This window comes from Rosa chinensis, chromosome 5 (genome assembly GCF_002994745.2).
Source record: "Rosa chinensis cultivar Old Blush chromosome 5, RchiOBHm-V2, whole genome shotgun sequence".
Taxonomy (NCBI): Eukaryota; Viridiplantae; Streptophyta; class Magnoliopsida; order Rosales; family Rosaceae; genus Rosa; species Rosa chinensis.
Window position 1 is genome coordinate 47,587,873 of NC_037092.1, and position 71,929 is coordinate 47,659,801.

Here is a 71,929-nt window from a genome sequence, read left to right on the forward strand (position 1 = left end):
GTTTGTGTACGCATCTGTGTATAGTTAGCTATATACACTCACTCGCACTCAATGAAACTCTGTAAGGTAAGGGTGATGCCCATTACTTATAAAGATTAGATACAGAAAGCCAGAACTGTTACTATCTCTAAACTGTTGGTACTCTTTTGAATCTTTCTAGAACTACATTTCTCATTGTAGTCACTGAAGTGTTATACTCTTGCATGCTTATTGAATGTAATGCTTGTTGCAAGAGTTGCTTCAATTTTAAATCAATGTTTGACGCCAAATTCCAAATTTCAAACCCCTTGAATCATTTTTTCAGCTTTTGTTTTTGATTTGGGTTTTTTCTCTGCTAACTTTGACTGTCAACAGTGGGATTTTGTTTGTTTTGGGTTTATGGGTTTTGTTGGGTTGCTTTTGTTATGAGCAATGGGGGACTCAGGTGGAAAAGTGAGGTTGGTTCAGTGCCCAAAGTGTGAGAATCTTCTTCCTCAGCTAGCTGATTACTCTATGTATCAGTGTGGTGCTGTTCTTAGAGGTATGCTTTCTTCTTCTTCTTTTTGATTCAAATTTTTTTTTTTTTGGGCTTTCTGTTTTTGTTTGTGAGAAACTTCAGGGAAAGATGGGATTTTAGTGTTGAAACTTTTACAATTACCAAATTAGGGAGTCTCTTTATGATGGTGATACTTGTGATTCTTGTAGAAATTTGTGTTTGATTTATGAGAAGGTTAGGAACCCAAATGAGATCAGGGTTTTTGGTCTTGAAATTTGGTATGGTATAAACCTCAAAAACACACACCAACGCAAAAAGGACTAATGAATTGGATTTGTGGGGCTGAGTTTTTATAGCTGAAAAAGATGCAACTTGCAAAGTTCATAACTCAATAACATTCTATTTCCTGTAGTGTTTTCTGCAGCCAAAATAAAGCAAATTTTTTGTTTATTTTTGAAAGAATTTGCTCTTTTCGGGATCAGACAACTAACCTTGCCTATAAGGGCGTTGTTTCGGTTTACCCTCCCATTGTTTTGTATTTTGGAATCAAATTTTAAAATTTGGGCCAAGAACAACAAGGTCAGTAAGAAGGCTTCATGCTTGTCTTTCTATGATGGAAAAACATGTGGTGAAGTGGGAAGGGGGATCATTTGTAAGATTAAGCTTGTCATGTTGTTATTATAAGCATGGTGGAAACTATTTTTTCTTTTCTCGGTAACAAATACACACACACACACACACACACACACACTATATATATATATATATATATATATGTTATATTTCTATTATAATTTTTGTCTACTAGTGTTTATGCCATAAGAAAGCACGCAGTTCACATATCTCAAGTTAATTTGTGTGCCTTCTTGTGTGTTCCTGTGGTGTGGGGATGTGGGTGCATGCATCTTTATTTTTTAGTTTATGTCTCCCTTGTCCTACATGTACATTTTTGTCGCACTAATATTGCATTTCTTGAACAGTACAAGGATTACAGATTGTGACTGGGATTACAGATGGATGGAGTACCCAGCTCATGCAAGAACTTCGAGACATCCCTTGGATCAGTCGTTGGCTACATATGGAGACCATTCAGTCCTACGCGAAAAATGCTTATCTAAAGGTGAAGTTGTTTGTCTCTAATAAGTGCTTGTTGACTTAGTCTCATTACATTGAGATGACTGCCATTGAAAAATATGAGACATGGGTACTAAAAACCCTTTTTTTATTTTCTTTTGCCTGGTTCCGTCCCTACGAACATTCTCTGTTTTAAACAGTGGATCGAAGGGCTTGTTTCAAGATGGTGTGACTTTCAACTTCTTCTTTTTTGGTTCTGCATTTCATTTGCATCATGACACATTGCACCCAAGAAATTTATTTGTCATTCTTTTAGACCATCTGTTTATCTTGGAGTTGGCTGCTACTCAGTTGTATTTAATCTTGACAAACTTGTTTGCTTTGCAGGCTCCAAACAAGGACAGCAACTGCAGTGTCAGAAAATGCCATAGTTTTGAGTTTTAAATTGAGGGTGAGTTCCCTATTTATTTCTTTTAGTTTCTTTGCACTGGTTGTGCTTTTCTTTTCTTTTTTCTTTTTTTGAATTGGTACTCTGTCGACTCCCCCGGAAACATTTAGTTCACAAAATGCTTTTGATTTGTTTGTGAACGTAACCATACAAAGTACCAAAAACTGGGGCTAACTGAACTCTTTTGTGTAGGTTTAAAGCAGAACAGCATCGATAGTGTCAAAGCTCCAGAGTTTAAACTCAAGAGTTAGGCCTTAGCATTTGTACAGAGTTTTTTCCTTTGCTTCTAGATCTGCTTCTTTTCAAAAAAAAAATTATCTTCTTTTACTTTCGAATGTTTTAAGGTCCATTACTGGATACTTACTAGCAGGATCTGCCATTGGACCCAGAGGCTTGAATTTTGTCAGTGAAATAGTCCAAGAGGCTTGTCTTTATTCCTATTTTACTTGATTGATTCTTTCTTTGCACTTCCCCTATTGACTTTTTCTTCAGGATTATGTTTTCAGTTGTTCCATTTGCAGATTCAAAATCATGAATACTCATGTTATACTAGATTCAAAATCACGAATACTCATGTTATACTAGTTCGGTCTTTTGCCATTCAGTATAGGTGGATCTATAATTTTCTTGTCATTAATTTATGTGTGTTTACATTTGGTATATTAGTATTGGATGTGACTTGTAGTTGTGCAGATCCATCTTTAGTTCAAGTGCTGCAGTTTATTTGATTTTTTGGTTTTGTTTTTGGGTTAATTAAATATTAACTTGTTTACCCAATGATTGTGACTTAAATGTTGGTCTATACAGTTCTAGTACGTGGGCGGTCAAGACACGCGAATTATATAGCAAAGCGGAAATTGACGAGATGCGCATTGAAGTGGTTGATTATATGCAGAGTTTGGTGTAAGACTTTAGGCTACTAACATGATTTTGAGTAAGGCTAGTTTTTGCTTTGAAGGAATGTTTGGTGTATGTAGAACTGATGTAGTTGGTTGCTAATATGTTTTTGGGGTTTTATTTTGTGAATTATGTAGAATCATGAATGAAGATGAGAAAATTAATAGAAAGCTCCAATTTTTGGATGCTGAGAAATGTATTTTTGCACATCATTGGACTAGCCTTTTCCCACCACCAGTAGCTACATAATTATTTACACATCATTCTTATATGTATGAACTGATGTATATAAATGGGAAACGAAACACTAATGTCAAAGAAAACGATGTCAATTCAGAGATTACAAATCAGTACCTAAAACTAGACTGATGTCTCATGATTATGAACATAACGAAATGTCACCCAAATATGATGTCTACAAAACTACTAGACATCGTTTCAACTAACGAAAAGCGATGTTCCTAGTAACATAAAACATCATTCTTAATAGATTAACTGATGTTGCCTAAAGGTACATACATCGTTCTTAGGAGAATAAAGCGGCAAGATGCACTTAAAAATGGACACGAACAAACAAAATTTTTTGGAGACTGATGTCTACTAGTGTATTAGACATCATTTCTAAAATTGTAATCGATTTAAATGTTCACTTAGGTATTGTTCGAGATATACTTTATTAAGCATAAAATGTGAAAATATGAAGAATTAAATATAGTTAACATATAAGATTATGATGATTATAATGATTATACATCAATTTGTTTTTAAGAATCGATGTTGATTGTTGTCTAGGACATCGGTTAAAAACGCGCTTATACTGATGTCTATATTTTTTACATCAGCCACAAAGACATCGGTCAGAATTTAGTTTTATATCGGTTCTGGACTGATGTAAATGAACAGAATTCTAGTAGTGAGAGGCATTAGTTTTTACTTGTCTATTTATAGCATTTTCTGGGGTTTTTTTTGTCAGTATACACTCATAAGATTTTTTGTGTGTTTCCCTCAATTGTCATTAGGCATCAATCCTAACTCGTCATATATTTCATGATTACAAGTATTAGTATATGCCTTATGTTGTCATCTGCACATGTATATATGAATTGATTAATATGAGAAGCAATCTTGACGTGATGAGAGTGATGACCACTATCTATGTTGATTCAATTTATGGCAGGATCAGTAATTCCCAAAGGCGGATCAATATTTTTTTGATATCCAGGTTATACAATCCTACGATTATGTGCATAAGTATGCTCAAAAGGTAAGGACGTATGATATGATTTTATTGCTCATAGACGGATTTCAATGACCATTGTAAATTCAATGCGATCAAAATATTTTCTTTATATGATTACACGAGGGCCTGAAGTTCCTCAAAGATTGTGTAGTGGAAAAATTACGATATGAAGTCTCATAAATTTATACAATTACGAGGGCCAGAAGATCCTTAGAGTTATATAATTGGGTATATGAACTCAAATATTTTTAATTCCCAATAATTAGAAGAGGGCCGGAAGTTCCTCAAATTATTTTAGTATTGGGGTTCCCTCCTCCGTACGACAATGTGAATTTGAAGAACAATTTTGAACACTTGGTTAAAGCTAGAAACACTACTAGAATTATGCTCATAGACATCATGATAATTAAATCGGTGAGAAATACACGCGATGTAAAACAATGTCATTAACATCGATTCCTCAAAAACCGATTTGTATGCATATAACTGACATCGCTTTTTACTGTTGACCGATGTCTATATTTTCATTCTAAAATTTTCAAAAACGCGCTGAAAGACTAAGTTAAAAAATTTGAGGAACGCAGGGAACAAAATTTTCATTCCCCACACTTATTATTTTTCCAACTCACTTTTTCTCTAACTTCACAATTGAAACCTGCCGACCCATTATCTCTCTTGCTATTCCCCGAACCCTAGCCCTTTCCTCCTTCGTCTCCCACTCTCTTTCCACGGCCACTACCACTTCCCTCTCCTCCGCTCACTCCCGCTACTATATGTCTCTCTCATTGACCGCCTCAGCACCCTTGCCGGCGCCATCACCTCCATGAGCAAGCTCTCTCTCTCTCTCTCTCTCTCTCTCTCTCTCTCTCACAGATCTCGGAAGACTGCAAGAAGGGGAAGAATCCTTCTCTTAATCTCTTTGTCGAATAAGGAAAATCGATGGCTGTTGCGAGCACGGAGATCTGTGGAAGACCAACGCTCTCTCCGTACAGCGGCTCAAAGAGCGGTTTAGAGAGTCGAGGTGGACCGCCGGCTTAGGCACCACCAGATTTTCGCTGACGGCTACTTCTCCTTGTACCCCGACAAGCTCGAAGAGGTCGACATCCAGTCCACTGAGGTCTTATCCCATTTTTGTATGTACCATCCAAACCCCAATATGATTTTTAATTTGTGGTGTTTGTTGGTGATTTAGCGATTGCATGTTAAATGTTGGATTGTTCGAATTTGATATTGAAGGTTGTAGATCGAAATATGTTTGGTTGAAGATAGAAATTCTGTATCCCTTGGGGGCTAAGTGGGGAGAAAAAAAATGGCAAACAAACAAAAGAGTGCAAGGAACAAAATTACAGTATTTCCTGCACTTGTTTGGTTGCTTCAGGAAAATAACTAATTATAGCTCATAGATTTAGGCATGTCAGTTGTTAGATAGGGTATACCAGTAAGTTTTTGCTGAAAACACAAGATGGCTAGTTCAAGGGACTATTGTCTGCAGTTTTGTGTAAATTGTGTTAAAAAAAAATCCAAATATCATGCTTGATTTTTTGTTGAATTTTGGTATCCCTCTGGCTTTTCGTTCTTATGGTTGCCCTGTTTGGCTTCAGAGAATTTTTGGCTAGCATACTTGCCTGCATAGTTTTGTAAACTTACTATTGTAGTGAGAGACCGTTTATATCACATGATCTTCTATAAAGAAAAAGTAGTTGCTCAGATTTCTTTCTTCTTTTTGTTTTAAGGTCACAAAATTATTTTTTAATTCATTCATTTTGATTATCTATTTTTGCAGTTTTCATTTGTTTTATGAAATTTACTTCTTCTTCATGATTCTTTTAGACATTCTTGCAATCTATTTGAATCTGCAGATTAGTAGCCGCAATTTGGATAGGGTTCGTAAATTAAAAAGTGCAATGACAAGGTTGACTGCACAGGTCCAAAAGGTATACAATCTTCCTCTGGTCTGTGAATGATTGTTTGGTAGTTCATCTCTAATCTGTGTGTGACTGAATTTAAATGCTAGTTGTTAGCTTCAAATATTAGCTTTTCCAAAATCCCATTTTTCAGCTTTTGTGGGGACATTAAAGATATTTCAAGAGTATAGCTAATGGGCCTTTTGAAATATGCTGATAAACACTTTTGCTTCAAAAAGCCCTCTAGGGGCACCCCAGGATTTGTGCTTCATGACCACAGAAGCTTGCAGTCTAAGTTAGTTGCCTTAGAAATGCAGGCTCCTGTTCCACTTATATATGTATGCCACACTCTTTTTGGTGGTGTATCTTATATTAGATTTGCGTGCAATGATATCAAAATGAATCTTTGGTGTGGAGTAGAGACCAGCTTTCTTGATTAGATTACAAATAAAGACAACCTACCAGTGCCCTCTTTACTTCTGTAAATCAAGGCAAGAGGTAATCCTGTAGTATTTATTTGCAGGTGAGGGATGAGCTTGAGCAGCTGCTGGATGATGATGATGATATGGCCGATCTTTACTTGTCAAGAAAGTTGGCAGGTGCATGTTCACCAGTTAGTGCCTCTGGTCCTCCCAATTGGTATCCTGTCTCCCCCACCATAGGCTAAAAAATATCACGGGCAAGTAGAGCAAGTATGGTAACTGTTCGTGGAGATGAGAATGACGTTGAGGAACTTGAAATGCACTGTATTATGTTGTTTTGGTATATTCTTGCTAGATTAGTGTGATTTCTCTTTCCTCAAATTATCAATGGATATATTTGGTTATTATGTTGGATGTATTATATTTGGTCATGATTGTTGGTTCATGGAAGGAACTGGGAGCTTGTAGCTTTCAAGTTACCTTGTGAGTTTGTTGCTGTGTTTAAGTATAAATAATTCAGATTGTTGGTGTATGATGTGTGATCTAGAAATTTTGATAAGGAAATAGCTGTCTATATAGTGTATAGCCTCCTTCAATGCGATGAAGCCGTTTAAGGATGAACTAGCTACATCTGAGGTAATGTGTTTCATATTCTCTCTTAGATTTCTCTCTCTCTCTCTCTCTCTCTCTCTCTCTCTCTCTCACACACACACACACACACACACACATTTCGGAGTTTTTTCTAAAAAGTAAGTTTACATATGTTAAAGTCTTTGATTGAATCTTCCTGCAGATTGAGCATTTGGTTGTTTTTGCAATGTACTTGAGAAATGATTTTGAGGCTGAGCTCAAAGAGGCTGTTAATGGACTAAAATCAACAATTGAACAACCTAGGGAGGATGGTTGTGGCAAGGATCTGATAATGAAGTTCGCAATGCAGCTTCAGTTACAAGCTGCAGTTCAGGTAATGTGTTTTTTATTCTCATTTACATTACTCTTTGTCTCTCTCTTTCTCCTTTTTTTTTTTGGAGTTTACATTGCTAATAAGCCTTCGATTGAGGTCATCATGCAGCTTGAGTTTTTGAAATGTTATTGTGACACAATTGTGTACTGCTTTTTTGATACTTGTGAAGTTGGTACATGGGTTAATAGTGGTGTTCAATGAAATTTCAGAGAAATCAGGATGAGCTTAAAGAGGTTGTTAAAAAAGTAGGAATAAGGAAGGAATGGGTGGAGAATACGTTGAAGCAGATTGAGGAACTGGAAACAAGGGCTGAATGGGTGGAGAATGCGTGCATATGAGGTAATGTATTTTGCATTCTCCCCCCTTTGCTCAACATTTAGTTTACATTGCCAAGTCCTTGATTGAGTCTTGATGTAGCTTGAGCTGTTTGTGGTTTGTGAATGTAATAGAGACACCATTGTGGTTGACTTTTGTGATATGATAGGAGCAAAAAGTGTGACGATATTATTGAATATGTGCCCCATTTTAGCCTTGTTTCTCCCTTAAGTTTAGTGTTTTTAGTCATTGAGTCGTTTTTAGAGTCTTGTTGAGTGTTTGGAGTGAAATAGGCGGAAAAAGTAAAATTCATGAAAAATCCTAGCTGGATCAGGATTCCTAACTGTCAACTGTTTTTGCGGTCTTTACATTTTATTTTCTCTAGAAAATTCTGATATTCTCCTGCTTGTTGTAGGAAACATTGCCTGGTTGAACTCTTGGAAACAGCAATGATGGAGTCATAAAATAAAGCATTAAGATATTTGACCAAGCAATGAAGAAGGGGAATAAAGGAGAAAGATGTTTTCAGTTGGGGAATAAAGGAGAAAGATGTTTTCAGTTGAAGAATAAAAGAGAAAGATGTTTCAACTGAAAAATAAATAAGAAAAAGATGTTTCAGCTTGGAAATTAAAGGAATTGCCCCATTATGAGAGGAGTTAAGGCCTTAAAGGAGAAAGATGTTTCAGCTGGAAAATTAAAGGAAATACGGTGCAATCTCATCCGTCCAATGATGAAGGGTATGATCGACAAAAGCCAACCAATGCTCCCCTATAAATAGACAACGTCCAGAACTGAATTTGCATCACTTCCTGGCCAAAAACCATTCCAAGACTGCCCAATTCACTCCTTAAACTTCCATCACCTACAAGACCGTGACACCATCCATCCATCAATCTACAAAGCTCTAAGGCGCTGAGAAAATCCTAGCTGGATCAGGATTCCTAACTGTCAACTGTTTTTGCGGTCTTTACATTTTATTTTCTCTAGAAAATTCTGATATTCTCCTGCTTGTTGTAGGAAACATTGCCTGGTTGAACTCTTGGAAACAGCAATGATGGAGTCATAAAATAAAGCATTAAGATATTTGACCAAGCAATGAAGAAGGGGAATAAAGGAGAAAGATGTTTTCAGTTGGGGAATAAAGGAGAAAGATGTTTTCAGTTGAAGAATAAAAGAGAAAGATGTTTCAACTGAAAAATAAATAAGAAAAAGATGTTTCAGCTTGGAAATTAAAGGAATTGCCCCATTATGAGAGGAGTTAAGGCCTTAAAGGAGAAAGATGTTTCAGCTGGAAAATTAAAGGAAATACGGTGCAATCTCATCCGTCCAATGATGAAGGGTATGATCGACAAAAGCCAACCAATGCTCCCCTATAAATAGACAACGTCCAGAACTGAATTTGCATCACTTCCTGGCCAAAAACCATTCCAAGACTGCCCAATTCACTCCTTAAACTTCCATCACCTACAAGACCGTGACACCATCCATCCATCAATCTACAAAGCTCTAAGGCGCTGAGTCAAGGACGCTCCACCACCATCGCAGAGACGAGTTCATCACCGTGTTGCTAAGCCGCTGAGGAAAGCTTCAAAGTGTAACTATGACTCTACTTATAACTTTTGTTTCGGTTTTGTGTGTTTCAATTTGTGAGTTGTGTAATTGGAGACATGAAATTTTCAGAATATTTTTATTAATATTTTTGAGATTTTCAGTTTATTATTGAGTTAATTTTGAGAATTCTTTTATGATGCATGTTACAATCTTGTGCCCTTTTATGTGTTTTGGTAATTTTCAGAGTTAGGTTCATAAGTTTGCATGCTAGAATAACGGTGAGAGTTTTTGTGTGTTTGCTTAATTTGCCAAGAGTAATTGTTATTTGTTAAGACGCTGAGTTAAACAAGTAGCAATTAGTTCTAAAAAGTGGTAAAAATCATGCTTTAATGATTAAATGATTCTGGAAATTACGTGTTAAATTCTATGTGTAATGGTTAATTTGCACGTGTGAGTTGATTCGAGGGTTAGATAATACTACTAGTTAAGAGAATTACGCTGAGTGTTTTCGAAATTTAGTAGTATTAGGCTTGGTAAGGACTTTTCCGATCCAAACCTACATTAGAACGAATCAGATAAATGGATTGATCCGCTGAGGCTTTTCATTTTGGCTCTTATCTAGGCATTTAAGGTGGGCACATTTTTGTAGCATGTTGAAATGAATTTTCTGTTTTTACACTTAGTAATTTCCGAGTGGTATTGGTCTAGGTTAGGGAAGTCGATCATTGTATATAGTTTTATTTGTTTTGTTTTTATTTTAAGTAGATTAGGAACCAAAATTCAAAACCCCCCATTTTATTCTTTTATTTGTTAATTGACCTTTTTGTGTAGGTGTACCCTACAATCCCCGGACTGAACGATCCCTGCTTATCCTATACTGACAACTACATTTTGCAGGGTTAAATTGTGAGGCTATTTTAGCCGCATCAATTTTTGGCGCCGTTGCCGGGGATTGTTAAAATCCCTTGCACTTAAAGTGTCATCGATTTTGTTGTATATAGAATGCATGCTAAATTTTTGTACTACACTTGTGGAATGGTGACAAATTTCGATTTCGGTTAGGCCAAGCTTTAATTGTGATTTAGTTTAAGTTTTATGAGTGTTACAAAATTAAGCATGTCTTTTATCATTGTTGTACAATTTGTAGAAGTTGTTTTTTTAAGCATATTGTAAATTGTATGTGTTTCATTTAGATTAATTTACTTAATTGTTGTAAATTGTATGTGGATATGAATTTAGCTAAATACTTAATTGTTGTAAGTGTGTAAAATCGTATGAGTAGACAAGGGCCCTTTTGTTAATATTGGCCTAAACCCTTCATTAGTACCTTGCTAAGGTCTCTTGGGGTTGAGGGCGGCCTTTATTAACACTTGGAGAACGGTCTAACACATAAGTTAATTTCCCAGCTGAGTAAGGGGCATACGGATGGTGTCTAAGGTTGAGACCCTGGGTGATGGGTTCAATTGGATCTCAGAAATACTATAGAATGAGCGTAAACCACTATGTGGGAGTAGCCGATAGGGGCCTAAACCTCAATGAGGGAGTAGCCTCCGTAGTATCACCAAAATGAGTCCTCCCTCTCACTTACCTCTTAATCTGGCCACTCGGCCTTCTGAAACAAAGGAAAGAGACTTATGTCTAGGCGACTATCCCTATATCGTATCTCACCAATAGTAGTGGTTTCTATTGGGCTCGACTTACAACTTGGAATCAATTGAGATATTAACTATGTTTATAAAAAAAAAAAAAAAAAAAAAAAAAAAAAAAAAAAAAAAAAATTGATGTGTGACCTGCTTAAGGTATATTGGATTAAACATGACTTTGTCGAGGGTAGCTGTTCTATAGTCCCATTGCACAAACGAGGTCCTCTGTTCCAGTACCTAAGTATGTAAATGTAAAAGTAACTTAGAAAGTTAAGGAAAGACATAATGTTTGTATTTCGAACCTTGTACATGTTACTAACACTTGATTTGGTCTTAAAGGTCCATGAATGTCCACTGTCTCTGATAAGACTAAGGAGCTCTTTGAAAAATTGGAACGTGCTAAGCAAAGGGCAGAACTCACTTTTTCAGACCGCCTTCCTCTAGAAAGAAGGGATTCTCAGGACTCTAGCTATTCAGGTTATAACTCCTCAACTAGATCAACCGAGGAGATCAACAAACCTGACCATTCTGAAGAAGGAGAAGAACAAGTCTTGGAAGAGGAAGAAGAGGAGGTCATTGAAGAGGAAGAAGAGGAAGAGCACGCCCGTGTTGAGCAAGTACAGGCACCAATGGCTGAGACTATTAGGCAACTGTCTAATCCTACAGGTGGGGGTGTTGCACCCTTATGCATTGCCTATCCAGAACCAGGAGAGGGGCTTAATGATGATTTTGAGTTAAAGAGTGGGTTTCTGCATCACCTACCCAAGTTTCATGGGATGAGTAGTGAAGACACCAACAAGCATCTCAAGGAGTTCGAGTTTGTCTGTGGGAGTATGTGCCCTAAAGGAGCTGATATCAATATCTTGAAGATGAAGGCATTTCCCTTTACTTTGGAGGACAAGGCCAAGACTTGGCTATTTGAGCTGCCTGCTGGGACTATCAACACTTGGGATAGGATGAAGGGCGAGTTCCTTACGAAGTACTTTCCTGCCTTAAAGGTCACTGTTTTGAGGAAGCAGATTAGTGGAATTACGCAAGGACATGAAGAGAATTTCTGCAATTATTGGGACAGGTTTAAGAGCCTTGTAGCATCATGCCCTAACCATGGGATGAGTGAGGGGTCCCTCCTTACCTATTTTTATGAAGGACTCACCGCTAATGAGCGTGGTCTGTTAGATGCTGCTGCTGGAGGATCTTTTATGGATAAGACACCTGCTGATGCCAAGGTGCTACTTACTAATCGTGCACTAAACTATCAACAATATGAGGGGGTGCTTTCCTCTCAACGGAGGGTACATGAGGTGTCCACTAACTCTGCTCTTGAAGACAAGGTCAACAAGATGTCTACTCTGCTGTCTCAAGTCTTAAACGTTAATGGAGGAGGAGCAATGACTCAAGTGTGTGGGATGTGCTCGACTCAAGGGCACCCCACAGATAAATGTCCCCAGCTTGCCTCTCCAGAAGGATGGGAATCTGTTAATGCCATAGGGTATCAAGGAGGTCAAGGAGGCCCGAGGTACAACCCTTACTCCAATACTTACAATCCTGGGCTCAGAGACCACCCCAACTTTCGTTGGGCCAACAATGATAACACCACCTTGAGACCACCTCAAGGCCCAGGTCAGAATTCTCAGCGCCCACCAGGTTTGTTTTTGAGGCCTCAGATACCTCAAACTTTTGGTATTCCCAATTCTGTCCCTCCACCTCCTGTTTCTAATACTTTGAGTGCCCCTAATTATGATGAACTGTTGAAGTCCCTTGCTGCGGGGCAACAACAACTTAACACGGCTACTCAAGCTTTGGTTGTAGGACAGGCGACCCATTCAAAGGATATTGCAGAGCTCAAGAATCAAATGGGCCAAGTGGTGGATTTCATAGGACGGATTGCTGAAACAGGGAAACTTCCAAGCAACACAGTGCCTAACCCAAGGAATGAGCACGCCCAAGCCATCATCACTAGGAGTGGGCACGTACTAGTTGACCCTCCCAGAGCCCACAAGAAGGCCCAAGCGGCCCATAATGAAGAAGAAGACGTTGTGGAGGTGTCTAAGAAGGATGTTGAGAAGGACCCAGCTACATCAAGGGTGGAAGTTGACTTGCCCCAAGCTGAGACACCCAAAGGTACAATTCCTAACTCTACTGGTTTAGTTAAGACTAACCCAGTTGTTTCTATACCTTTCCCAAGCAGGTTTGCCAAGACAAAGAAAGATAAATCTGATCAAGAGATCTTGGAAATCTTCAAGAAGGTTCAAGTGAACATGCCCTTGATCGAGTGCATCAAACAGGTGCCTAAATACGCCAAGTTCTTGAAGGAGCTATGCACCACAAGGAGGCAGACAAGAGAGAAGGAGGTGGTGAAAATGAGCGAAACGGTATCAGCCGTTATCCAGAGGAAGCTACCCCCAAAGTTGAAGGACCCAGGGAGTTTTTCTGTTCCCTGTATCATTGGTGACACCAGGTTTGAAAATGTGATGTTAGACTTAGGGGCATCCATAAATGTTATGCCTTATAATTTGTATGTGTCCCTAGGTCTAGGCCCTCTTAAGAGGGATAATGTTGTCATTCAACTTGCTGATAGGTCTAACAAATACCCTCAAGGGTATGTTGAGGATGTTCTTGTGCAGGTAAACCATCTGATATTCCCTGCGGATTTCTACGTATTGGACATGGAGGAATCGGCCCTAAATACCACACCATTACTTTTAGGGCGTCCCTTTATGAGGACTGCAAGAACTAAAATCGACGTGTACAAAGGGACTCTCACCATGGAGTTTGATGGTGATGTTATACGCTTCAACATTCTTGAAGCCATGAGGTACCCTATTTCTGATTTGAAACCTTGCTTTGCTATTGATGTAGTTGATTCACTCGCGCAGGTTTTCTCTGAAGCAATGGTTGAGGATGAATTGGCTCTGACCCTAGAGGAGGGGGTCGGAAATGATGCAAATGGGGAACCTATTCCCAAGGTTGAGTGGGACGTTGAGGAGCCTAGAGTGATCAAGACTGTGGCCTCACTGGAGGCTCAGCCTATAAAGAGGTCAATTTCCTGTTTGTCAATTCCGGTTTCTACTAATAAAATGCTACCCTCTATTGTTCAGGCACCCAAGTTGGAATTGAAGGTACTCCCTGAGCATTTGAAGTACGCGTACCTCGGAGAAAAGGAGACCCTCCCAGTGATCATATCATCAACGCTGGAGGTAGAGCAAGAAACAAAGTTGGTGGACGTGTTGAAGAAGCACAAGACTGCCATTGGTTGGACTCTGGCAGATATCAAGGGGATCAGCCCAACCACGTGTGTCCACCGGATCCTGTTAGAAGATGGCGCCAAGCCCACAAGAGAAGCCCAAAGACGTCTACATCCGCCCATGATGAAGGTGGTCCAAGACGAGGTGATCAAGTTGCTAGATTGTGGGGTGATCTACCCCATTTCTGATAGTAAGTGGGTCTCTCCAGTGCAAGTGGTGCCCAAGAAGTCTGGGGTGACAGTGGTGAAGAACGAGGATAATGAGCTAGTGCCCCAGAGATTAGTCACTGGTCATAGGATGTTGGAGCGCTTAGCGGGCCATTCCTACTATTGCTTCTTAGACGGATATAGTGGGTACAACCAGATCTGCATAGCCCACGAGGATCAAGAGAAGACGACCTTCACACGCCCCTTTGGGACCTTTGCTTATAGGCGCATGCCCTTCGGCTTATGCAACGCACCAGGTACTTTCCAAAGATGTATGCTTTCCATTTTCTCAGAATACATTGAAAATATTATTGAAGTCTTTATGGACGACTTTAGTGTCTTCGGTAAAGATTTTGATACTTGTTTAGAGAATCTAGGATTGATACTTGAGAGGTGTGTAGAAACTAACCTTGTGCTGAATTGGGAGAAGTGTCACTTCATGGTGACACAAGGAATAGTGTTAGGACACATAATATCTGATAGGGGCATTGAGGTAGATAAGGCTAAGGTTGATCTTGTACGTCACTTACCCTCCCCCACAACTGTGAGGGAGGTACGCTCTTTTCTTGGCCATGCAGGATTTTACAGGCGGTTCATCAAAGACTTCTCCAAGGTGGCGAGACCTATGTATGGCCTATTGCAAAAGGACGTGCCCTTTGTGTTCAATGAGGATTGCAAGAAGGCGTTTGAAAAGCTCAAGGAGTTGTTGACCACGGCCCCCATCATATGCCCTCCGGATTGGAGTCTACCCTTCGAGCTTATGTGTGATGCATCGGACTATGCTGTTGGAGCTGTGTTAGGCCAGAGGAAGGATAAGAAACCCTATGCTATTTACTATGCTTCTCGGACCCTCAACGACGCGCAGCTCAACTACTCCACCACTGAAAAAGAACTCTTGGCTGTAGTCTTTGCTTTAGATAAGTTTCGTTCTTATTTATTGCACTCTAAAGTAATTGTTTACTCTGACCATGCAGCCTTGAGATATCTGATGATTAAGAAGGAGGCCAAGCCCAGATTGATTCGATGGATCCTGTTGCTTCAAGAATTTGACCTAGAGATCAAGGACAAGAAGGGCTGCGAGAATGTGGTGGCGGACCATTTGAGCAGGATAGTACACGAGGAGGACGTCCAGCCCCTACAGGAAACTTTCCCAGATGAGCAGCTCTTTGGGATAGAGGTTAGTGTGCCCTGGTATGCGGATATAGTTAACTATTTAGTCACTAGGACATTTCCTGACACACTTTCCAAAGCTAGTAAGGATAAATTGAAGAAAATGGCTAGGCACTTTATTTGGGATGAGCCCTATTTATGGAAACATTGTAGTGACCAAGTCATTAGGAGATGTGTCCCAGAGTCTGAGCATAGGTCAATTATGTCATTTTGCCATAGTGAGGCTTGTGGAGGCCACTTTGGGCCTCGTAGAACAGCCTTGAAGGTCTTAGATTGTGGATTTTATTGGCCCACTATCTTCAAGGATGCAAACTTGTTTTGTATTTCTTGTGATAGGTGCCAACGGACTGGTAATCTTGGCCCAAAAGATCAAATGCCCATGAGCCCAATAATAAATGTAGAAATTTTTGATGTTTGGGGCATTGACTTTATGGGCCCATTTCCCTCGTCTAATGGTTGTTTATATATACTATTGGCTGTGGACTATGTATCAAAGTGGGTGGAAGCAAAAGCCACCCGGACTAACGATTTAAAAGTGGTTGCAGGTTTCTTGAAAACTAACATATTTTCCAGGTTTGGAGTGCCACGTGTGCTAATCAGTGATGGAGGTTCTCACTTTTGCAACCGTACAATCGAGGCTTTGCTGAAGAAGTATGGGGTAACCCATAAGGTGTCCACGCCCTACCACCCTCAGACCAGTGGCCAAGCAGAGGTATCCAACAGGGAGATCAAGAGGATACTCGAGAAGACAGTGGGCCCGACAAGGAAGGATTGGAGCCAGAGATTGGATGATGCGTTGTGGGCCTACAGAACGGCCTACAAGACGCCTATTGGGATGTCTCCCTTTAGGTTGGCCTACGGAAAGGCATGCCACCTTCCAGTGGAGCTAGAGCACAAGGCTTGGTGGGCTGTCCAGAAGTTCAACATGGATTATGATGAAGCGGGCCTACATAGGAAGCTACAGCTAAATGAGCTTGAGGAGATAAGGAATGAGGCCTACGATGCTTCATGGATCTACAAGGAGAAGACAAAGGCCTACCATGACAAAATGATTCGCGGAAAAAGCTTCCAAGTGGGCCAGAAAGTTCTGTTATTCCATTCCAGACTTAAGCTATTCCCAGGTAAACTTCGTTCTCGTTGGGTTGGCCCATTTATAGTTACAAATGTGTTTGCTCATGGTGCTGTAGAGATCAAGAGTGAGAAGACGGGGAAGGAGTTCAAGGTAAATGGGCATCGTCTCAAGCCCTACTATGAGTCCTTGGTGGGGCACACATTGGAAGAGATACCCCTCCAGGAGGCACCCCATGACGTGTGAACAAGGAGAAGAGTCCAGGCTGAAGGACTATAAATATTAAGCGCTGCATGGGAGGCAACCCATTTCAACCGAAGCTGTGAAGGAGCCATCAACGAGAGTTTGACATTTCTATCCCTTCACTTGCTTAGGTTGAATTGTACTTGTGTCTTTGTTTGTTTGTTTGTTTGTTTTACCCTTCTCTTATTTTCGTAGCCCCCCCATATTTAGGGTCTATATACCATATTTTTTTTGCCTACATTGAGGACAATGTAGATTCTAAGTGTGGGGTGGGTTTACACCTTTATTTTCAGAATTTTTTCAGTTTAAAAAAAAAAAAAATTTAAAAAAATGTTGGTTTTAGAGTCTTTTTGTTTGTTTGAGTCTTAGGATGCTCCTAACGTCTAGGATGAACATGTCTCTGAATTCATGGCTGAAGGTTTTCACAATCGAAATAGGACTTAATTGAATTCTGTGGTTAATCGACGTTGTGATGCTTGTATGAAGATTTGAGATAGGATTGTAACTTGGTTCATTAAGCATGCTAGGATTAAGTCTGATTCATTTGACCCTAAGTGAGCTGTTGAGCTAAAATACTTTCTTTTCGAGTGCTTATTGATAAATTCATAATTTCATGGCTGTATTTGCAAAACCTCATCATTCTTTGAAAATCCAATGATCATGTGCCATAGATTTTAATGGACTAGAGAGTACTAGAACTCGACTGTTGTGACTGTCAAAACTTGTATGCCATAATATGCACTGATCCTGGATAGGATAGAAGGCATTAGGGTAACCACCATAGCCAAACAAGCATGTGTCCCCAATTGTGCCCGTCGTGGGACTCCTTAGAATGAACCCCTTTGAGCCTACGTTGAAAACCTTTGTTTCATCACCCTCACTACCCTACCATGAGCTTAGTATAGGATATCTCTACCGTTGTCTTAGGGACTTAGTAGAGCATGACATAATGTGTAGGGGTGACGATGAAAGACAAGTGTGGGGTGGGGAAAATCCAAGAAAAAAAAGAAGAAGAAAAAAATTGCCGTAAAAAAAAAAAAAAAAAATGAAAATGAAAAAGAAAGAAAGAAAAACGGCAAAAGAGAAGAAAAATTGAAAAGAAAACTCTTGGGAAATTGTTGAAGTATGGTTTTGGACTTTCAAATTTGTAGAAGGCTCAAAGTTGAAAATTATGCCTTTGTCCATTCCCATGTTGGTTAGAGTGAAGGTTTGGTCTAAAACAATGATATTTGGCCCACAAAAATGGTGACATAAGGTGGTCCATATATGCTCTGCTAGGTCCTTAGGATTTTTGTATCCTTAATCTTCATTTCGAAAACCCTAACTTAGCCCCATTACAACCTGTTTTAAGTGCTTACTTGATCCTTGAGATGGGCAGTCTTTGGTTAGTGGAGTCAGTTACGCAGTCGAGCTTATGGTTTAGGTCCATTTGTGCACTTAGTCATTTCATGAGGTCTTTAATAAATCTTCACAAAATGCTTTTATTGATGAAATATGCAAGCTGTTTGTTGCCTTACAATTTGTTCTCTTGCATATACTTGAGTGTGAAGCTTTTAAGCATAGCCATTTCTGAGAGAAAAATCGAGAGTATGCCTGGTGAGTTTGGATTGGACTTGTTCGAAACATGCTATCATTCACTATATAACTTAAGTTCTCCATATCTTGCTTAGTCATATGAGTGTCACATGTTTATTAACCATGGAATTATCTATGCGATTTTGATTAAGTGTTTAACGTGAAAGCCATGAGTTTGGAGTCTCTGAGACAACAGTTAGGAGCAATAGAGTCATTTACTTGTTTTTTTGTTGAGTCGTTGTTTTGTTTTGTATTTTTGTTTTGCTAAGGGACTAGCAAAAGCTAAGTGTGGGGTAGTTGATAGGAGCAAAAAGTGTGACGATATTATTGAATATGTGCCCCATTTTAGCCTTGTTTCTCCCTTAAGTTTAGTGTTTTTAGTCATTGAGTCGTTTTTAGAGTCTTGTTGAGTGTTTGGAGTGAAATAGGCGGAAAAAGTAAAATTCATGAAAAATCCTAGCTGGATCAGGATTCCTAACTGTCAACTGTTTTTGCGGTCTTTACATTTTATTTTCTCTAGAAAATTCTGATATTCTCCTGCTTGTTGTAGGAAACATTGCCTGGTTGAACTCTTGGAAACAGCAATGATGGAGTCATAAAATAAAGCATTAAGATATTTGACCAAGCAATGAAGAAGGGGAATAAAGGAGAAAGATGTTTTCAGTTGGGGAATAAAGGAGAAAGATGTTTTCAGTTGAAGAATAAAAGAGAAAGATGTTTCAACTGAAAAATAAATAAGAAAAAGATGTTTCAGCTTGGAAATTAAAGGAATTGCCCCATTATGAGAGGAGTTAAGGCCTTAAAGGAGAAAGATGTTTCAGCTGGAAAATTAAAGGAAATACGGTGCAATCTCATCCGTCCAATGATGAAGGGTATGATCGACAAAAGCCAACCAATGCTCCCCTATAAATAGACAACGTCCAGAACTGAATTTGCATCACTTCCTGGCCAAAAACCATTCCAAGACTGCCCAATTCACTCCTTAAACTTCCATCACCTACAAGACCGTGACACCATCCATCCATCAATCTACAAAGCTCTAAGGCGCTGAGTCAATGACGCTCCACCACCATCGCAGAGACGAGTTCATCACCGTGTTGCTAAGCCGCTGAGGAAAGCTTCAAAGTGTAACTATGACTCTACTTATAACTTTTGTTTCGGTTTTGTGTGTTTCAATTTGTGAGTTGTGTAATTGGAGACATGAAATTTTCAGAATATTTTTATTAATATTTTTGAGATTTTCAGTTTATTATTGAGTTAATTTTGAGAATTCTTTTATGATGCATGTTACAATCTTGTGCCCTTTTATGTGTTTTGGTAATTTTCAGAGTTAGGTTCATAAGTTTGCATGCTAGAATTACGGTGAGAGTTTTTGTGTGTTTGCTTAATTTGCCAAGAGTAATTGTTATTTGTTAAGACGCTGAGTTAAACAAGTAGCAATTAGTTCTAAAAAGTGGTAAAAATCATGCTTTAATGATTAAATGATTCTGGAAATTACGTGTTAAATTCTATGTGTAATGGTTAATTTGCACGTGTGAGTTGATTCGAGGGTTAGATAATACTACTAGTTAAGAGAATTACGCTGAGTGTTTTCGAAATTTAGTAGTATTAGGCTTGGTAAGGACTTTTCCGATCCAAACCTACATTAGAACGAATCAGATAAATGGATTGATCCGCTGAGGCTTTTCATTTTGGCTCTTATCTAGGCATTTAAGGTGGGCACATTTTTGTAGCATGTTGAAATGAATTTTCTGTTTTTACACTTAGTAATTTCCGAGTGGTATTGGTCTAGGTTAGGGAAGTCGATCATTGTATATAGTTTTATTTGTTTGTTTTTATTTTAAGTAGATTAGGAACCAAAATTCAAAACCCCCCATTTTATTCTTTTATTTGTTAATTGACCTTTTTGTGTAGGTGTACCCTACAATCCCCGGACTGAACGATCCCTGCTTATCCTATACTGACAACTACATTTTGCAGGGTTAAATTGTGAGGCTATTTTAGCCGCATCATGATACTTGTGAGCTGTGACACTGATGCATGGGTTTAAAACTAAGGTTGATGTTCAATGAAATGTCTGAGAGAGGGAAAAATAGTTGAGATTCATATTCAAATAGAACATTGTATTTCAGGCAAGATAAGTGCATGGGTTTTAAATTATGGTTGATGTTTAATGAAATTTCTAAGAAATGGAAGAATAATTGGGATTCAGATTCAAATAGAACATTGTATTTTGGGGCAAGATAAGTTGTGCATTGCATTTGTCATTGCCAAAATTTAAGATGCTGTCTCCTTGGCAAACTTCTATATATGTCTTATGCAATAGTTAGTGAATTATTATCAGTTCGATCATGTTTTCATTCATTTACAACTTTTAATCTATTCGATCAACTTACTCGCCTCTGTAGATTGCCAGAGATATAACAGAGATATCTAAATCTACCTACTCATATTGTCAAGATCTTGACAATATGAGTAGGTATCTTGACAATATGAGTGGGTAGATCTTGTTTTATATATGTAGGATTTTTTTATTGTAAATCAGGAGACATGTTTTTTATTTTGTACTATGCAGCCAGCTTAGAGACAATTGCTTGTCTATAATTATGAATCATTTTACCTGATGATTATGACTTATGTTATTCTATATGTTTCTAGTGGGCAGCAAAGACTCAGAAAGAATACACCCAAGAACAACTTGACAAGGTGCACATTGAAGTGGCTGACTATTTGCAAACTTTGCTATAGATGGAGACTAGCGAAGTGATTTTGAGTAAGGCTAGCTAGATGTTTTTTGAACCATTTTGGAGTAGTTGTATTGTTGCAGCAGTTGTGAACAAATTAAACTACATGTAGTTATTGCAATGATATGTTTTAGGCTAGCCTTGAAGTAGGTTGGGGTATTTTTGCCTATTTTTTGAACTATTAACATCTTTGATGTTGGATACAAATTAATGCAATGCCTCATATTCAAATTATTTGGGATTTCATGTTGTCAAATGTGGATTAGATAGATGCATTGTAGCAGCAACATCACGCTCATGTAAAGGACAAGATGTATATACGTTTATTTCAAATCAGTATTAAACTACAAAAACGGTGTCATTAAAGAGATGATACATCAGATTGGAAACAAATATCGATGTCTCTTTATTCAGTGCACATCGAGTTATTAAGTAAGAAACGATGTAACACAACCCAATGGATATCGATTTATTAAGTAAGAAACGATGTAAAACAACGCAATGGACATCGATTTATTAAATGAAAAACAATGTCTAGTATAAGTATGAACATCGGTGTCAACCTCAAAAACTGATGTTTAATATAATCTTGGACATCACTTCGTAAAAGCAAACAATGTTTAACATAATAATAAACATCGGTCCAGTAATGCAAAAGAATGTAGATTCAATCTTAAATAGTTTGATATATGGCAAGTATCCATAAAGCTTATAAACAACAAGCAAATTTTAAAAATACCGATGTGTAAGAAGATATTACACATCATTTCTAAAATGAGTTACGATGTTAAAATGACTACTAGTGCTATTGAGCATATATTTCGTTAAGCATTAAATGCATAAATATGAAGGTTTAACAATATCTAAAAACATCAATTAGTGATCATAATAGCAGTTTAACATCGAGTCTAGAATCTAATCCAATGTTTATTATTGTATGGGACATCGGTTTTTAACCGATGTATATGTTTTGGCGATCTTTTACATCACCCACTAACACATGTGTACAATTTTTTTTTTACATCGGTTTCTGGCTGATGTATATGAGAAAAATTCTAGTAGTGAAGCTACATTCTCCAGAATATCAAATTATGTTCTTGTGTGATTAGAGGAGAGAAAAAAGATGATCATTTTGTGAAGTTAAGCAGACTAGAAGTTCTGTGTAATTTCTTCATTAATGGAACCAGAAGTTTCCACAGTTAATTTTATTGCATGGTTTATCTATTTATTTTTCTTCCCTACAATTTTCCTATTTTTTTATATACTTTCGTTACAGTACTTATCTTTTAAATTTTTTTTGTTACTCATACGGACCAGCAATCCTATACCTCGAACATTTGAATTTCGAATGTAATATTTTTGAACCAGAAGTTCAAAATTTCATAGCAGAACTTGAAGTTCTAACAGTAAAACTTAAACCCGAAGCTTTGAGTATAAAATATAAATTAGTTAAAAGTGAACTTGAAGATTCACTTTAGTTACCTCAAGCCTGAAGTTTCGAGCACTAAATTTATTTGAACCTGAAGTTCAAATTACGAAGTCTTAGAACTTGCAGTTCAAAGAAAAAATATTCGAACCTGAAGTTTCGATTACACATATAATTCATTCATAGTTTATTTGACTTTATGTCAACTTGAATTAGAAGTTTCGAGTAATTTTCATATGTCGATTGATATATTCTTCTTTATGTCTTCTTAAAGCATTCCACCTTAGAACCTGAAGTTCTAATTGTGCAGACTCGAGCCTTAAGTTTCGAGTGGATATATAGACAATTTATCGAAAAGTTTTAATCTGGGTCAACCTCAAACCTGAAGCTTTGAGGGGATTATTTTAACACCAATTTAAAAGTAAGCAGATATTTAACCGTTGGTCTATGATAAATGAGTATGAGTATACTCCAAATTTGTGATCGTGGATTTTGTAATTAAAAGAGATCAGAACATGTAGTTCCTTGATCCTTAATTACATGAGGACTTGAAGTTCCTCAATGATCATCCTAACTAGATGACCATCTAAAGTCCTTCACTCATTATGGTCATGAAGTTTAAACTCGACATTTCGAGTATATTATTTTGGCCAGAAGTTCAAAATACATTTGATGTTAATCTACATCAAACAATAATACAATAATTGAACATCATGTTTTAACTGTATAACAAGGACCAGAAGCTTCGTGTATATCCTATGAGATCCACCGTTCAATTCTTACAAATTTGATTTGTGTCATCTTCAAACTTATGTTTTGAGTGACTTTCAGACAATGCAATTTTTTGCATGGTGTCTAGAAAATATTATTAAAGCAAGCTTATGAGGCTAATATAACAATCATCTCAGATCTTACATATCTGATTGATGACTCTAAAAGAGCACACATTATTGTCCCTTTGCATTTTGTGCCTCCAATATTACTAGAGATGTATAATCTCCCCATCTCATAGATCTCATTGTATAGTAAGAAAGTCGATTGACATGACTATACCATGAAATGCCACCAGAAGTGGATCATGGCAAGAGAAAAATCAGGAGTTAATGGAAATATTGTCCTAACATCTACATATGTGAGGAAATTGTAAATTGGGTGTGTGTCGCCTATGGTACACTATATGGTGGATGATTATCAAGCCACTTTCGAAAGGGCACTGGTCAAATTAAATTGCATTGACTAGTAAGAACAGTGAGATTCATCTCATATGCTTGATGTCTTTTGCTTACAATAAGCAACTTGAAAGCACTATTGTGTTATTCTTCATATTTATTGTAACCTCTTGAGTTTTTATTGAAACTAAATGTTTCTGAATCCGATTATCTAGGAACCTGATGTTCCTTAAGAGGTTGTTATAAAATGAAAAATTGAAACCTCAAGTTTCTTGGATCTCCAATTATATGAGGACCTGAAGTCCCTCCTCTTTATGACTACAGATTTATATGTGATGCAAAACTTGAGGTTCTCCACGTGATAAAGTCACTTTTTATTATGGATTGTAGTCTTTAACTCAAAATTTTCTAGTCTATCATTTTGGCCAGCAGTTCAAAATGAAGTTGGTCCATTCCAATTATCAGTATTTCACAATTAATGTTTACTGAAGCTAACGTAACAACCATATCAAGAGTTGTAGATCTTGATCTTATGGCTCCAAATGAGGTACTATCATGTTACCGAATTTGAAATATTGTTGCATTAATTGCTTACTATATGGTTGGAGAAGACTTTATGCCATCAGATATATACTGTATCGAATTTTCTGCGGTAAATTAAGGCATATGATGTCATGAACCTGAAATTCCTTGAACCAAATACACTATTTTGGCATGACCGGTTATGTCATCTTTTGTCTACCATGTTGCATGGAATCACTTATAAGTTTGATGATTGCTAATCTTACTCATAAGCAAATTGTTTATTTACATATTTGCGAGTTGTCACTTTAATGAGACAATCCTCCTGCAATGAGGGGGAGAAATATTGTTCCTGAAAAACGATATGAATTGGTGTGAGATATTTATCCACCGTCTCATTTTGATTTTGAGAAATATCAAAACTAGTGAATTTATAAAAGAAAGTGACGAAATTATATGCTAAATACAGAGGCATCTGCTTGGGTTAATGTCCCTGAGACCAACCATATTAATACAAACAATGCAGATTCTATTTGATTTGTAGGATGCAAGTGTATCCAATTAACATGGTTCTTCTGAAGAGAATGTCATTAAACAATATCACAACTCCTAATATGACTACACATATAAAGGGTGTAAGTACGCCATTATGATATGATGTCTTAGTGATACAATAATAAATCAATATGGTTGATGCTCCTGGACAAAACATTTTTGACCTAAAACTTGGTTTGGGTTCGTCACCAGCCAATGAACATCTTCACACTAAAGAAAGTGAAAGATTTTTGAATGCATCTTTTTGAGCATGGCCAAAATAAGACAGTCTTCCCGCCGTTAGGGGGAGGAAAGACTACTGTCATAAAAATAACGGCGTGAATTTGTGTGGAATGTATCCACCAGGTCTAAAGTTATAAGCTTCCAAAAGAGGGAAGTTTATACAAGCCCTATATCGCTCTACATGAGATTATAAGTAAAAAGATCCACATTCTCGACATAATCCATCTATGAGAGATGATTGTCCTAGAAGTGACAATATATGCCCCAGAAGTGGCATGGGTACCCAATATCAATAAGCTTATTACAGCTAATGCATGAATATAAGAATGTGTGGGATCTATGATTAATGATCATCGATGATAATTTACATATGGTAGCTACCAAAATCATTAAAGGCTATACTGATGCTATACCACGTTTCATTATGAATGTCGACAGAGTATATTATTGGCCAAATTGGAAAGAGGCAATTCCAATGAAATTGAATATTTGAAACGTGATGAAATACTTAGACCCTTTAACCCTACATGGTACAAAAGGGTATTTATCAAAATTGAAGATAAATTTATGACACAATGTCTATTTATAGAGACATGAGATTATGAATATCTTTCCTTATATGAATGACAAATTTTCTATAAATACAGTGTTACATATAGCTGTTATATTGACGAGAGATTTATGGCATGTTGTCATCGTATATTATGAAGATTTTACAGACACATTGCTAAAAGTAAAATCTCAAAAGCAAAGTGTCATAATAAGCGTATTGCTTATCAAATCCTCAAGGGATTCAAATACATGAATGATTCAAGTCCATGAAAGGTTGAAAGAGTCTAAAGCTCACTCATGGAATCAAAGAGTCTAAAGCTAGCTCATATGTACTCATTTCGTTCTAGTCAACGAGATCTAAATTGCCTTAATTAGTATTATGACGAGACTACTATCGAATTCAAATTATGAATATAATGTTGCAACATATTCTAACTTTTGCAAAGTTATGAATTACTTAGAGCTCTTGAAGAGCTTATATGAGACATATCAATACGCAAAGGTATTGATGTGTATGGCTAGGTATGCCATGATTATTTTTCAATGTTTTAAACTATACAAAGTTAAATGTGTCAATTTCTTTATATTGTTTAGCTATTACTTTGTGTATGAATTTGAGCATATGAGATTGTTTCTAACCTTATCATATGAGGTAAGGCTTATTGAAAATCATCTAGTTTTGTTGCTATTGCTTAAACTTTGCAGGTATGAAAATTTGTGATGAGCCCTTATATGCAAAGCACACGTGGTCTCACTTCGGTGATAGATACATCAAACTACTATACATGGTACATGTAGCTTATCGCATACATATATGAGGCTTGCAACAATTAGGGGGAGCATCCAAAAGCATGCTACCTAGGACATATGCGCGTTGTGCTTTTTTTGTCCTTCGACCAGGATTATTTTTGTCCCACTGGGTTTTTGTTACCTGGCAAGGTTTTTAACGAGATAACAATAAGCGCGTCCAATACTATCATTTATTGGTGGACATCCAAGGGGGAGTGTTGTAAATATTATTATCTATGTGGATGTCCATGTAAATACTCATTAGTTATGTACTTTGATGTAAACCCTACCTCTATATAAAGGAGGCTAATGAGACTGAATGATAACATTTCTACTTCCTCTCTACTATTCTCTCTCCATATTCTCTCTACTTTATAACACTAAAAACAATATATTTTGAGTTTTTCTTTCTTTCTTTCTTATAGTGGAATATAAAAAATTATTAGAAATCAAATCTTAAAAAGCTAAGATTAAGAAAATCGTTGTAGAACTTAATTTATTTTAATTTTCTAAATAGTTAAATAAAATTAATTTTTATTTGTTCAAATTAAGATTTTAAAATCGTGCTTTATAATGGGTAGGCACGAGCACGGCCCGACACATTATGGGCTCGGGCCATGGGTAGGGCCGGGCTTAATGTTTATGTAAATGGGCCGGCACGATGATAAATATACCTGCCCAAACACGGCACGAAGCAAGACTAGACTAACTTAAAATGAGCCGGGCCGGCCCGTTTGCCACCTCTATGAAACACTCATAATAAATTGATGGTACCAATTTAGTTCGTTAGCAAATCAGCAATTTGTGGGTGCATTTGCTCCTGCAGCTGCAGTTTATAGTTCTCTCACGAGTCACGCCCACCGGCAAATTTTGAATCTCCGCAATCGCAGCAAAAAGCAAGCAAATGTAGTGGAAGTTTGAAATTACATATTTTCTTTCTGGTGATGGATTTGTCAACCCTCCAAATCCAATCGAAGAGAGCTCCACCACCAGCAGCCTCTCGCAGCAATCGCCAATGCCTCCTCATCTCCTGCCTTTCTCTCCTCGCCCTCCCCTTCCTCTTCTACCTCGTCTCCACCGCCCTCAAGCTCCACCTCTCCCCCAAATTCACCCACTCCGAATCCACCCTCTTCGGCATTGTCATCACCGCCGCCCCCACCGCCTCCCGCATCCGCGTCTTCCATTTCCTCGACGCCACCGCTCCCTCCACCTCCTCCCGCTCTCGCCCCGCCCTCTCCTCCTTCGCCGCCCGCCCCGACGCCGCCGGCGCCTCCCTCGCGCCGCTGCTCCGCTTCGCCAAGTCGCAGGTGCCGATGAAAGAGCGAGCCAGTACGAAGCTGCTCTTGTTTGCTTCCCCGGAGCTCCAGGACTTGGGCCAGGAGATCGCCGAGAAGCTTCTCGAGTCGTGTAGGAAGGTGCTCAGATCTTCCGGGTTTTGGTTCAAGGACGATTGGGCCAGAGTGGTCTCAGGTGCGTTTTCGTGTTTTCGACTTTTGGCTAGAACTGATAATGTGAATGACAATTTGCAATATGCTACACAGGTGAAGAGCAAGGGGTTTATGCTTGGGTGAGTGCCAATTACGCTCTCGGAACATTGAAGAGTGAGGCTGAAGAAACCACTGGGATAGTTGAACTCGGTGGGGCTTCTTTGCAGGTTTTTTTTTTTTTCATTTACCAAGTGTCTACCATTCTAAACAATTACATTTCTATGTGTATTCAGGTACTAACCTATGATCACTTTCAGGTTACATTTGCCCAAAAAGAAACACTCCAAGTGCAATCTTCTCCGTCTCGAGTTATCAAATTGTTTGGAGTTACTTATCACCTTTATAGCCACGGCTTGCCGCAATTTGGCCAGGTGTTTATACCAAACTTCCTTTTCTCTATATTGTACGTGTCTTGTGCTTCATCTATAATCCGTAATGTGCCATTGTCTGTGAGCAACTTGATGCCTATATATTGGAATTTGATTGGATATGATAATTATTTATCAATTTCACTCCCCTGCTTATAGCAGTTTGACAACTTGGTGTACCTTATACAATTTCAGGTAGATAGTTAGATAATAGTTCGCTGATCCTGTGAGTTTATTTATATTAACATACTCAAATCAGCATCATGATATTTATGTACCTGTTTTTGTTTTTGTACAGGATGCGGCTTGGGAATCATTGTATGAAAACTACAGAAAATCGACGCCTTGTACGATCTGTTGTCCTTTCTCTTTTATGGTACCATGGGATAAAAGTTGATTTCATGGTATTTTTGAACTACTATAATTTTATGATAAGTATAAACTGCATAGTAATTTTAGTTGCCTCTGGATTTTGGTTCATGCAATTACTGATACTTGTTTGACTTCTCAAACTAACACCATTGGTTTCTGGTCTTTTTAATTTTTTTTATATGTGAAAAACAAGAGTTAATTTTGCTAAATGTTGCCCACGTACTAATAGTTTACATTATTTAAAGCTTTATATATTATGGATTCCAATGCATTCGAAACTCAAAAGCATTATAGTGATAATTACTTACCAGTTTGAGGCTCTTGACCATAATGTGTTTAATTCCTAGGCAGGAATATATGAATATAGGTTTTTCATTTCATCTGCGATAAAACTTAGATTGAGAATTGAGAACATTTTGAAAATGAGAGCACCCAGGTTTAAAATTGTTCAAATACTGACCAAAGTAAGAGACTTACAATGCAACGAACTGAAGTTAGTGTTCATAAATGTCGATGTTAGAGTACAACAAATATAGAATGAGGATGATCACAGTTGTAACTTCAGGAAAAAAGTATGAATATTTAAAACATCAAGTATGATTGGCTGTGCATTTTTGGTAAATGATTTTGATTTCTTTCCTAATGGAGTAAACTATTCATTTTGTTTTGCAGTTTCAGATTCTAGAAAGGGGAGTCTTGTTCACCCTTGTGTACCTAGAGGATATAAGCTGACAGTGAATGCCAGTGATGAACAACTTCTAGCGTCTTCGCTGGGCGGAAACTTTTCTGAATGCAAGTCTCAAGTTTTGGCACTATTAAAGAGCAAACAAGGTAGCATAATCTTCTGCTTCTTCATTTTCACCAGTTTCTGATCATTCTTTTTAATTGAAGTTCGATTATGTTGTCGTGATATCTATTTTTGTGATTGACTTTCTGGAAAGTTTAGTAGAATGATTTGTTTCCATATTTAAGTTGGCTCGCTTTGTTTTATTTTATTATGAGTTGAACCAACTTTCATTCTTGATCCCTTAAAATGATATGATAAATGTGGGCTTCTTTGCCACAGCTGGATAATAGAACAGAAAACAAAAACAAACATCAAGAGAAACTAGACTGCAAACAGAGCACCCTTTTCATAACAGAACCCTTGACCTACAATCTACAACTGCCCTCCAATCTAGCATAATGAAGAAAAAGTGTGGGAGAGAATCACGTAATGCTAACTAGATCCTTACTCTCTCCTAGAGCTCCTTCATGCCTGTACATCTGCAGTCCTCAAGAACCTTCTGTTCCTTCCATTCAGAGCACCCATCTCAGGCATGACAATGCAAGCCTAAACTTTGGTCCTCTTTCCTTTACCAAAGGCAGAATGTTTTCCTTTTATGAGAAGAATAGTTAAACTATTTTAAGTGATTGTTTGCGTAGCTGTTAAATTGGTTTAATACATAATTCAAGGAAAAAAGTTATTGTTTTATTTTTGGATTCATAGTTATTTAAGATTAATTTCCTAATAATTTATCTACACTACTAGCCTACTAGGGTAATGCCCAATAAAGGCTTGTCATGGTGAACAACGGTATGGGTCATTTGTCCAAAGGAACGTAATATGAAAATATAAGGCATCTTTGGCAGTGCTTATGGAAGTGCCAAAAGTGCTTTCAAATAACCAAAAGCTTTTTTCAATGTATTTGACAGAAACGAGTACAAGTGGGTTTTAGGATACAGATCAATTATACTTCCTAAAGCACCCATAAGCTGCTCCGGAAGCGTTTACAAAAGAATATCAGGGGAGCACGTGAGCGTTCAATGAAAATATTTGTGCTTCTGACAGAAGTGTTACTTAAGTGCTGCTAAGCTTAGGTACTCAATGCCGTTAAAGATGTACGTAGTTTTTTTTTTCCTCCTCCCTCTAAAACTAGATATCTTGGTTTTGAATGGGATTGGTCAGTGAAGTTGGGTTTTGCTAGCAGTGTGATTGGGACTAATCTCCTATAAGCAAGAATCAGTTTACCATGGGTGGAATCTTAGGCCTTGGCTCAGTCATTATGGGACTTGGGGAAATGAGTTAGGCTGTGATATAGCCAACTGGGTCATGGCTCCTGTCTTGTGTGTACTTTGCCATGAAACACTTGGGCCTTAAATATCATTATACAACTGGCCACTTGCTATAGTACTACTGGGCCACTGGCCCTTGCATACTTTGGCTTGGGCCTACATTTTGAATTTTCTTGGCCTTAAATATCAAACTCCTAATTTTCTACTCAATCCCTTTTGAGGGAAAATGTGATTTTAGTGGATTGGATAGGTTATTGTTTTCAAAAATATGGTATGAGGAAGAGGGGAACAGCTTTCTGTAACCTTTTTTCCTCGCGTATATAGATTATCCACTTATCATAATGTTCCCATTGCATTTTTATATGTATCTCAGTTTTCTTATCCTCTGTTCTAGACTTTTGGGTTTTGAAGAAACTTAAGTAATCTGGATGTAGGGGAGTTAACTAAATTAGTGGCATGTTTAGAGGATTTTAGGCTGTTCTTTTCTAGGGCAGATATAAGCTTATGGAAGTTCGACACTTGGCAACTTTTTCTTGCAAATCCTACTCAAAGAAACTACTGGAAAAGTCTTCTCTCTCTTTCTTTGATTCCTCTCATGTAATTTGGAAGGCTAAAGTATGTCCTAAAGTATGATTCTTAGAGCATCTCCAACAGTAAAAGCTATTTTTTTAGCTAAATCATCTAAAAATTAAATTTAGGTAGTAAATTTCTAACTTTTCCTCCAGCAGTGTTAGCTAAACTAAAAAAATTGAACGTGGAGTGTTTAACTTTTTATTATTTTCTCTCTCCTCCCTAGCTAAATTTAGCTAGAGATTTTAGCAAAAGCCAAATTTGACTTTCATATAGCTATTCTGCTGGAGTGCTAAACTATCTCAAATTAGCCAAATTTATAACTTTTTGTTGAAATAGCTAGTCTGTTGGAGATGCCCTTAGCTTGGATAATTGCTCATGGGAGGTTGAATACTTGTGATTTGGTTCAGAGGAGACGGCCTTCCTGGTCCTATTCACCCCATTGGTTTGTGATGTGTATAGAACAGCTGAAAGTTCATTCAAATTATGTGTTGCTTCAATGTTCTGTTGCTCTATCTTTATGGGAAAAGTTATTTAGGGAATTAAATGCAACTCTTGAACTATCCAGTTTCATATAATGCCCTGCTGTAGCAAAGGGGACTGGTTTGATGGAGAGGAACAAAAGATTTTTTATTGAAGCAAGGTGCGAGGATGTAGATCAACTATGGATAGGGTTCATGTTTGGGTGTCTCTTTGGGTTTCAGGTTGTTCAGAGATTAAAAACTATTCTTTCAGGCCATTGTTTCTGATTGAAACTCAACTGTGACTTTTTTTTTTCCCGAATGATGTGACGTAGGTTTGTTCTTTGTTTGTCTTTGTAGTTCCTTTCTATGTTATTTGGTAGATTCCTTGTCCTCTATCTTTTATCTGTTTATTTATTTTTCGTAAAAATATGGTAGGAAGCTTTTCCTAATGTATGGCAGTCTTGCTAGGCTAATAATAGTCATTGTCCAATATGTTGGTCTCAAACAGGTCCAATGGGACTTGGACCTTTTCGATCATACAAGATATGGTTAGAGCAATATTTAGTCTGAAAGTTATTGAAAAAAACTGTTGGAAGTCCCTATAACTTAAAACAGCTTTCCCTTGTTAGCGTTGACTTTTGGATCATTTCCTACAGAAGGACAGTTCTTGGGAGGAAATCTAGATTTGGGGAAACACCTCTACTCATTTTTATTCCTCAACTTCGCAAACTCTCTACTTTTCATAAAGCTTCCACTGCTACAGTGGTCGTAAACCCATAATTTCCATGGAGTTGGGATCTCAAATCCAGGAGAAATTTAAATGATTTTGAAGTTTGGGCCCTTTCTTTTTTGCTGTATATGCTAGAAAAATTCCACTTTATATGATGGAGCTGTTTTATCCTCTGTTTAATAGAATGAAAGATTGCACAACTGGTGCACCTTTTGCATGCAGACAACAGTTCATGGTTTATGCAAAATTCAATAGTAAATGACCCAATTAAGTTTTTTGGACTGACAAAACTGATAACGTAGTACATAGTTAGAGTAATGTTCATAGTTGACAAATTGCCACATTCATTAACCAGGCTAGAAAAGAATTTAGTGACAGATTATTGAGAAATTTATACATGTATAATTTTTTTTCTTGATTTGAATTTGTTTCTTAATGGAAAAGAACATCTGAATGTATGTTGACATATACTGTGATTTTATCTTATACCATTACCTATAACTTATCTTGCTTATTTAAGTACTCTAATTGGCAAGAGGTCTGTTTGGTGTGTTGAGAAGTTAGAAGTAATTGATTCTTGAGATTCTAGGTTACTTATAAGGAAGAGGGTATTCATTAATAGCTTTTCAATGTAAAATGCAGATAAATGCGTGCAGGCACCTTGCACAATTGTCTCATCATTTCCTTTCGAGATAGGGGGCAAGCCAATTTCCGCAAACTTCTTATTTACTTCTGAGGTTGGTAGACAATGAAATAAGTTCATATTATTTATTAATATGTAGGTGGCATGAGTTTTAGATTTGTTGTATTTTGTTTGACAATAGATAACTTTTTGTTTGCTTCTAACATAACAATTTGATATGATGTAAAAGTTTGCGTCAATATCTAGCTTATTTTCCACCATTTACATACATATCTTAAAAGTAATTTGTATATTGTTATAACATTAGCTGTTTTAGGAAGCAACGTATGCTGCACTTTCTGTTAGACTTTATGTATTATTTAATAGGATTGAAATGAGAATATAATTCCTGTTAGATTTATAGTTTTGCTCCTTGTGATCCCTTTTTACTTTAGTCCTTAAACTTAAGAATTAAACAACTAAACCATTATAGCTTCTTAACTTTTGTGATTGCAAATCATTTTTCTTGTTAAATTGATCAAGAGAATTTTAAAGGGCAAATGTGTATAGACGCAATATTTAGAAAAGATATTGTGGATTTTTTTATGAATTGGAAGATTTCCAAAAAGTACTTTAGGAATATAGGGTATCTTAAAAGTTTTACATGTGGGATACCCAAAGCCCATTTTGAACTTGCTCTTACTCTTCTGCTCAACTAATTAGAGTCATTTTCTTCAACCAATCTGGTAGAAATATATATTGGACCCAAAAGCAACGGTTATAAAACCAAAGGTCAAATCCAAATTGAAATAGTGGAAGTAGGCCCAGCTTTGTTGTCTGCTTCTTTGGTTTAGGCTCAAGACTCTTTCGGAAGCTTTTCCCAGAGTTTTGGCCTGTGTTCACATCCCCTCACTTCCTGTTTGGTAGCTGTTTCATGTGAAGATGCAAACAAGCCAGTCAAGCCGGGTTGATTTAAGCTCAAAAGCTTGCTAGGTTGAGCTCAACTTGAGCTCTGTCCTTCAGGTTTATTTGGCTCATTAGCTAGTTTCTCAGTAAGTAGACTATGAATGAACTGCGTGTGAGCTTAAGTCTGAAACTTGAAAAGAACAAATCAATGAATTTTTAGAAACATGTTAATATTCTCTTGAGGGTTGTATATTCTGTCTTTACAAAATATATTGTCCACCTTAGAGCCCCTTGCAGTAGCTGAGGTAAGCGTGTTTTAGCGAACAAGTATAAATGACCTTGGTCTAAGTTTAGCTCATTGTGGGCATTCCTATGAATCAGGCTTTTTGATGGTTAGTCAGCTAGGCATATAAAAGTAGAAATAACAAAACAATTACAATAATTGAAAAGTATCCGTTGTGCTCCCAAATATGTTCAGAATGAGACTTCTAAATACACAGTAATTCACTTAACTCTGATTTGAAAGTTAGAAAGCCTGCAAAAACCATACCTTCCCTGATCCTAGAATCAAATATCTCTGGTCCCTTCAGGCCTGGACTCCCTTAGAAAATGCCACAGTTTTAATTGTTTTTCTCAAGGTGTCAATGATCATGAACAACGCAAAATAGAAGGGAAAATACAAATGGATATTGTTTGTTGGAATTTCAAGGGGGTCAAGCAACCAAGGCATCAGACATCCTACGCAACACAGACAGCCTACACAACACACAGTAACGGACCAAAAGTGAGTAGAACTATAAACTATTAGGGAATTGGCTAGACATATGGTTTTATAGCATATGCTTGAATGCTGTTCTGTTCCAGGAAAATCTTTATAGAACTCACCTGGCTACAGGTGTGCCTGAGTACTTATGAAAGTCAGTTGCATTTCACTGTACATGAATTGACAATCATAAGATCCTGTTAGTATATGACAAATGATATCTATCGGGAAGTGCCTGTTCACAAAATGATAATAGCCATCTTTATGTTGGAAGGATGTTGTGACCTTAATTTTGCTCATGTACATACTTAAGGGAGTGAGGGAGAGATGCAAAAGAGCCATCTTTTAAGTCGGATTTTATTTTTCTATTAACTTTATATGATTTAAATTTTTTCCGTCTTTCGTTTTACTTTTAGTATATATATTTTTGGGTCAGTCCTTTTCAGTTGTTAATCGTGTAATTTTTCCTGTTTTTATCCTTCTACAGCTTTTTGGGCTTGTTCCCAGGGCTTCTTTGTTTGAGTTGGAGGCAGCTGGTCTACAATACTGTGAAGACGAATGGGACAAACAGAAAAATCAACATAATATTGTTGATGATTCAGATCTGCTGAAATATTGTTTCTCATCTGCTTATATGGTGGCGCTGTTGCATGACAGTCTAGGAATCCCCATGGATGAGAAAAGGTATGTTGTTCTTTTTGCACTTGCAGGCATGCTAATAATCTTGATCTGTATTTCTTATGTATATGTTAGATCAGGCAAGTTAATTGAAAAGTAACCGCATATTTTTGCAAGATGTAGAGCTAATATTTTGGCTGTCGATGCACCTGCATTTAAATAACGAAGAAAATGCTATATTTGCTGAGCACTTAATAATTTGATGTAGCTTGCTGCTTGCCTGAACTGAATTGTTTGAGAGAAAAACATTTCAGTGATAATTTCATTTGACACTCTTTTCAGGGTTGGATTTGCAAACCAGACTGGAAATATTCTCCATGATTGGACTCTCGGTGCTTTCATTGTTGAAACAATGCTGGAACCCCTTGAATGGGAACTTGATAATAATCTGGGCCAGATTGTTGGAAATGAGTCTGTCACGTATTTCTCTGTCTTTGCATTTCTTTTAATAGCTGTGTTTGCTGTATTCTTTGTATTGCAATCGCGGAAACCACAGTTAAAGACCATATACGATTTAGAAAAAGGACGCTATATTATTACACGTGTACGTAGGTAATATAGATTTGATTCATAATTTCTTTCCTTAGGTTCATTCAATAGGAATCTGAAAACTGTACCTGACGATGAAGATTTTTGTGAAAAGTTACTGAGAGCAGCTAGCAACACTGCGTCTAATACTTATAACCAATTTGTATCTCCATCTCTAAAATATAATGCTGTACGGTAAGATATCTTCATTTCTTTCATCCTAACATTGTCAATTTAACCATAATCAAATAATGAAATTTCTGTAGTAGTATTTGCCTGTGTTTGCAGTGTTTCATGCAATGAACTAATCCTACGGTTTTTGGCTCGGGAGTATTGATACTTATGAGCACCATAGAACATCCTATGGTAGTATTTGGTAGCTTGGCTGCACTTTCAATTAACTGAATGAAATCCATTGATTGTTCTTATGAGAAATTGTTCACGAAATTCTGCTGATGTTGTCGATCAAGTCTCTAGTGCTGCTGTTTATGTTTGGTTGCTAGCCGCAGCTTTAGGGAAGACTTATGTGCTAGTGCTGCTTGCGTTCTTGCATAATATTGACCTTTTAATGATACGCATAGACGTACAAGTTTCTCACTGTGTTCAAAACCGCTGGAACGAGGACAATGTCATTGTTTCCATTCTCACATTTGACATGGTAGATGCATCATTTTGCAGGGTAGTGATCCCTCATGATCGTGAGACAAATTCTCCCATCATTTCAAGATATGGGGACTGTCTTACCTTATTAAAGTTTGTAAATATACCTACCGATTCTTTTGTCTTGTGGGTGATGAGACAGTTTGGTGTGACTGGATCATAGAATATATATATTTAATCTATGCCTGTAGGGAACTAAGGATCCTGTATTCTGCCATTTGGTTTTAAAGAGAATGGTGAAGTAGTTGTCTAAATAGATGATGGAATGCTAAAATCCATTGACCAAGGCACACAATGTAAACATATTTTGGAATTGAAGGATATAAGTACTACTTCATGGATTCTTTTATGAGAGCCTTGTCTTAATTAACCAAATTAATGTTTTTTCTTACTGAGTTACTGAGTAGGGAGTTGCAAGAACAATTTCTGTTTCAGCACTATTTTTACGACATTTAGTCTTATTTATGAGAATGGTATGGCTACGCTAAGCATTGGGATTAATCTATCGGTGACATTTGATATGGTAGCGAATTATTTGGAAGAAGACATGATTCTTCTCAACTCAACTACGGTTAGCGGCTGCCGACTCCATTCTTGAACTCACAACTTTGGTAGATATGACTTCATGAACTACCTTCTTGGGCAATTGGCCGAAGCATGGCTGAATTGGTTGCACTTGAGACGGCAATTACCCGGTACAACAGATATGATTCAAGTGTTACTTCAGTGTTAATAAAAAAAAAAAAAAAACACTTTAGTGTTTCAATCGCGCACTACGTGTGCGAAAAAATGTTTACCTCACTGTTTTTTCAATCGGTGATGGGTTTGCAACCTATCTCACTATTAAATGAAATTTGTAAGAGGTATTTTGGTCTGGATTAATTGCTTGAAAATGTGGGTTTCATTTTGTTAATAATTCTTCCTGAAAAAATGAAAATGTGAAGGTCATGGGTTTAAATCTTACTCACATCATAGGTTGAGGTGGAGAATAAAAAAGATTTAAAAAAAAAAAAAAAGCACCCGACAACCACATTGAAATGTGTCGGTGTAATTTCTCGCTAAATTTTAAACTTTTAATGAATGAATTGAAAACATGTATTTTATTGTATTAAATGAAGTAGTCTCTTACAAAAATTGCTAGTGTAACAACAATGTGAAAAATTGTATGGTGCCCTTTCTGTTAGTTAAGAGGTCGTTAAAAAAAAAAAAAAAAACTATCCGACTAAACTTTTAACTTTTAATGAATGAACTGAAAATATGTATTTTACTATATCTTTACTACTATAAATGGAGACCCTCTTTTGGTGCTAAATGGCTTTACCAAATTTTAAAGTACCTATAATATCCTTCAATACCATAATTATCAAATTAAGTTAATAGAATATAAATAGATAAAAGTATAAAAATGTAATTAGTCAAACTACCATTATTTTATGTCTAAAAAATAAGTAACAACTATCTTTTTTAGTCGATCTATTTTTCATTAACATCATAATATCAACTGCGAGAAACGCGGGCACGTTGCTCGTTAAATGAAGTACATATATTTTAGTGTATTAAAATTGTATGGTGCTCTCTTGTTAGTTAAGAAATAAGAAGTCCTTTTTATTTTTTTATTTTTTTGATACATAGAATTGGGATTCGGGTGAACCCGGATCCTACTGGATTAATCTAGATCTCCAAAATCACATTTGCAGTTTCATTGATTCCGAGTTCCGACAAGACAAATCTATCTGAAGACTATCTAGTAGCAGCAGCAACATCCATCTCTGTTTGAGTAGTAGAGAAGTGAGAGACAGTGAGCTCAAGTTGGGGGGTGGTTTGAATGGACAATTTCAGCGCAGAAGATCTGTCAACGATCGGCGGCATCGCAACGGTGTCGCTTTTGCATTCCTTCATACCCACGCATTGGCTCCCTTTCTCCATCGTCGGCCGCGCCCAGAAATGGACTCTCTCCCGCACTCTCTTCGTCAGTACGTTGTTTTCTCTCATCTCATACTTTCTAGATCTGCTCAGCCTTAGCTCTACTTTTTTTAGCATTTCGCTTGTTTCAGTTGGAGGAAATTTTGTTTATAACTGCGGGTTTAGGTGAACTGTAAATCATCATATATGTATATATTGGTTTATACCTGCTACCATTAACCAGTTTTTTTTGTTAGTGATTATTATCTTGCTACAAGGTAAATAGGTAATAAGGATATTTTGAGCAATGTTGGATGATTGCATTGACTGGCACTCTAGATGAATGCTTTTATAATGTTAGTTTCAAATTTCATTTTTCGATTGTTAAACGTCCTAGGCTCCAAGGTTCATGGTTTAGCTGCCGCTTTATCGTACCGACTTATATATGATGAGAAAAGGGTAAAGGCCGTGCCCGTGGCGGCATTTGTCTTCTGTTTAATCAACTGGACATGGAGTTCTTGTAGATGACATGCCTTTTTCATAACCAACCCTCCTTTAGGCATTGGTACAGTTGATAACGGGTTGGCTGTGGAAAGGTTTGATTCTTGCCAATGGGAAGAATTCTCGTAATTGGATAGATTTTCGTGAGGGTATTGTTTACAAAGTTGGAGTACAGTTCATAGTAAAAGTAGGAGTACTGCACTACTGCTAAATAAGTTCAGTTAAATTAATATAACCTCTCTAGAGATATTTCGTATTAGACTTCTTGGTGCATTTACCCAGCATGTGTAGTACCATAGTTATTTGCAAACCTCCCTTTTCAATTCCTGCACTGCAGCAACAAGACTGAGTCTGTTTAGAACATGATCTGTAGAACTTACACTCTCTTCCAGTCATACCAACTCTAAAACAAGTGTCCTTAAATCTCTTCCAATCACACCAACTTTAAAAGAAGTGTTCTTAAAAGTTCATAAGCTGACATCCACTATATAACATTTATGACTTTTTCTCTCCGTATGTATTTGATAGAAAAAAGTTTCCCATGTGAGATAACTATAAATGAGTAGTTTGAAGAAGTTGACATGTTTAAAGTCTCCTATAGCTTCATTTATTTATTATTGATAGGGAACATAGTTTAACTAATGTAGAGTGAACAGCAATGCAACAAAATGTACACCACAATTGAGTAGTTTGGGGTCATCTCTGTGAAAATTCTTTTTCTTTTTTCTCGAGTTCTCTTGTAGTTTGTGGGTTTCCTGAAAAGACTAAAGAATCATTAATTATTTATTCATCATTGGGACAGCTTTCAGGACACTCTCTCACTTTTTGTAATTTTATTGTGCAGCTGCATTTGGAGCAGTTTTGCATGTAATATCCACTTCAATACTTGGTATAACAGCGGTCACCATGGCAAATACCATCGCTGGCGAGGAAACAGTTCATAAACTTGCCTCACTTTTGCTCGTATTTCTTGGCGGTGGTTACATTTTGTTGTTTTTAACTGGAAAAGGTGGTCACAGTCATTCACATAACCAACCCATGGAAAAAATGGCTGTTGCTGGGCTCGTCCTTGTTCCTGCCTTGTCTCCTTGTGCAACCACACTTCCAGTATTTCTTGCTGTCGGCAATTCATCTTCTATGATGGTGCTTGCTATCATAGTGCTGCTATTCAGGTATTAATTTATGGATTCAGATATGTTTTTCTGGTTTATCTCTTTAAGTACTGAATTGTGACTTGGTTTAGTGTTAACTAGTATTTCTTTTCTTTTCTGTTTTTCTGGTAAGTACATGGGAACAAAAAAAATTTATATTGATAAGTGCTCTGTCTCCACATTACACTGAGGGTAGCAGAGATAACCAACATTAGTTTAATGTTCTTTGCCTCCCCTCTTGGAAACATACAGGCTACAATTTGTACTAGTTAATTATCTCACCCTTTATCAACTCAGTATGGAGTGTTGTTTCCATCAGTTGGAAATCTTATTGATTCCCTACGAGCTTTTGCAATTTGAAAATAAAAATTTGTCAGCCATCACAGATTAATTATATGTAATCGAATGAACTGGATATAATTTATTTCAAGCAGAAATGCTAAGCATGTGAAACAATTTAGCAGTGGGCCAGAAGTGAAGTCCTTAAATACAAGAAAAATTGAAACAATCAAATACAGTAGTAGTAGCAGAGAGTATTAGAAGCACCAAGTCAATACAATTAAAACTTACAACCTAGACAAGTTAGCACGCAGCAGCCTTCCAGTCAATCTGAATAGCTGGGAGATCTCTGATTTCTGAAGCGAGTCCTAGGTTAGTATCAGAATTTAACTCTGTCCCACAGTTCTCTACCCCAAAGAATCGCTTATTTCTTTCAGTCAAATAACCCCAATGAATTTGTTAGCCTTTCCACCTTGCTTTCTTGAAAATAGCATTTAGCTGTATCAATTTGCAGCCCTGACTCCCGAGTCCTGACAAGCACAAAAACAATCTATTGTATCGACAGTATAATGGACCAAATTAGATTTGTTGGTGAAGTCATCTGCTCATTGCAAAGGAGTGATCGCCACCTCCTCTTTTCCTACTTCCAGTCTTTTTATGAGCTTCTTCTTAGCCTAGGGTAATAATCTTCTCAGCACTCGGTGACAGCTGATATGAATAAGAAAGGCGATCGAGACAAATATTATGTTTCAATTTTGATGTTTTAGATGAACTGTTTGCCTAACTGGATTTTGTAAGTTTACGAGATCATTTAGTACTTACTGCTGCTAACCGTGATACTAATGTTAAATGCTTTCTGGTAAGCCTAGCACATCGTTTGATCGGGGATTGACATTATTTAACTGCTAAAATGCTATTCTGAGTGGTTTCCCATTAGTTTTGCAATTGATAAATATCTTGGCAACTTGTTTCACTGACACAAATCTCCTCACATTGTATTCTGGAATTACAGCACCATCACAGTGATGACTTCTTTGGTTGCTCTCTCATTCTATGGTGCCAGCCAGCTCAAATTTCACTGGGTGGAGCGATATGACAAACTTCTTGTAGGATCTGTGCTCTGTTTGGTGGGAATTTTGACACTTATTTTTCATGATCATGATCATGATGGAGCAGGAGGATCCACTGGAGAGCATTTGCATAGGAAAATTGTTCACTGAAGGTTCTTGTCACCTTTCAACGTGTATGTTGTGCCTATAGATTACGGTTGGAGATTGTTGCTCCCATTTGTATTGACCACTGTGGCAACTGCTCGTTCAATGTGCTTCACGAGTATTAAGAATGTTTTGTTCAATTTGTTTATGATGATACTAATATATCTCACAGCTTATCTTTCTGTGTTCTTGGAGGAAATTTGTCTTTGTATGTATATTATCATGATTCATTTAAGCATTGAAACTAGGGTGCCCCCGCCTCTTTGTACTGAAACTAGGATTTTCATCAACAGAAAAATTGAAACAACAAACATTGAAAAATAGCGTCCTTCCTCCCTGTCCGGCGGTGAGCCTCTTACCGTGCTCGTGGCGGCATCTAGTTCGAATCTGGGAGATTGCGGCGCCGGATTGTGAGGTGAGGAAGGGGGAGATCGAGGCGGCGGCTGGAGTGTGGTTTGTGCCTTGCTGGCTTGGTCGGCGGATTGGCTTGGTGGCGCGAGGTTGGAGAGTGCTGGGTGGTACCGTGCTCGTGGCGGCGTGGTCTGGATCTGCTCAAATCGTTCAATCCGATCTAGATGGGGTCTATTCGATTTGATCTGGGGACGGAGTAGTGGTGCAGGGGCGACACTTTTCCAGGGCGTGGTAGGGATGGCGACATGATGTTGGGTGGTGCTGTGGTAATGGCAGTGCGGCTCCAATATGCTCTGATCAGTCAGATCCGGATTGGCTCTGTTCGATCTGTCTTGGTGATATGCATGTTGGACAAGGACGGTGCATTTCCGTGGCGCCGTAGGGAAGACAGAATTGTGATTATGGCGCTTGTTGGCACAAAAAGGGAAGATGCATGGAGGGCAGGAGAAATGGCTGGTGATCGGAGTTGCAGTTGGGCTGGGTATTTGTTGTTGGGCCCTTGTCGGTGGTGTTTTAGAGCTTGGTTTTTTTGTTTTGTTTTGTTGGTAATAAGTTCCTACCAAGGTTTGGTTAGGACGCACTGCAGGTTGTGACAGAGACAATATTTCTTTTGGCCTTCTAGCGGATCATTCCTGTTCTGGAGTTGGGTCAGCAGCAATGGCGAAAATGTCTGGCTGTGGCATAGACAATCATCCTTGGCCTTCTAGTGGGTCGTTCCTGTCTGGTTTCGGGTAAGAGGCGATGGCAATTTAGAGCAGTTTTGGATTGACGGTGTTAGGTTTACTTTAGTCCCAGGTCTGACGGTCCAGCTATTTAATTTGGTCGGGTTCGAAGTCACAATGAGTGTAGGCTTGGTCGATCGAAGGCAGGCCGGGTGGGCTCTGGTTGGCGAGTTAGTGTTGACAAAGTTGAGTGTCAAAGAGTCACTGCTTCTGCGCTTGTTGTCCTTGTCATTTAGTTGTTGTGCAAGTTTTCTTTTAGTCGAAGTCTCTTTGGCTCCTTAAGTCAGTCTTTATAGAGTTCCAGTATGAAGTCTAGTGGCCATTTCTGTGTAAGAGATGTTGCCTAAAATCATTGTAACCAGTTTATTATTAATGAAGTTTCTTCTTGATAAAAAAGAAAACATTGAAAAATAAAGTGGTGTGGTTATGGTAATCACCGGAATGGAATCTATCGACAAAACTGAAACATTTACAAATTCTAACATTTGCTGTCAAAGTATTATTTCAATTGTCCTAAGAGGTATATTTTCTCTATTCACACGCCCTTCTATTTATCTATTACTTTAATTTAATCTAGAACTAAAATCATTAGGAGAGTTTTTTTTTTTTTCCTCAACGTAGTCTTCTACGGCGCCCTAGCCTCTTGCTATCGTATCTTTTCTCCTCAACTCCTCTCCATCCATTCCATGGCCTCCATTGATGCTGTCACATCAAGTTTCAATTCGCTGCCTCCCTTGCCCTCGCTGAAGGCAGTAGTGCCCCTGATCTGGGGAAGATTGGTGGCGGTCCTGTGCGCAGGTCCTTCCAATCTTTTATGATTGGCAAACCTCTGACCCACAAGCTGGTTGATCCTAAGGCATTCAAAGGTCACTTCCATCGCACTTGGATGGTGGATAAAGATTTTAGGGTTCAGGAACGGGCTGGAGATTTGTTCTTGTTCTCCTTTGAATCAGTATGTGATCGTAACAAGGTACTCCGAGGGGGGGATCTAGTGCTTTGATCGAGCCCCGGTTTGCTTTGAAGAGTATGACGGCGTGGCGTCTCATGAAGGCCAGTTCAAGTTTGGGTTAGGGTTTTTGGGATCTCTCCTTTGTATAAAGAACCTGAGAACTTCACTCTCATCGATAATCTCTTGGATGGTTTCTTGGATTATGATAAGAAGGAATTCAAGAAGGGATCAATTATGATTTTATTTATTTATAATATCTCCAAACCGGTCTTACTTGAACATAAAGTTTTTCTGGATGTTGGTGTTGAACCTGTTCTGCCCAGTGTGGTCTCATCACACATGCTGGAATTCCTTGTGAGGAGCCAAACACGACAATCTCTCCGCTTGGGGTTTTAAACTTTCTTGGACCCTCGACCTCAGGAGGCTCGTTTTCCTTCTCTGCTCCAAATAAGCGTGATTTCTTCACTGCTTCCTCCTCCATCCCAAAGAAGAAGAAGCCCATTGTTCACCGAGTGGAGCACCCCATTGCCAACCCTGCTTCACCTACTGGTTCGGCACCTGTAGTAGACAAAACTGTGGTTGCTAATTCGTCGGTGGAATAAGGGTTGGAGCATGATCGGGTTCCTGGTTTGGAGTCTACTATTGAGTCTGGTTTTGGCCTAAATGATTATGCATGTATGATACAGGTGGTGCAGCAGTAGGGGTTGTCTTTCAAGAAATGAGATCGTAGTGGTGGTTGCAATCCCTCTCCCAAGAAGTTCAAAATCATCTTAGGTGGCAAGATTCCAACTTTGCAGACTGGTGCTCTAGGGTTGATTGCAGATGACAATGATGTTACTCTTGTAACTCTGAAGAAGATGACGGGCAAGCCTCTTGAAAGTAAGAACAAGAACCAGCGTCCCAACAAGAAGTCTAGTGGTGCCCCTTTGAGGCTCACCTATCCTGCAGCCACTGGCTCTGTTCCCAGCTCGAGAGACAAGGGCAAAGGAAAGCTTTAGGTTTTCCTGTCTCCTTGCCTAATACTAGAAGTTGGGTCTTCTACTACTTTCATCTTAGTTTCTCTAGTTGTACACAAATTGAGGTCTCTAGGCGACTCGGTTATTGTTCCATGAGAGGTTGGTAGTGAGGATTTTGTTTCTTTGTTGTTAGGTTCAATAAGTGAGTGTATGTGTTAATAGTGAGGGACACTTGTCTTTTGCTTGGCAGCTTGTGTCATTTATGATTTTGGTATGAGACAGCATCTGATGTACGTGCCTTTTGGCCATGAATAAGTAATGAAATTATCTATTCTTCAAAAAAAAAAAAAAAATTGTACTAACAGGTATAAATTAACTACATTTCAATTGCATAATTATAATCGAACAATCAAACCCTAAGCGTGCCTCTTGCACACAACCAAACCCTAAAGACGCCGACGACTTCCGGCTGTACCTCTTCCTACGAAACACCATCTCCATGGCTTCCATTGAGGATGTTACAGCATCCTTTGCTGCATCTCTTGCTTTGGCTAGTAACGAGATCATTGATCTCTCACGAAGGACCGGGGGTGCGCAGTGCCGCCCCAGGCAATCATACTTGCTGACCAAACCTTTGGCAAAGCAACTAGCATCTCTGAATGATTTGAGGCGTTTTTTTTTTTTTTTTTTTTTTTCCCAGAAGGGTTTTGGATAAGGTAAGGTGGACTTGCGAAATCCAAAACCGAAAAAAATTGCACCGAAATCCAAACTGAAGCCGAAAAAACCAGATTGAAGAAGAAAAAAAAACCGAACCGAAATGAAAAAACCGCACCGATTGATTTTCGATTTCGGTCGGTCAGAAACCGAACCGAGAGTTGAACTTATGGAAGAACGGCGTCGTTTTGAGGACTTGGTAAACCCAAAATCCATTCAGCCCCGTTGCCCGACGTATTCCTCTTATGAGAGTTATCTCCGTTGCCGATCGACTATCAGACTATCAGTCTCCGTTGAGGCCGGTGCCTCGCCGGCTCCCCGCTCGGTGCAGCTTTCAGTCTCTCAAAGGTAATCTTTTAATCGCTCTTCGCTAGTTCGCTGAGGTTTTCAGTAATCAATCTCTCAAATGTATGTCTGTGTGTGTTGACCCCATTCTTCTTCTTCTTTCTCGTTCAGTCTCTCCAATTTCAAAGCAAAGTATCAATCTTGGCTGCTTTGAGCTTCTCGCAGTTTCAACTTTCAAGTAAAATCATCGAAACAGGTGCCTGAGGCTTCTGTAGGAAGATTCAATGAGCTCCAACACGACTGACACCAAGAAGGAGAAGAAGGGTCCTACTCAAATTGTTAAATTGAATAAAGCTTTGGCATTGGTATGATGATTTTCCCTCATTTTTCTTTCAACTATGAACTGGTTTATCGATGTTATATACAACAATGAATTGCATTTGAGATTTGATGGTGTGAAAAGATAGTATATTGAAGAGAGGTGTGTGTTTTGCTCGCTTCAGTCTTGTAATGAGCTTAAAAGAGAAGCCCTGTTTTAAAAGAGTCGGTTTTGATATGAAGAGATATTGTTCTCGGAGGAGTTGTGTGTGTGTGTGTGTTTTGCTTGTTTGAATCTTGTGCAAAGTGAATGAGCTTGAAAGAGAAGTCTTCTTTTGAAATAATCGTTTTTGAATATGCTGTTCAATTTAACCTTATGTATGAAGCCTCCTCACCAAGGTGCTTGAACAAGGTTGTAACGCGACATGTTGACTCTAGGAAAATCTTGTAAGGTTAATAATGCAGATAAAGAGCCAGAACTTTGTGCTATCATAAGTTGCATTTGAACAGAATTTATGGTGCTAATGGTGTTATATTGATGTGGTAGATGATTCTTATGACTGGGACACAGTGGTGTCCAAGTACGTAGTATTCCTTCACTGCGTTGACGTTGGCTTAATCAGTCCTGTAGTTGATGTTCAAAATCTAACTTTATGAATGAACACCCACTGATGTGCAGGCTGAAAAATGGGTTAGTAACATGAGTAAATTACCAGCACAAGATGAGTCTTTTGAGACAAAGAGTCGACCTGCTAGGTGAGTTCAGTTATGTGTGATATTGGGTTTTTAGAGTGTATAATTATATTTATATGGTCTTTGTTAATTTTTGTAGAACACCATTATTTTTTGCAGGCTTGGACTAGGTGCTAAAGTTCCTCGTGCATCCACATTTGTGCCTTCAGATGATCCCCTTGAAAGAAAGCTATATTACAAGTTGAATGCTCAAAAGAGAAAAGCTGCCAAAATTGCAGAGGAGTTGGCACCAGCTGCTGCTGATGGTGATGATGAAGATAATGAAGACAGCAGAACCAGTGCGTTCGAGAAGAAAAAGAAAGCAGCTAATCCACTCACCCCACCTTTAGGGAAAAAGAAAAGGAGAAAGTGAGTATCTCACCATGAGACACTAGCTATGTCATCTTGTTGAAAGTGAAAAGCTTTGGTCCTGTTCTTGTTGTAGCTGATATTCAGGTATTAATTTATGGATTCAGATCTGTTTTTCTGGTTTATCTCTTTCAGTACTGAATTGTTACTTGGTTTAGTGTTAACTAGTATTTCTTTTTTTTTTTTTTTTTCTGTAAGTACAGGAGTACAAAAAACATTTATATTGATAAGTGCTCTCTATCCACATTACACTGAGGGAAGCAGAGATAAACAAGATAAGCTTAACTATCCGTGCCTCCCCTCTTGGAAACATACTGGCTACATTTCGTACTAGTTAATTATATCACCCTTTATCTTAGGCAACATATCAACTCAGTATGCATTGTTGTTTCCATCAGTTTGAAATCTTATTGATCCCCTACGAGCTTTTGCAATGTTAAAATAAAAATTTGTCAGTGATCACAGATTAATTATATGTAATAGCATGAACTGGATATATTCATTTCGAGCAGAAATGCTGAGCATGTGAAACAATTTAGCAGTGGGCCAGAAGTGAAGTCATTAAATACAAGAAAAATTGAAACAATCAAATACAGTAGTAGTAGCAGAGAGTATTAGAAGCACCAAGTCAATACAATTAAAACTTACAACCTAGACAAGTTAGCACGCAGCAGCCTTCCAGTCAATCTGAATAGCTGGGAGATCTCTGATTTCTGAAGCGAGTCCTAGGTTAGTATCAGAATTTAACTCTGTCCCACAGTTCTCTACCCCAAAGAATCGCTTATTTCTTTCAGTCAAATAACCTATGAATTTGTTAGCCTTTCCACCTTGCTTTTGAAAATAGCAATTAGCTGTATCAATTTGCAGCCCTGACTCCCGAGTCCTGACAAGCATAAAAACAATCTATTGTTTTGACAGTATAATGGACCAAATTAGATTTGTTGGTGAAGTCATCTGCTCATTGCAAAGGAGTGATCGCCACCTCCTATTTTCCTACTTCCAGTCTTTTTATGAGCTTCTTAGCCTAGGATAACTTCTCAGCACTCTGTGACAGCTGGTAAGAATAAGAAAGGCGATCGAGACAAATATTATGTTTCAATTTTGATGTTTTAGATGAACTGTTTGCCTAACTGGATTTTGTAAGTTTACGAGATCATTTAGTACTTATTGCTGCTAACCATGATACTAATGTTAAATGCTTTCTGGTAAACCTAGCACGTCGTTTAATCGGGGATTGACATCATTTAACCACTGAAATGCTATTCTGAGTGGTTTTCCATTAGTTTTGCAATTGATAAATATTCTGGCAAATTGTTTCACTGACACAAATCTCCTCACATTGTATTCTGGAATTACAGTACCATAACAGTGATGACTTCATTGGTTGCTCTCTCATTCTATGGTGCCAGCCAGTTCAAATTTCACTGGGTGGAGCGATATGACATACTTCTTGTAGGATCTGCACTCTGTTTGGTGGGAATTTTGACACTTATTTTTTGTGATCATGATTATGATGGAGCAGGAGGATCCATTGGAGAGCATTTGCATAGGAAAATCATTGTTCACTGAAGGTTCTTGTCACCTTTCAACGTGTATGTTGTTGTGCCTACAGATTACGGTTGGAGATTGTTGCTCCCATATGTATTGACCACTGCGGCAACTGCTCTTTCAATGTGCTTAGCGGGTATTAAGAATGTTTTGTTCAATTTGTTTATTATGATACTAATATATCTAACAGTTTATCTTTCTGTGTTCTTGGGGGGAAGTTTGTCTTTGTATGTATATTCTCATGATTCATTTAAGAATTGAAACTAGGGTGCCCCCACCCCACCTCTTTGTACTGAAACTTGGATTTTCATCAACAGAAAAATCGAAACAACAAACATTGAAAAATAAATTGGTTTGTTTATAGTAATCACCAGAATGGAATCTATCGACAAAACTGAAAGATTTACAAATTCTAACATTTGCTGTCAAAGTATTATTTCAATTGTACTAACAGGTTAAACATCAATAATAATCTATGCTATGACTTTTACTCTCCTCTCTCTCTGCTCTGCTAGGGTTAGGGTTTCGAGTACACAACGTTGTGCGGCGTCTTACCTTCATGGCTGCAGCGATCGCATCCATGACTGCCAGACTTGCGACTAAATTGTCGCTCAAGGAGGGAGAAGAACCAGTTGATTTGGGGAATCTCCGAGTTCCGGGGAAAGAATTTTTGGCTCGGAATTTCTATTTGGTAGGAAGGCTCAATACTTGCAGGGGGCTGATGCTGGATTCATTCCGGAGCGCTGTAAGATCTATGTGGAGGTTGACTGGAACCGTGGAGGTACAACCAAGGGGTGACCGTTTTCTGTTTACATTCACCCATGACAGGGATGTTGCTAGAGTAAAGAAGGGAGGACCGTGGGGCTTCCAACGTGCCATGATTCTCCTGAATGACTACGATGGGTTTTCGGAGCTCTCTGCAGTGAGGTTGGATTTTGTTTGGATCTGGGTTACACTTGATGGCATACCTCCAGGTATTTTGACAGAACCTACCGTCCGGTTGGTTGGTGGCACAATTGGCGAGGTGCTGGAGGTGGATCGTCCGGCGCTGCGTAGGGGCGATGCTCGGGTTAGGCTTGTTCTATCTATCCATGATCCGGTGCGTCTCGACCGTAGGGTTAGGGTTTCTCCCTCTGACGTCCTAACCGTAAGATTCAGGTATGAAAGGCTCCTTGGGCGCTGCCACTCCTGTGCTATGCTGAATCATGGTGGCCAACGATGCCCTAGGGTGGACGAGTTGGCAGCTGATGCTGGGGCGGAGCAGGGATCACAAACGGCTGGTGGACCGATCGTTCCAGCCCTTGTCTTTAGGGCAAACGTTCAGCCCTCCATCTCTTCTCCATTGATCTCTACTTTCAAGGTCCCTGGCTTGTCGAAGAAGAAACCGGTACAGATTCGTGAGCTTCCTGCGCTTGCGTTGTCTGGTACTGAGGGTACTTCCACCCAAACTCAAGTGGTGGGGATGCGCCGGCCCAGGGCTGAGGATGCTCCTGCGGATGGTAAGCAAGCCAAGCATGGCTTGGCTTTGGAGCCGGTAACCCTGCAACCGGAAAATCTTGGGTTCGAGTTTTCTGATGCAGGTTTGGTAGGTGGGAAGTTGTCTCAAGGCCCTAAGGTCTACAAGAAGAAGGGCATGCCTCGGGGTTCGCGAAACAAAGTCAGAGCGACATCGGTGTCAGCCACCGTGGATGACTCTGGGTCTATGGAGTCGGGGCCCTTTGATGGTGGTTCTATTGGCATGCCTGAGAAGCCTAATGGGCTGGCTGAGCCTGTTTCCCAGTCCGAGTAGGAGACGAGCCCTTCCATCTTCGAGCGAGTGACGTGTCTTGCTTGATGGCGGCGATGTACACCAAGTAGGGTCTTAGGCGTCAAAGCGGTCAAGGAAGTGTCTCGTGCTCGATGATGTAGGATCTCGCAGTTTTGTTTTGTTCTTTATTTGCTTTGGCTAGTAGTTTTCTTTGAATTTTAGTTTTTTTGGATTTCCTTTTGGTTTCAGAACTCTTATGAGCTCGCATTGTAATATGGGGGGTGTTTGTACCCCTCATGCTTGACCGAGTGAGGTCGTCATGATTTCGATCAATGGATTAGTCTTCTGTTGCCCTAAAAAATAATAATAATAATAATAATAATCTATGCTATTATCAAGAGATGCTCTCCTAAACTGCAAAATTTGACAAATATTACCCTCTAATATTAAAAAAACTTTAAAAACTGAAACAACCAACAAAGACAATAATAACCAACAAGTACAATAACGTCACTTCAAGAACCAAAAGACTTATATAAGGTCATCGGGAGAAGCAGGTGGAACTTATATAAGGTCATCGGGAGAAGCAGGTGGAATTTGGGATAGAGTATCTTGCATCTCACCCACTGGAATTTGTATTTAAAGAGGACAACTCCTATATTGATGATATCTAGATCTCACTAGGTAACTTTGAATTCTTTTTTTTATTTTTTCCTTGCATAATTTTTGCTTAAAATTATGGTTCAATCTTCATGCACACCTTATTCACAAGTATCATCCCTCGATTTAGTGAAGTGCAGCCTCTAGTCCTAAGTTAGCTGCACCAACACAACACTTCTTCAAGAACTTTAGAAGATGAGATGGCCTCCTTTCAGAAAAGAAGATGAGATGCCTTCATCACTAAAATCCAATCTGAAACAGTTACATTAGCAACCAACAGCATCAGGAGAAAGCATTTATGCTAACGCAAGTATGTTGAACAGTTTATTCATTGACAAAATGTTGTCTAATGCGTCTGATTTTGGGTACAGTTTATCCCCAACCTTCACACATTGGCATCAGACTGGAAGTAACATCAGTTTCAGTATAAATTCTCTAACAATAAGAGATCTTTGAAAAGCAAGAAACAAAATTTTTTCCAATTCTTTGGTCTGAACTCTGAACAAAAAGTCAATGAATGAGATCGCCAGAGAATCGTAAATCCAAATACAGAGAGAAATATCCAATAAGTTAGCTGACCTGCTTAAGCCATAAGTTGTACAAAATCACATAATCATCCTAAGAGTAGAAAGGTACTACTATTTAGAAGCGTACATCAAACACTTATCTGCTACTACGCTCTCAGCTTGCCACTCGCCCCACGTTTACCGTGCCAACCACTCCTTTCACCAGTGACTGGATTCTTCTTGGCTGCAACTGAGCATTGATCAGTGCGACCACTTTTGCTGCTATTCTCTACATGGAGCTTACGCCGCCTCATCCTATTCTCTAATCGTATTCCTCTTAAAGCATTAGCCCTTCGCTCAATCTCCAGAGCTTGTGTGAAGTTCCAGATCCTAACAACACCTTCCTCACCCCCGCAAACAATACGATCAGCACCAATGTCGACTGAGAGGAGATTCTTTGCAAATCCATGTAGCATTCTCTGTGGGGGTTCTACACTACTCCGGTCTCCATGCTTAACACATGAAGCACTTGTCCCTGAAGCACGCTTTCTAGTTTTTAAAAGCTTTCTCACATCAATTAGTGATAGCTTCCCATCACCAGAAGCAGAAACAAGCCATGGAAACTCAAACGCAAGGGAATGCACAGGGCCTGAGTGAGGGATCCATGTTGCAACCAAATATTCATTAGTCTCAAGCCCATGACTCAGAATTTCATACATGTGAATTGCACCATCTTCCCCTCCGGTGAATAGAAAATCCCCTTTGTGGTTTCTGGCCAAGGAGCAAGTTTTGCCAACATGAGCGTTATGAATAATGGTCATCAGATTCCCACTGCTAGTGTCCCAGACATAGACATCCGAACCAGCTGTGCTAGCAACTGTAGTATCATGAGGTGCAATTCCCCCGACCCAATCACTATGGCGCAGGACCTTAACACACTTCAGTGAAAGTCGATCCCATACACGAACAGTCATATCCCACGAACCACTGTAAATCCTTGTAAAATCCAACGCAAGAGATGTTATAGGACCCTGATGCTCCCACAGACGAAACTCAGTATTCTCATTTTGAGGACCCCTGATATTAAACAAGTGTGGACTCCCGTCTATTGCCTTCCAACAGTGGATAAAACCATCAGTGCCACCAGCAACCAAGAGTTTTGTATCTGCAGCAACTGCACGGATAGTGCAACCAAGAGACCTTGAAGAAGCAATCAACAGCCCTTCTTCCATGTTCCACATTTTTACGGTTTGGTCATAACCTGACGTAAATATGATCTTTGCAGAGGCCAAAAGGAAAACTGTTCGAACAGGTTCAGTATGACCATACAAAATTTCCATGCTATACCGTCCCATAAAAGTCTTGCTCCTAAACTCCCTTTCGACAAAAAACTCCTTCCATGACTTGTCATCAGAAAGTCCTGAACCCAAGGATGCTGGAGCCGCTGAAAGTCCCCATCTCTCGCAATAAAACTCCTTCCAAACATGGTGCTCAGATGCGAGCCTACAGAGATATGTTGATGCACATGAAACTATGCCTAGCTCTTTCGGGTCAAGGCAATTCAGAATTTCGGATATCAAAGCTGGAGGAAGGTCAGTGATTGACCGATCAGTTGACAAAAGGTGTTTCGAACCACAAGAGTCCGGATTTGCTTTCTTGGAACTAGAAACTGGTTTGGGTTTTGAAATTACACCTTTTTCTTTTTTAGTAAATGAATCTGAAGCTACTTGTGAAACACCAAAATTTTCAGCTTCAATTTGAGAATGAAATTGGTTAGATTCAGCTAATTGTCCGAGCGGATTGTCTAGAGAGTCGATCAAATTCTTAGAAACCTCAGTATTCACTTGGCATTCAAATGCCATAAAAAGATAAAAAGACACTAACTTGAATATGACCAATGGAAACCCCTCTAAAATCTAACAACTTAAATTACACAAACCCAAATTTTCTCTTGTCTTTAATTGAATTTTAAAACCAAAATCGTAGACCTTAGGAAAAGTAGAGTAAATCTAAGAACCCAAAACTGAAAACCTAGAAACTAAGAGCCCTAGAAATCAAGTTGTAATGGCAATAGGTAATAGATCAAAATGGGAACAGGAGAAAGAAGAATATGGGATGGTTAATACAAATTAAATGAAAATAAAGTTACCAGAGATGAATCCCTGAGAGATATTGGATCAAATAAACAAATTGAGAATGGTACCAAAGAAGAGAGAGATATTGGATCAAATAAACAGATCAAGAATGGTACCAAAGAAAAAGAAAAAGCTTGAAGATAGGAGATTGTTGATGAATACTGGGTTTCAAGAATACCTTTGATTTAAAGGAGGAACCTTTAAGAACACCAGAGCTCGAATATGATAGAAAGAGAAAGAGAGGCTCAGTTGGGTTATAAGGAATTGAAGATACAATAGAATGAGTCGGTCTGGAGAAGGAGAGTGGAACAACACACGGTTAAGAATTAAGGCCCTAATCACCAATCATTCATTGGACATGGGATCCAACGGCTGCTATGAGAGAGTGAGCCGTACGAGTTCCTAGTACCTTGTGCGCACTTGTGGAGATCCTATACTGGATTGGACCGCGTTACAAAATTTACGGAATCCAACCCACGCCGTTCCTGGTAATTTTTTTTATTTTTTATCAGAATATCCTTTTCTTGCGGATATTACATCCTAGGGATAAAAAACTCTGCCCGATTTATGTAAGTAAAAAAGAGTACCACACCCCTAAATCAACTAGAAATAACATCATCTAGACATATCTTCTATTACAACCTCGTTGAGCCAAGCCTAGCTTCCTTCCAAAACTGAATCCCAATGAAGTTGACTGCCTCCTTAGCAAGGCAATGTGCAACCCTGTTACAGCTTCTATGAACTTTCTTCCAACTTATGTCTTCAAAGGCCTGTTTGAGATATCTCACTTCAACAAAAATTGGATCTTCCAAACTAAGATCACTTTCTGACGCAGTCGGATTGATAACTAGGTTTACCAGTAATAAACCTAAGCAAAGGATTCTGGAGTCCACCAGAGATAAAACAGAATAATCTCAATTTTATTGATAAAAGATAAAAGATGCGTTCTGCAGCCGCATAAATAAGAGAAAAGTACCCTAGGGCGACTAACAACGAAACCCTAAGGCCCATGGATAAAAACGAAAACAACCCAAAAATAACTAGGAAAACCAAAAACGAGTAAAATAGAAAAATGCAGTTTTGAGGCCCTAAACGACCCCGAAAGCCCGAAAAATGCTACAGCTCATGGCCAAGCGATGAGTCTTGTTTCTGGCGCGATTTCCTTTCCGAAAAGGTAAGGTGCGTCTCAATCAAACACCGAACTGCTGTTTCCTGTCTACTAGTCACTTTTCGTTTTCCCCCTTTAGCACGATCTAACTGTTCTTCAAATTGGACTGCCATCCGCTCTGCATTAGTCTCCTCCACCTCCGAAGAACTCGACCCCGAGTTCTCATCTGGATAAAGAACCTCATCTTCACGAAACTCATGCAGGTCAGCCACATTAAAGGTGCTAGGGATACCCATAGAATCAGGTAGAGCAACAACATAAGCATTGTCGTTGATCTTCCGCAGCACCTTAAAAGGACCATATTTTCTGGGCTTCAGCTTGTTATAGGTACCAACAGGAAATCTCTCCTTCCTCAGAAATACCATCACGTCATCACCCTCTTGGAACAATTTGACTCTGCGATGTTTATCAGCTGCAGCTTTATTCTTAGCATTAGTTGCTTCTAGCTTGGCCTTAACTTCATCTCGAACAGCCTGCACATCTCTAGCCATGCTCTCAGCAGCAACACTAACCCCAGGAACCTTAGGAAGCTTCACCAGATCAACCACATGTTGAGGAACAGCAGTATAAACTAAGGAGAATGGTGACTTCCCTGTGGCGCTATGCACAGCACTGTTATAATCAAACTCCACCTGTGGCAAAGCATAATCCCACTGTTTGGGTCGATCTCCACAAACGCTTCGGACCATGTTACCCAAAGTTCTGTTAGTAACCTCTGTCTGTCCATCCGTTTGAGGATGAGCTGTGCTGCTACGGTTCAAAGCTGTTCCAAACATCCTCCACAAGGTAATCTAGAAATGGCTAAGGAACTTGGTGTCTCTGTCAGATGTAATGGAATTGGGTACGCCATGCAAACGAACCACTTCCCTGAAGAACAGTTTAGCTATATTAGAAGCATCAGCAGTCTTCTTACATGAAATGAAATGCGCCATCTTAGAGAACCTGTCAACTACCACAAACATTGAATCCACCCCCTTTGGGTACGGGGTAATCCCAACACAAAATCCATAGCAAGGTCCTGCCAAATATCATCAGGAACAGGTAAAGGTAGATAAAGACCTGTGTTTTGGGCTGACCCTTAGAGACCTGGCAGGTGTAGCACTTTCTCACGATAGTTCCTGCGTCCTTCTTCAACTGTGGCCAGAAATACCTCTCCTCGAGGGTAGCAATAGTTTTGTCTCGGCCCAAGTGTCCACTCAATCCCCCTCCATGCAGATCTCTGACCAGTTTCTCCCTCAATGAAGAACTAGGGATACAAAGTCTGTTGTCCTTGAATAAATATCCTTCATTCTCATAAAAATCTGCAACTGCATTATTATTGCTACACTTGGCCTAAATTTCCTTGAAATCAACATCTTCCTCATACAACTCCTTTAAGAGTTCAAACCCCACAATCTCTTGAGCTAAAGTGACCAGCAAGGAAGCCCTCCTACTCAAAGCATCTGCAACCCGGTTAAGAGTACCAGATTTATGTTGAATCACAAAAGGAAATTTTTGCAGAAAACTCACCCACCTTGCATGCATTTTATTCACAGTTTTCTGGCTATTGAGGTACTTCAAGGCTTGGTGATCGGTGAACAGTACGAACTCCCTCTGAATCAGGTAGTGTTCCCATTGCCTCAATGCCCGGAACACTGCATAAAACTCTTGGTCATAAGTACTCCACTTCTGACGAGCTTCACTCAGCTTTTCACTAAAGAATGCTACTGGTTTCTTCTCTTGTGACAACACAGCACCTACTCCCACGCCACTAGCATCACATTCAACCTCAAAGATCTTGTCAAAATTAGGAAGAGCAAGAACTGGTGCAGTACAAAGTTTCTCCTTGATTAAGGCAAAACTCTTCTCTTGTTCCTCTCCCCATTGGAATTTGTCTTTCTTCAAACATTCAGTAATAGGGGCAGTAATGGTACTAAAATTCTTCACAAACCTCCTGTAGAAAGTAGCTAAACCATGAAAACTCCGCACTTCAGAAGCTGTTTTTGGAGCTGGCCATTCTCTTATTGCTCTCACCTTCTCTTCATCAACCTGAATACCTTCTCCTCCAACCACAAATCCCAAAAATAACAGTTTGTTGGTACAGAAAGTACACTTCTTCAAGTTAACATACAATTTACTTTCCTGTAAAGCTCCCAAAACCTGCCTTAAATGTACCAGATGTTCTTCTTTGGTCCTGCTATAGATCAATATATCATCAAAATACACCACAACAAAAGAACCAATGAAAGGACGAAAAACCTGGTTCATAAGCCTCATAAAAGTGCTGGGTGCATTAGACAATCCGAATGGCATAACCATCCACTCGAACAAACCATCCTTACTCTTAAAAGCTATCTTCCACTCATCTCCTGGCTTGATTCGAACCTGGTGGTAACCACTTCGAAGATCTATCTTGGTAAACACTTTGGAACCCTCCAGTTCATCAAGCATGTCCTCCAAACGAGGAATGGGAAACCTGTACTTCACAGTTATCTTATTTATGGCCCTGCTATCAACACACATCCACCATTGATTGCCCTTCTTAGGAACAAGGAGAACTGGAACTGCACAAGGACTCATACTTTCACGAATGAACCCCTTTTTCAACAACTCTTCAATCTGCTCCCTCAAAATCTCATTCTCCTTGGGACTTATTCGGTAATGTGGTAGATTTGGCAAACTAGCTCCAGGAACCAAATCAATCTGATGTTGGATGTCTCTCATAGGTGGTAGTTCGTTGGGCAACTCATCTGAAATCAACTCTTCAAAATCTCCCAACAACTTCTGCACTTCTTTAGGGATCACCACATCTTCCTTTTCTGCAGCCAACAACCCTTTTATCACTACTGGGCAGAAAACTTCAGTTTCTCTAAAGGCCTCCTCCATCTCAAATTCACTATTAGACAAGGTCAGGAAACTCTCCCATTTCTTTCCACTAGATTTTTCAAATTGACACAAGGGAGCCATAGCAATTTTATGACTATCCCACATAAACATCATCACGTTATCTCTGCCTTTATAAATCACATCCACATCATATTGCCAAGGTCATCCAAATAAAATATGACTAGCATCCATATCAATAATATCACACATAACTTCATCTTTATAATGCTTACCAATGGAGACCGATACTTTGCAAGAATCAGTAACTCGAACTTGTGGACCTTTCTTGACCCAACCAAGGGAAGAAGGTGCTTCATGAGGCTGTATAGGTAACTGCAAGTATTCCACCAGTTTCTTGGCTACAAATTTTTCGCAGCTCCCATTATCCACAATCAAATTGCACACCTTGTTATTGACGAAACAAAATGACCTGAAAATATTGCGTCGTTGCCCATCTTCTTTGGGACATAATAAGACCCGCTGCAACACAATATTAACCTTTTCAAGAGACTCCTCCTCCGTGAACTCAGCCCCATCATAATCATCATCTCTTCCTCCTTCTTCATCTTCATCTTCATCATATTCACCTATAAGAGTAGTTTTTCTCCTCTCTAGACACACGTTAGATCTATGCCCAAGTTTGTTGCATCGATAATAGACATCTCCTGTAGGTCTAGCATAAGGATTATTAAACCTCTGATTCAGGGCTCTATTTTGAGCACCACTAGAACTGCCAACCCCTTTAAAAGGAGGATTGGAAGCCCTAAAAGCACCTTCTGTTTTCTGCAGTGTGGTTTTACCCTTGTCAATTGAAGTGTTTACTAAATCTGTGCTCCTTTGGTAGTTATATCTCTAGAAAGAAGAAGCTCTTGAAGGCTTTTCTAACAACTCTGCCTTCAATGCTAGGTTTGAAGCTTCTGCCATAGTATGAACAGTTTGCAACCCGATTTTCTCCTGAATGGAAGGCTTCAGTCCACTGACATAGCGAGCCACCTTCTGGCCTTTAGTTTCTCCTAATTCATTACGCTCTGAGTAGCGTAAGAACTCAGCGGTGTAATCAGCCACTGTCCTAGTTCCCTGGACACATTCAATATACAACCTGTACAAAATCTGCTCATAATCGTCCGGTAAGAACCTCTCCATCATCAGCTGCTTCATTCTTCGCCATGTTTTAACACCCTGCTTCCTTTGTTTCTTTCGATTGTTCTGCAATTTATCCCACCAAACTGCAGCAGTGCTCTTCAATCTCCATGCAACATGCTTAACCTGCTTGTGTTCAGGAACTTCCATGATCTCAAAGAACCTGTCCACCTGAAGCTGCCAATCTAAATAATCTTCTACACTCAAGTTGCCCGAAAAGAAAGGAATTTCAGCCTTGACTTTGTAATCTTGGTAAGCTTGTCCTTGTGGTTCATATTGCACCATCTCTTCTTCAGACTCAGATTCTGAAGTATGAACAACCTCTCTACGTGGAGCCCTAACTCGCTGGCCTCCTTCCCTGCCTCTATTCCGTTCATTGTTGTTGTTGTTGTTCCTCTCTCCCAACAACCCACGAATTTCTCCAATCTGCTGGTCCATCCAATTGTTCATGGTGTTGATGGCAGCGATAAACGCTGCCGTGAGAGCTTCGATATCTGATTTTGTAACTTCACCCATTGCTACCAAGGTAAATAGGAAAGACAGGGAAGACCTGCTCTGATACCACCTGACGCAGTCGGATTGATAACTAGGTTTACCAACAATAAACCTAAGCAAAGGATTCTGGAGTTCACCAGAGATAAAACAGAATAATCTCAATTTTATTGATAAAAGATAAAAGATGCGTTCTGCAGCCGCATAAATAAGAGAAAAGTACCCTAGGGCGACTAACAACGAAACCCTAAGGCCCATGGATAAAAATGAAAACAACCCAAAAATAACTAGGAAAACCAAAAACGAGTAAAATAGAAAAATGCAGTTTTGAGGCCCTAAACGACCCCGAAAGCCCGAAAAATGCTACAGCTCATGGCCAAGCGATGAGTCTTGTTTCTGGCGCGATTTCCTTTCCGAAAAGGTAAGGTGCGTCTCAATCAAACACCGAACTGCTGTTTCCTGTCTACTAGTCACTTTTCGTTTTCCTCCTTTAGCACGATCTAACTGTTCTTCAAATTGGGCTGCCATCCGCTCTGCATCACTTTCAGTACTATTTATAAAGCCTTGATAACATTCAAAGCATCATACTCGACTTCAATCTTCTTGAAGCCTTCCACTAAACAGAATCTCATACCAAAGAGGACCGCAAGAGCCTTGCTAGAGTGTGCGGATAGGCCCCCACGAACATTGTGCATCAACGCACCTTTTACCCTTCTCAAATCATCTCTTACTATTGTTCCTAATTCAGCCTACTTCTCTTAGAATCACATGCAACATCCACGTCTAGTTTCGAGAAAGGAGGTTTGGGTAGAGCCCATTTCTCATTGTTGGTGTGCAGACCATTAGGGAGAGTAGAGGAGGAAGCAGAAGTTGAATTAGTAGAGATTGACCTGATGTTTGCACTGCCGAAACAGAGAGCCACTACCTAGCTTGAATGACAATTTGTTTCCCAATAGTGACTTTCTCTCCAAATCGGCATGCATTCCTATTCTTCCATATCAGCCAAGCAACAAACACTGAAAAGAGCCAACTCCTCCTGAGAGGCCATTGTGATAACATGATTGAATAAACTAATGAAGCAAGGGTCCGCCATTTTTTGTAGACATTTGCCAGGAAGCTATGTTTCCATACTTGTTTTGCATATTTGCAATCCCACAAGGAATGCATTGTATCCTCTCTTGGAGCACCACATCTAAAGCAACTGTCATCCACCTTCATATGTCGATGTTTCAAGTTGGAAGTACAAGGGAGGAAATTGTGGAAAGCACGCCATAGAAAAATCTTAATTTTTGATGCAACATTAATCTTTCACATTTTATTCCGCATAGTTGTAACTTTATTGAGGCCACCACTGCCCCCAGGACTGCCAGCTTCTTTGTTTTAATTTTAGTTCCATTGCAAGCCACACACTATATTTTATACTATAGCACCTAAACTATTGAATCTTGATGCCTTGCACCCATCAACGGAATGGAGAGAATTGTTTCCACTTCATGAGGAAGGAAAAGGGATTCAATCAATGGCACATTCCACATTCCATGCTGATCAAATAAACCACTAACCTTCAAGTTTGGATTGCCTGATCGAGGACTAACCACTTGAAAATTCCAAGGAACAGGGAGCCATTTATCTCCCCACACCTTAATACTCTCTCTATTACCAACTCTCCACCTTAAGCCCTGAACAAGCAGATCCTGACCCTATAATAGACTACTCCAAATCATAAATACTTCCGGTCTACTTCTTGCACCCACCCAATTGGAATCTAAAAATACTTGGCCTGAGGACATTATGAACTAGAGAAGACGGATTGGTAATCTAAAAATGCTTGGTTAAACTACTGAACATCTTTGAAACCTAATCTCCCAAACTTCTTATTACGGCACATAAACTCCACTTACCCCAGTGGATGCCTCCCTTTACCATCTCCTCACTAGTAATTAGAAAACATTCATTGCGTAATTGGGGATAGCCTCTGCAACTGCTTTCACTAGTACAAGTTTACTAGCTTTAGACAAAAATTTACTCTGTTAACCATACATATGAGTCTCCTGACAAGACCCGCCCCGAATTCCACCCTGGAATCCGAAGTGGCCCTGCGGGACCCACCTTTAAAGGAGATTTACCAAAAATTTCGGCATAACCTCTCTTAAAGATGGTTAACCCAAAAACCTGCGGAAACCAAAATTCACATCTAATTAACCAACCACAACTCCTGGAGCCACCCTGCTCCCAAATTCAGACAATCCATCTCAAGGCTAACAACATCATATATAATCTCCGAAAGGTACAAGTTACTACAATCACCAAAGTTAGGTCATAGACCTCAAATATAATACACATAAGTTGGGTCACATATCCCTTAGTAATCAGAGCATTCTAGGAATATAAATAGACAAGGAATATAGTAGGTTAACCAGGTAACCTACAGAATGTGATGGCGGAAGCAGGTGCGGTCACTATGGCTCACTCTCGTACATCGAGCAACAGTACTGCAATCTGGGCATTTGAAACCGAAGGGCCCAGGGAAAAGTATATAAAACGTTAGCGTGAGTGGACAAAAATAAATAACTTTAAACAAAAAGATTTTATACTTTCGCACATTTATTTCTTTAAAAACTCCCGATGCATGCAATAATTAAGAAAAGACCGACTAGCCCCGCTAGTCAAGAACAACAACAAAAGAACATGGGGAAACAAATAGGATGATCTGATTTTATGCTTCATTACATGTTAACGATTCGCTTGGTCTGACAAACAAATAGGATGACTTGCATGTAACTTGCTAGTAATTAGGTTTATGCTCTGTAAACTCTAATTCGAATAAGTAGTAAATGCTTGCTTTGAGTCGAAATCAGATTATGCATGTGATGATAAGTTTTGACTTGCTTTGAGTGCTTGGATTTGCATGTTCGTCAATTCTTTCTTGAACTTAATGATTTGAAAACGAATTTTCAACGTATGTGTGTATTCGGGTTTTCAAAATAAATTAATTTAGTGTTTGGTATTTCGATTAACATAAGAAAAAAAGTTTAAAAGGGACATTGGTTGCTTTGATCTTTGTGTCTTGATTGATGGCGTTCTTGGTGATTAATAAAGATTAAGGGATGCATGAATGAATCATTCTTGATTAGTTCTTGATGAATTGTTTTCCAAAAATTTTTCTTTTCCCACCTTTGTAAATAAAATGATTTTTGTTCTTTATTGTTTTCTGAAAATTATGTTTTCAATCTTTAAAAACCCCCCTTGTTTATGTTTCTTGATGTTTTTGTTTATTTGTAAATAAATAAAACTTGATTTTAGACTTTTAGGTAGCATGTAATTCGTAAATAATAGAATTAATAATCTGAAAATAATTAATTTAATTCGTGAATAGTGTTTCTGTGAATAGTAATATGTGTTAATATGTTATAGGAATTAATTTTGGTGTTTGTTATATGTTTGTTAGGGTTTCCTTATTTTAAGGGATGTTTTCCTATTTTTTAGGGATGTGCTCCCATTTTTAGGAAAAGTAGTTAGACATAGTTTTGACTTAGGATTCCTTGCTTGACTTGGTTTAAAATTTGTTTCCTTGTTGTATATGGATTTCTAATGTGATATGGACTTGTAAAATGTATTTAAATAGGATTAGGATTTCCAAAACCTATTCTAACTTGTTTTTCTCTCTAATTTCGGATTGTGTGTATATATATACTTGTGATTTTCGTTTCTTACTTTCATTTTTGTCCTCTAATTTCGTTGTTACATGTATGTGTGTTCTCTAACTTTTGTTGTTTCTAAATTTTATGCAAGCTTGTACTTGTAAATTTGTAATAATTTCGTGAACTTGTGTATGTTAGTTCTTTGATTTCGTGAATTGTATATTCTTCCTTTTAAATTTGTTTCTCACATTTTTGCACCCTCAATCTCCGGTTTAGAATGATCCCTGCTTATTCTATACTAACACTCGACATTTTCAGGGTTTAAATTGGCGAATGCTTTTGCACGTATCAAAAGTCAACATTTGGAAGATTTACATATGGGGCAGAGACTATTCTTTTATCGTCGTCATCAAGCACCACGTATGAAGATTTGTGTGCCAAAATTTTCTCAAGGTTTCTGAATCTCATGGATGGTCAGTTTGTTTTTAGATATGCACTTACTAATTGCCCCAATTGTTTATTAGATTGTGATGATGATATTCTGGTCATGTTGGAGATTTTTCAAGTGCTAAGTTGTCCCTTTGTAGATATATACATATTCTTGACTAATTTCTTGGAAGCGATTACGCTCAGGAATTTTATATATTTTCGTGGTAGCCTTTTACGCTATGAAACTAACCCTAATTTCTTATTCTCTTTCAAGATGAGTAACCTGAACAAATTGGACTTTGCTTCATTGGGAACAACTGGCTCTGGATATCACAAGTGGGTTCATGATGTCCGCCAACATCACAAGGTCGATGGAATCCTGGATAAAATTCTCGAGCCTAGCCAGGACATGCTAACTGTTGAGCAAGCTTAAGCTTTGGAAGCAAATAGAGTAGCCTTAGAGGCAAAATAAGGTGAAAGCCATCATCTAATGACTCGTCATATGGATGATTCGCTCCAGTACGAGTGTATGAATGAAAAAGACCCCAGAAGGTTGTGGGTCTCACTCGAAGAAAGATTTGGCAATGTCTATGACTCCCTGCTTCCTGACCTAGAAGTGTGATGGCATAGCCTCCGCTTTTGTGATTTCAAGTCAGTTCTTGACTAAATTCGGAAGCACTTTCACATTAAATCCTTAATGTAATTCTGTGGTAAAGAGATCACCGATGTGATGTTGATTGAGAAGACTCTCTTTACCTTCCTTGTCTCTGCATTGATGGTTACTAAGACCTATCGAATCAATGTTACTGTAGGACAGATCACAAGGTTTCATGAGCTTATTAGAGCTATGAATGTCGCTGAAAAGCATGACAACATCCTTGTGAAGAACTATAATTCGAGATCCGTGGAAATAGAGCATATTTCGGAATCCAATTATAGTCGCGCTCCTAAGAGAAGGCGCCAAGAGTGAAACCCTAACCTTAGGGATACTTGTAGACGTTCTGGTCCATATAATAGCTCTACTTGGGAAGGTAATCGCCAAAATAGGCGAACATGGAACCGAAGAGGTCAACGTGGAAAGAAAGAGGGAGACAACGCCTCTAGCCATGTTGGTGGCGCCACCAACATTAAGAGCCATCTAAATAACGCTTTCGAAGCTCCTTAATCAATGGAGTCTGAGCGAAAACATGTATGTTCTCAATGTGGAGTATCCGGTCATTGGGCACACATTTGTAGAGCTCGTGAAGAAATTGCCACCGTCTACAAAGCATATTGTGAAGTAAGAGAAGCTCACTATGTGGAATAAGAAGATCAAGAAGATGATCTAGAGTGAAGGGTTGAAGACTACAAATCTGGCTGGGATCAATAGATCGTCAATTCTGTTTAAGTCTTTATTTTTCCAAGAGATGTTATAGGCAATTGCCATATACTTTGTAGTATATGTCATTGGTTTAGTTTTTCTTCACATAGGCTCATTCAAAATGATTATGATGTCTAGGAAGGTTTTGAGATAAATGGTACTTAAGTGAGCTTTGCAACACCGGCATCTCTCTACTCACCTGGTCATATTTATTTTGGAGTTACCGAAAGAAGTCAAACGACTACCTTTGTTTTGCATTAGCTAGCATTTGGGTTAGATTCTCCTAATGGTAAGAGACAATGATGTATTCCGTTGGCTTATGAATAAATTTTGAGTTCTTTTCATTATGACTCCATTTTGATTCTGAGCATACTTCTTTGTGACTACAATGGCTGGGCCATCAGTATTAATTCAAGGACAAGGAATAGCCCAAGCTCCCCTTACTAAATGGCACCTTAATTACTGTCACAGAAACTCTCTACTCTTCTAGGGAAAATTGCACTGTGAATAGCCAACAGATTCCATGCAAAAATGAGTGTAGAGAACGGAAATGAGTTCCTTTACAATACCTCTAATGATTGTGAACAAAGACGTATCTTAGCGAAGTTTATGCGTCTCTCTAGTGGACTCTATGTCACTATTCGAGCTACTAAATCCAATGAAGTTATGAGAGAAGATCTCTTGGTTTTAGACACATATTGGCTTTGTCAAGATAGGATAGGTCATCCTGGTCATGATATGATGATCCGTCTACTACAAACTTCACATGGACATTCTATCTCTCGAGCGAATTGAAGCATGAATCAAAAGTTGATTTCTGGACTAAGTGTGACCGACGTTGCTGCCTAGGGCATAGCCTCCATCCAACACCAGCCTAAGGCTGGCACATTCCCTATCCATGACACCATGGATAGCATCCATCATAGTGATGGCGCCCCAGGTGATGCTGCAATCACCAACTTGCTTCAAATAGCGTTTCAGACGCTCAGGCCCAACTAAAATCCTCATTGGTTGCATTTAAAGACTCTCGCTCATTTTACAAAGCCCGTTCCTTAGGGAAATTAGGACTGAGACCGTCCTATGCAAAGGATATAAAAATACTCATTCTGTTCTTACATAGAATCCGTGGGGATTCTGTGGACTAGTTCAACCAACTTGCGAACGTTTAAATATCTCATGATGTTGGTTGACACACAAACACGCTGGTCACTTGTTGTGCCATTGTCCACTTGTAAATCCTGCTTACGCTACACTCCTAGTACATATCATACAACGTGCTCACTCCCCGGATCATCCTATTCAGTCAATTGGATTTGACATTGCTAGAGAGTTTACATCAAAGACTTTCGATGGTTATTGCATTGGGACTGATGTTGGACATTATATTCTTATGAACACACCCAAATGGTCTCTCAGAAACAACTACGATGGTAGTCCGGACATTGGTAATGCGCACCAATCTCCTCATATCCACTTGGGGTGATGCAATATTGCATGCAACTATGCTAATTCGTCTACGACCCACCTCTACTCAATCTACCTCTGTGTTACAGCTAGTGACTGGGTACAAGTATTGTACTTATGCATATTTGAGTGTGCCACAGCGCCCTCTGATGGGTCCTTACAGACGAATGGGCAACTACGTTGGATTAAAGACTCCAACAATCGTCCGCCACTTAATGCCCTTGCAAGGCGATCTCATTACGGCTAGATTTGCAGGGTGTAACTTTGATGAGACAGTCTTCCCGTCGTTAGGGGGAGATAAGAATACGGATGTTCAACAGGAACGACAGGAATTGTAGTGGCCTATCCCCACTATGTCTCATCTCGATCCCCGTTAAAGTGACGAAATCACACATATCTGCTGCAAACATGCCTGCAAGGAAGGACGTCCCTACGAGAGGATGTAGCGCCACCCTACACGGAGGTAGGCATGGCGCCAACTCCAAAGAGAGTGGCACTCCAGCGTTATAGGCCATGGCCCCAGCTAGGATGCGTGGGAAACCCGTGGGTTCGAAGGATACTTTGGCACATTTCAATCCTTTGATCATCAAGACGCAAAATCTGTCTCATGAGAATCTTCCGGTTTATGGTTATCATTAGGAGATGCCTCAACATCAGAACCTATTCATGAGAATATAGAGCTCTATGAAAATTACACTAGTGTACATGAGACATGGGATAGAAACTCCATTGATGATGTAGTTGTGGATTTTGTTGCGCATGAGTTTGTTGAGTCTGACGATATCGAACCACGCTCCATTGATGAATGAATGCCAACGTAGAGAAATTTGGCCTAAATGGAAAGATGCGATCCAGGTTAAGTTGGATTCTCTAACGAAGAGGAAGGTTTTTGAGACAGTGATGCCAACACCTCCTAACAGAAAACCTATTAATTAATGGGTCTTCGTTAGAAAGTGTGGTGAGAAAAAAAAATGGCAATCTCACCTTATGGCGCAAGGCTTCTCACAAAACGCTTTGGAATCGACTACAATGAGACATATTCTCTCGTAATAGACATCATTGCACTCCACTTGTCACGCCCCTGATTTTACACACATGAAAATCGATATATATATATATATATATATATATATAATCCCATAATTACACATGCGTGAACGTTCAGCCATCAATACAAAATACCTAGAAGTTTTTCCCTTTTAACCCAAGTACATATTGATGCCCTGAACCTACTATGTCAATATTGACCCGCTCCACAGAGTCAGATATTACAATGCTTACTAATTAAATTGTCAACAGCAAAATAAAACGTAAATGCTGCTCAGAGTAACTATATACCTGCAGGATTAACCCCTACACCATTCCATTGAATACTGCACCGGGTTGCCACACAACAAACCCGGTAAGCTTATGAAGCTCGTATGAGTAAACTCAAAACCACAAAGCAAAACACATTTCTTAAGTCACCACAACCTGAAAAACGATAAGCACACATCTCACACCGACAACCATCCATTCCATATCCTTCCATATTGTGCTTACATAAGTCAACTGGTGACTAAAGCCTCATGCTCAGAACCTCAATCCTAGCATCCAATTACACAAATTTCTGTCAAACAAGACTTCCTCAAGCAATGTTTGATGTCATTCTAACACACTACGGTGAATTCCAAATCACACTCATTCCCTCCCCTCCTAGGAGCTTTTTGTCATCAACATGACATCAAGGTGAAAAACAAGGAATCACCTTCCTATCCTCACCACAGAGTACAATTCATCACCACTATGGCTCTTAATATAAATCAAACCATCAATTAAAACAATCAAGGAGAAACAAGGCAATCACATATCAAAACAAGCAAAAAAATTCGTAGTAACCCCTGCATATAATTTAGTTCAGGAGGTCACATTAAGTAAAGCAATTCAAGTCAAAGTAGTCATCGAAGTCCCACACTCTGACGTCTGTAGGTAGCCCCAACCATCACTACAGTCCTCTCGATCTTTATTAACTTAATAACAATTCAGCTCCGTTACCGAGCAGTCATCACACTGATCATCTCACAGATTCCACAAATCATCATGCAGATATTCATCATCCTACTGACCATCAAATAGATTTCGAGGATCATCACATAGATAGCAATTGTCCAGCTGATCATCACATAGATTTTGCCGGTTATCACGTGATGCCCTCTGAGCAAGCGCATAATTTAACCCTGAAATGTCATCGTTAGTATATAGTAAATAGGGATCGTTCTATTTCGGGGATTGAGGGTACACCTGTAATTGCAAAAACAAATTAATAAAAGTAAAAAGTATTATTTACAAAAATAAAACAAAGAATAAAAATATATACAAATGAACACAAAAGGGGGTTTTAGCATTATTAAATTAAAAACTAAAATAAATAAAATAAAGAAAATGTAAAAAAACATATATACACGGGTGGAATGAGAGAACAAAGATCAAAACCGAAACTATGATCAAATTCGATTAAATCCTAATATTGTTCATCTAAGTCATGAGAAAGGAGTTGATCATGTGAAATATTCGAAAGCAAATAATTTCCAATTTTTTACTTTTCAGTGCTAATTAACCTAAGTGAAAGCACAAAGATTAATTCTATCAAACATGTAATCAAGCCCTAGAAAGCTAGTCAATCATGACATGTTTAACGCATTAAGAACAAATTAAGAAAGACTATCAACTCAAGTGTGCAACTTAGTATGAAAAAGTCCACCTAATTGCAATCCTCTTTAATTAAATTCGGTTTTTGTCCAAAACCTTTACTACTTCGATTCAAGTTACACAAAACAAAAAGTTGATTTCATGTTCTTAAACCTAGCACCATTCATATCAAAACCCTAAGTGTTTCGAACGCCATAAGATTAAAATACAAAAGATATCTATAAAGGAAATTTAATTAAACAAACTCACATAAGCAACTCTCGAATTACAATATAAGAGTCGAAATTCTCATTTAATCATAAAAATTCCAGAAATAATAATTTTGTTCAATCATGAATGTCAACTAAAGCAAAACCAACGAAATTCAAACAAAGGTTACAAAGTAGAGGTCGAATTACACCGTGGATGGAAGATGAGAATGGATGATTTTTGTTGGAATCCTTGAAGCTTGAAAGCAAGTCTTCAATGGTGGATGGTGGAGGAATAGGTCACGGCTCCTTCTTCTCCCTTCGGCCTTGCTTGAACTCCGTGGCTTGCTTTAGAGGATGGAGAGAAGATGGGAGAAGCTCACGGCAACAATATAATTTTTCTGAATTTTTCTAAGGTGTGTGGAACCCCTCTCAACGTCAAAGAGGTGGGTATATATAGGAGCACGGCTAGGGCTCACAAAGCAATCAGAATTTTCCACATAGCTTCAACCAATGATAATTCGCCAAGTAAGCTTGTGATGTGGTCCAACCATTCATAGAATGCCAAGTAAGCCTTGTGATGTGTTCCAACCAATCAAAATTCTCTAAAATACCTCCCTAATATTTAATTGCCGAATTTCCTTGAAATTATTCTGATTTTCTTCATGAATTTCGGCTAACATTCCTTTAGGGAATTTAGGGATGAATCTAGACGCCTTTTTAGCTTTTCCTTGGTGCACACATATTTTCCTTCCATAAATATCTCCCTTCCATAAATATCTCCTTTGAATCTCTCTTGGCGTCATCTCCTTGATTATTTCTGATTTTCACGTTGGCAATCACACCAAATTATTCCTCCAACAATATTTCTTTCCATAAAAGTCTCCCAAGAAAATCTCTCCTTGAAATCCTCAATCAATCATCTTCAATTCCCACGTTGTCACCTTGTTTTTGCTTAAGTATTACACGGCAAATTTAATCCCCAAGGAAAATATATTTTCCTTTTTTTTAAAAAAACTCTTCCTTGATTCTCTCCTTACCATGTCATCTTCATGAAGCTTCTCGTTCCATTTATGAACTCAATTCAGCTTATTTATTCCAAAAACCTGAAAATAGAAGCTTTCTAAAATAAGAAATGGAAACTTTCTTAAACTAAAATGGAAACTTTCTAAAAATGGAAAATAGAAACTACAAAACGGAAACTTTCTACAATTAGGAACTTTCCCATTCGAAGAATGGAAACTTTCCTAAACAGAGTTTTATTAAGGAAATAACGCAGAAAATATAGGGAAATAACAGTTAAAACGTCGCATAAAAATGCTCCTATCATCACGCATATAGCAATCATCCTACTAATCATCACACAGATATCGCTGGTCATCACATAGATTCACACAAATATCGCCAGTCATCATATAGATAGCGATCATCACATAGATTCACACAGATATCGGCAGTCATCACACAGATAGCGATCATCACATAGATTCATGGCTAGTCATCACACATATATCAATCATTCAACTAATATTCCTGCACAAGCTACACAGATATTTCTACACAAGCTTTACATGACAATCATCACAAAGATTCATCATACTGATGTCATCGATTCATTACACAAATATTCCTACAAAAGCTTTACATGACAATCATCACAAAGATTCATCAATACATATATATTTCACGTAAATATATATATACATCGTCATTCACTTAGGAATACCACTAATACCAACTATAGTCGTAGTTAACCTAATAACTTCAAGACAATAGGGTAATCTCGCTCACAACAAATATTGATCATGCTCATAACTAATATCGATCATTTTCATAACAAATATCAATCCTGCTCATAACAAATATCGTGAGATTTACTCACCAAACGATAAAGGTAATCAGTTCATTAATGAACCTTGTGAGATTACTCACCTTTGAATCCCGATGTGTCCTCACACGAGAACCAAAACAAGCACAATCGCCTCAATCCGTTCAACAAGTCCAACAAGCACCTGAACACATAGGGTTTTGATTCAGTGCACGAATCACAAAGTGATTAAAGTTCGAAACCCTAGTTTTGAACTAAATCCCCATGAGTAATGCCAATTAAGGCAAAACCTCATCTGAGACCTCCCTAAGTCTCCAGAGTACTTCTACGATTGATGTGTCCAAACCACAAGTCGATCGGAAGCTCGAATCCTTATGGATCAAATAAATCAACTGGTATGAAATCGTAAAAATCATAACAAATCCATTCGAACTCCAAAATTTGCATATTATATATCGAAACCAAGGAGTAGAACATATATAATACCAAAAACAGTTCCCTACATGGCTGGAAAACCAGCAGAACACTACCACAGGCGGTGGCGCACCGCCACTGGCCAAAACTCATTATTTCACAAAACTCCCAACATCAAAAAGTTTCATCTAAGCATGCTTGTGAATTTTCATAACTAGGTCGAAGTCAGAAAACAAGCATAATGGATCGAAAACTACCTCACAAGCCGTGGATTACTGTTCAATTCGAGTTGAACCAAGTTTCACGTGAATCGATCCAAACAACCACCATGGATCGATCAAGGAGGCTGCTCTGAGCTCCCCAAGCTCGGTTTGAAGCCTCGCCGACGTCGGAGATCGGAGAACCGATCGGGTTCGAAATCCTCAAACTTCACTGCCTTTGATCGCCGCCACCACCGAGAATCGCTGCAAGAGGATGCCAAAGGGATGACCGGAGCAAGGTGGCGAACCGATCTAGAGAGTTTCACCGGT

General features: G+C 38.7%; 4 protein-coding genes across 8 annotated transcripts; 3 read left to right on the forward strand and 1 right to left on the reverse strand.

Annotated features, from left to right (window-relative positions):
• Nucleotides 1–27,198: 27,198 nt before the first annotated feature.
• On the forward strand, nt 27,199–36,234 carry LOC112168464 (probable apyrase 6). 2 transcript variants are annotated; one of them, XM_040507033.1, is made up of 8 exons: nt 27,199–27,890; nt 27,962–28,074; nt 28,165–28,278; nt 28,574–28,622; nt 29,326–29,478; nt 33,109–33,203; nt 35,245–35,441; nt 35,718–36,234. In XM_040507033.1, the coding sequence occupies exons 1-8, from the start codon at nt 27,365–27,367 to the stop codon at nt 35,989–35,991; spliced, it is 1,521 nt and encodes a 506-aa protein (XP_040362967.1). In that variant the 5' UTR covers nt 27,199–27,364; the 3' UTR covers nt 35,992–36,234. The 2 variants fall into 2 exon arrangements, with proteins under 2 accessions (XP_040362967.1, XP_024161351.1); XM_024305583.2 differs by having other exon boundaries at nt 27,200–27,890; nt 29,320–29,478; nt 35,718–36,181.
• Nucleotides 36,235–38,209: 1,975 nt separating this feature from the next.
• LOC112165939 lies at nt 38,210–41,869 on the forward strand. The gene is made up of 3 exons (XM_024302653.2): nt 38,210–38,596; nt 39,871–40,198; nt 41,469–41,869. The coding sequence occupies exons 1-3, from the start codon at nt 38,449–38,451 to the stop codon at nt 41,674–41,676; spliced, it is 684 nt and encodes a 227-aa protein (XP_024158421.1). The 5' UTR covers nt 38,210–38,448; the 3' UTR covers nt 41,677–41,869.
• A 3,214-nt stretch (nt 41,870–45,083) lies between these two features.
• On the forward strand, nt 45,084–50,681 carry LOC121048809. 4 transcript variants are annotated; one of them, XM_024302647.2, is made up of 6 exons: nt 45,085–45,770; nt 45,879–46,072; nt 46,705–46,781; nt 46,878–47,213; nt 47,330–48,183; nt 48,485–50,681. In XM_024302647.2, exon 6 carries the CDS (start codon nt 49,234–49,236, stop codon nt 50,461–50,463), a length of 1,230 nt encoding a protein of 409 aa, XP_024158415.1. In that variant the 5' UTR covers nt 45,085–45,770; nt 45,879–46,072; nt 46,705–46,781; nt 46,878–47,213; nt 47,330–48,183; nt 48,485–49,233; the 3' UTR covers nt 50,464–50,681. The 4 variants fall into 4 exon arrangements, 3 of the variants coding, with proteins under 3 accessions (XP_040362390.1, XP_024158415.1, XP_024158416.1); XM_040506456.1 differs by lacking the exon at nt 46,705–46,781 and having other exon boundaries at nt 45,084–45,770; XM_024302648.2 differs by lacking the exon at nt 47,330–48,183.
• Nucleotides 50,682–51,532: 851 nt separating this feature from the next.
• LOC112165783 (F-box/WD-40 repeat-containing protein At5g21040) lies at nt 51,533–53,995 on the reverse strand. The gene has a single exon (XM_024302430.2). The coding sequence runs from the start codon at nt 53,447–53,449 to the stop codon at nt 51,755–51,757; it is 1,695 nt and encodes a 564-aa protein (XP_024158198.1). The 5' UTR covers nt 53,450–53,995; the 3' UTR covers nt 51,533–51,754.
• Between the last annotated feature and the right edge of the window lie 17,934 nt (nt 53,996–71,929).

Excerpts from the sequence above, each read along its gene's own strand:
- LOC112168464 (XM_024305583.2), top strand. The coding sequence starts at position 27,365 with ATGGATTTGTCAACCCTCCAAATCCAATCGAAGAGAGCTCCACCACCA. Across the intron at positions 33,204-35,244 it reads ACTTCTTATTTACTTCTGAG|CTTTTTGGGCTTGTTCCCAG; the intron begins GTTGGTAGACAA and ends ATCCTTCTACAG. Across the intron at positions 35,442-35,717 it reads ATCCCCATGGATGAGAAAAG|GGTTGGATTTGCAAACCAGA; the intron begins GTATGTTGTTCT and ends CACTCTTTTCAG.
- LOC112165939 (XM_024302653.2), top strand. The coding sequence starts at position 38,449 with ATGGACAATTTCAGCGCAGAAGATCTGTCAACGATCGGCGGCATCGCA. Across the intron at positions 38,597-39,870 it reads CTCCCGCACTCTCTTCGTCA|CTGCATTTGGAGCAGTTTTG; the intron begins GTACGTTGTTTT and ends TTTATTGTGCAG. Across the intron at positions 40,199-41,468 it reads ATCATAGTGCTGCTATTCAG|CACCATCACAGTGATGACTT; the intron begins GTATTAATTTAT and ends CTGGAATTACAG.
- LOC121048809 (XM_040506456.1), top strand. The coding sequence starts at position 49,234 with ATGGCTGCAGCGATCGCATCCATGACTGCCAGACTTGCGACTAAATTG.
- LOC112165783 (XM_024302430.2), bottom strand. The coding sequence starts at position 53,449 with ATGGCATTTGAATGCCAAGTGAATACTGAGGTTTCTAAGAATTTGATC.